The sequence below is a fragment of the Scyliorhinus torazame genome, unplaced genomic scaffold, assembly GCF_047496885.1.
Source record: "Scyliorhinus torazame isolate Kashiwa2021f unplaced genomic scaffold, sScyTor2.1 scaffold_782, whole genome shotgun sequence".
Classification (NCBI taxonomy): domain Eukaryota; kingdom Metazoa; phylum Chordata; class Chondrichthyes; order Carcharhiniformes; family Scyliorhinidae; genus Scyliorhinus; species Scyliorhinus torazame.
This window is the reverse complement of record NW_027308509.1, coordinates 31-71,318: the sequence shown is the minus strand read 5'-3', so window position 1 is coordinate 71,318 and position 71,288 is coordinate 31. Positions and strand designations below refer to the sequence as shown.

The 71,288-nt window shown below is 50.1% G+C and overlaps 1 protein-coding gene and 1 non-coding gene across 2 annotated transcripts; both read left to right on the top strand.

The window, feature by feature from the left end:
* Positions 1-31,884: 31,884 nt before the first annotated feature.
* On the top strand, positions 31,885-44,471 carry LOC140406660 (transcription factor BTF3). Its single transcript, XM_072494664.1, has 6 exons — positions 31,885-32,016; positions 33,173-33,241; positions 37,498-37,611; positions 40,298-40,499; positions 41,536-41,592; positions 42,567-44,471. Exons 2-6 carry the CDS (start codon positions 33,173-33,175, stop codon positions 42,611-42,613), a joined length of 489 nt encoding a protein of 162 aa, XP_072350765.1. The 5' UTR covers positions 31,885-32,016; the 3' UTR covers positions 42,614-44,471.
* On the top strand, positions 36,214-36,344 carry LOC140406661 (small Cajal body-specific RNA 24). The gene has a single exon (XR_011939218.1).
* Positions 44,472-71,288: the final 26,817 nt, after the last annotated feature.

Below are 71,288 nucleotides of genomic sequence, written 5' to 3'. Positions count from 1 at the left end.
TCACCCTCAATCCCCAGCCTCCGTATTTTTTGCAATAGCCTACCGTGGGGAACCTTATCAAACGCTTTGCTGAAATCCATATACACCACATCAACTGCTCTACCCTCGTCTACCTGTTCAGTCACCTTCTCAAAGAACTCAATAAGGTTTGTGAGGCATGACCTACCCTTCACAAAGCCATGCTGACTATCCCTGATCATATTATTCCTATCTAGATGATTATAAATCTTGTCCCTTATAATCCCCTCCAAGACTTTACCCACTACAGACGTGAGGCTCACCGGTCTATAGTTGCCGGGGTTGTCTCTGCTCCCCTTTTTGAACAAAGGGACCACATTTGCTGTCCTCCAGTCCTCTGGCACTATTCCTGTAGCCAATGATGACATAAAAATCAAAGCCAAAGGTCCAGCAATCTCTTCCCTGGCCTCCCATAGAATCCTAGGATAAATCCCATCAGGTCCCGGGGACTTATCTATTTTCAGCCTGTCCAGAATTGCCAACACCTCTTCCCTACGTACCTCAATGCCATCTATTCTATTAGCCTGGGGCTCAGCATTCTCCTCCACAACATTATCTTTTTCCTGAGTGAATACTGACGAAAAATATTCATTTAGTATCTCGCCTATCTCTTCAGACTCCACACACAATTTCCCATCCCTGTCCTTGACTGGTCCTACTCTTTCCCTAGTCATTCGCTTATTCCTGACATACCTATAGAAAGCTTTTGGGTTTTCCTTGATCCTTCCTGCCAAATACTTCTCATGTCCCCTCCTTGCTCGTCTTAGCTCTCTCTTTAGATCCTTCCTCGCTACCTTGTAACTATCCATCGCCCCAACCGAAACTTCACACTTCATCTTCACATAGGCCTTCTTCTTCCTCTTAACAAGAGATTCCACTTCCCTGGTAAACCACGGTTCCCTCGCTCGACGCCTTCCTCCCTGTCTGACCGGTACATACTTATCAAGAACACGCAGTAGCTGATCCTTGAACAAGCCCCACTGATCCAGTGTGCCCAACACTTGCAGCCTACTTCTCCACCTTATCCCCCCCAAGTCACGTCTAATGGCATCATAATTGCCCTTCCCCCAGCTATAACTCTTGCCCTGCGGTGTATACTTATCCCTTTCCATCATTAACGTAAACGTCACCGAATTGTGGTCACTGTCCCCAAAGTGCTCTCCTACCTCCAAATCCAACACCTGGCCTGGTTCATTACCCAAAACCAAATCCAACGTGGCCTCGCCTCTTGTTGGCCTGTCAACATATTGTTTCAGGAAACCCTCCTGCACACACTGTACAAAAAACGACCCATCTATTGTACTCGAACTATATATTTTCCAGTCAATATTTGGAAAGTTAAAGTCTCCCATAATAACTACCCTGTTACTTTCGCTCATATCCAGAATCATCTTCGCCATCCTTTCCTCTCCATCCCTAGAACTATTAGGAGGCCTATAAAAAACTCCCAACAGGGTGACCTCTCCTTTCCTGTTTCTAACTTCAGCCAATACTACCTCGGAAGAAGAGTCCCCATCTAGCATCCTCTCCGCCACCGTAATACTGCTCTTGACTAGCAGCGCCACACCTCCCCCTCTTTTGCCTCCTTCTCTGAGCTTACTAAAACACCTAAACCCCGGAACCTGCAACATCCATTCCTGTCCCTGCTCTACCCATGTCTCCGAAATGGCCACAACATCGAAGTCCCAGGTACCAACCCACGCTGCCAGTTCCCCTACCTTGTTTCGTATACTCCTGGCATTGAAGTAGACACACTTCAAACCACCTACCTGAACGCTGGCCCCCTCCTGCGACGTCAAATCTGTGCTCCTGACCTCTATACTCTCATTCTCCCTTACCCTAAAACTACAATCCAGGTTCCCATGCCCCTGCTGCATTAGTTTAAACCCTCCCGAAGAGTACTAGAAAACCTCCCTCCCAGGATATTGGTGCCCCTCTGGTTCAGATGCAACCCGTCCTGCTTGTACAGGTCCCACCTTCCCCACAATGCGCTCCAATTATCCAAATACCTGAAGCCCTCCCTCCTACACCATTCCTGCAGCCACGTGTTCAACTGCACTCTCTCCCTATTCCTAGCCTCGCTATCACGTGGCACCGGCAACAAACCAGAGATGACAACTCTGTCTGTCCTGGCTTTTAACTTCCAGCCTAACTCCCTAAACTTGTTTATTACCTCCACACCCCTTTTCCTACCTATGTCGTTGGTACCAATGTGCACCACGACTTCTGGCTGCTCACCCTCCCCCTTAAGGATCCTGAAGACACGATCCGAGACATCCCTGGCCCTGGCACCCGGGAGGCAACATACCTTCCGGGAGTCTCGCTCGCGACCACAGAATCTCCTATCTATTCCCCTAGCCATTGAATCTCCTCCAACTATTGCTTTTCTATTCTCCCCCCTTCCCTTCTGAGCCCCAGAGCCAGACTCAGTGCCAGAGACCTGGCCGCTAGGGCCTTCCCCCAGTAGGTCATCCCCCCCAACAGCATCCAAAACGGTATACTTGTTTTGAAGGGGAACGGCCACGAGGGATCCCTGCACTTTCTGCCTGTTTGTTTTTTTCCCCCTGACTGTAACCCAGCTATTCTTGTCCTGTACCTTGGGTGTGGTTACCTCCTTGTAACTCTTCTCAATCACCCCCTCTGCCTCCCGGATGATCCGAAGTTCATCCAGCTTCAGCTCCAGTTCCCTAACACGGTATTTGAGGAGCTGAAGTTGGGTGCACTTCCCGCAGGTATAGTCAGTGGGGACACCGGTGGTATCCCTCACCACCCACATCCTACAGGAGGAGCATGTAACTAGCCTAGCCTCCATCCCCTCTTACCTGACAGAATATAGCTGCCCTGTGGACTAACTAGATCTCCGCCCTCCGACCCTGCTCCCAGTCAGCTACACTTTCTGTAAACTCCTGGCTCTCTTCGCACTCTTTGCGGAAATGTCGGAAACAAAATGAAAGGAGCACCTTACTCCCTCCTCACCTAACTCCCTCGGTCACCAAACTCTCACTATCACACTCAAATGCACCAAATTCAGCACTCAGTGCAAACGAAGTCTGCACTGTAGGGGATCACTTTTATACTGTGAATCTAGCCTCTGAAAACTGGCCTAATCCAATTAACTAATTAACAAGCTCCAGCTGCAAGTGCCTACAAGTAGAAGCCTGTTTAAAGCTTATTGAAAATTCACCTTCTTCTAAACCAAACAGCAACTTTTAAGTTAATTAACTAAATAAAAGAAAGACTAAACTTTAGATAAAAATGAAGCCTTATACTCCCTCGGTCACCAAACTCTCACTATCGCACTCAAATGCACCAAATTCAGCACTCAGTGCAAACAAAGTCTGCACTGTAGGGGATCACTTTTATACTGTGAATCTAGCCTCTGAAAACTGGCCTAATCCAATTAACTAATTAACAAGCTCCAGCTGCAAGTGCCTACAAGTAGAAGCCTGTTTAAAGCTTATTGAAAATTCACCTTCTTCTAAACCAAACAGCAACTTTTAAATTAATTAACTAAATAAAAGAAAGACTAAACTTTAGATAAAAATGAAGCCTTATACTCCCTCGGTCACCAAACTCTCACTATCGCACTCAAATGCACCAAATTCAGCACTCAGTGCAAACAAAGTCTGCACTGTAGGGGATCACTTTTATACTGTGAATCTAGCCTCTGAAAACTGGCCTAATCCAATTAACTAATTAACAAGCTCCAGCTGCAAGTGCCTACAAGTAGAAGCCTGTTTAAAGCTTATTGAAAATTCACCTTCTTCTAAACCAAACAGCAACGTTTAAGTTAATTAACTAAATAAAAGAAAGACTAAACTTCAGATAAAAATGAAGCCTTATACTCCCTCGGTCACCAAACTCTCACTATCGCACTCAAATGCCCTAAATTCAGCACTCAGTGCAAACAAAGTCTGCACTGTAGGGGATCACTTTTATACTGTGAATCTAGCCTCTGAAAACTGGCCTAATCCAATTAACTAATTAACAAGCTCCAGCTGCAAGTGCCTACAAGTAGAAGCCTGTTTAAAGCTTATTGAAAATTCACCTTCTTCTAAACCAAACAGCAACTTTTAAGTTAATTAACTAAATAAAAGAAAGACTAAACTTTAGATAAAAATGAAGCCTTATACTCCCTCGGTCACCAAACTCTCACTATCGCACTCAAATGCACCAAATTCAGCACTCAGTGTGTATACCGGAGTGCGGGAGGCTTTCCTTCGCCATTTTCGAAGTCTCAGTGTCTGGATGACACTGCAGAGTATTGCTATCACTAGTAGGGCTTCCACGATGTATGAAAGGGAATATCATTTTATGAGGTTGTCGCACCAGGTTGGTGTGTCAGTGGCTGTTTCTGGGTGTGGTGTATGGCAGGGATGGGATACATTCACGGCCTGTGGGGTGGGGGTTAGGGGGGGTCGCTTCCGTGCGCAACTGTAGTGATCCCACGATGATCCAAATGTAGGTCATTATGTCCGTCTTCATTTTTCTCTTGGTCTTCCTCGGTCTTCTGGTTTTTTGGATTTCCTGTAGGCACAAGCATAATATCTGTTATTACCTTGTTTAATATCTCGTATGTCTGTCTGTCTCTCCTTTAATCATCAATTGCCCATTAGAATTGTCACCATATGTGACTCTCTCATTTTTTTTTAAACCAAATATTTTTGGGGCCAAGACATCCGAAAAAGAAAACACTGTCGCAGTGCGAGCAGTCTCGCAGCCTGTGTGGTCGATGCGCTGAGTGCGCGGACAATTTCGCCGTCCAGCAGCAAATCGTTTCACCCAAGTGTTTGAACATGTAAATAGCATGTGGGGATAGCGACTTAAGGGTCGCCGGAAAGCAAACAAAACTTGTGGCAAAGAGCATTCTTTAAACCACATCCTAAGAAACAGTAAAAGTGTTTCGAAATAAAAGCTCCGAATGGGGTGCGTATGGGCCACGGCGGGGCAAGAATGGTTGGAATCCCTGGGTAGGGCGGTGACCAGTGCCGTAGGTGCAGTACCCGAGCCTAGCTGACCAGATAGGGGTCCTCAGGCAGGGCGGGGATCAGTGCCGTTACTCCACTGCCTGGGTGACCGGACAAGAACGGAAAGAATGTGTTCATCGTGGATACACTGGTTCTTATGATTGCCGTCGAATCAGAAGAGTAGTTATGACTGTATCAACTGGTGTCTGCCGACAAACTTGTCCCTTTAACTGCCGTGTGGCATTAAAAGAGCAGTTATGACTGCATCAAGATTTGGCGTGGGGCCATGAATAAACTGTATCGTGAGTCGAACAACATACAAACATTCAATTTTTTTTTAAAAACAAGCTGAAACAAGAAAGCGGGCAGGCTCCATCGGAAAGTAGGACACCGTAAATGTCAATCGGTTGCTTTTTCTCATCATCTGGACACCTCATTGTTCAACTGTAAAAAGAGTCGCAAAGGGGCTAGCCTGGTGGGAGTCAGACTCTGAGTCATCATCTTCTCCCGGTTGCCACACTCGTGACTGGAGTAGCTGTGCCAAGGCGGCCTGGGCAGATGTGGGGTCCCTCTCATTGTTATGGATGAGTCGGTAGGAATTGTCGTGGTGCCAATGCTTAGTGTCTAGGGTGGAGGCGGTAGGTGGCAATCCATCGTCATCGGGCGGTGGGTCCGATTCAGGGGCTTTTACATAAGTGGTCTCGTAGGGGTCAAACATATCCTGTTCGGAGGCGCTGTGAGTGGGGCCTGGTGCAGAATTCAAATCGTGTGGCGGTTCCATGAGGTCTAACGTATCAGTGCTGTCGCTGTCGGTGCTGATCGAAGAAGGGAGGGGCGGAGTCATGTGTCTGGGGGTGGAGTCGAAGTGGTGTCCGTGGACGGGCTGGACTGGTTGGGGGAGGGTAGGAATAGGTCGTTCATGGGCGGGGCGTGTTTGTCTGCTGCTGCGAGTGAGATGTGGTGGGAGTGGTTGCACTGTGTGACATAAACCTTCAGCTGGTTTATGTGAAACCATCCGGACTTGCCATTATGATAAGTGATCTTATAAACGGAGGGGCTGACTTTGTCTGAAATTGAGTAGAGTCCTGCGAATTTGGGGAAAAGAAATGAACTGGGGTTGTACAGGGAGAGCAAGACTTGAAGTCCGACTGAAAATTCCGTTGGGTGTACCGTTTTACCAAAACATGCTTTACTCTGGTTTTTTTGTGTGCCAAGCCTAACAGCTGCTGGGCTGCTTTAACGTTTTCCAGGATTTGTTGTACTGCTTTCTCATGGGTGAGGGCGGTGACTGTGGGGCTGGCCAAATCAAGCCCTAATAAGTATTCTGTTCCCTTCATGGGTCGTCCGGTCATGAGGGTGTGGGGGGTGTATCCTGTTGAAGTCGATACCGTGTTCCTAATGAACATGAGTGCAAATGGGAGAACTGTGTCCCATGTCGCATTATGCTGCTGTACCATTTTCCTAAGGGTTGCTTGAGGGTTCGATTCATGCGTTCCACAATCCTACTGGATTGGGGGTGATAGGCCATATGAAATTTTTGTCGTATGCTGAAAATTGTGAGGACATTTTTCAACAAGCGTCCTGTGAAGTGTGAGCCTTGGTCTGACTCGATATTACGGGGGTGTCCCCATCTTGTGAAAATTTGCTGTGTTAGAATCTCGGCTGTCGTTTTAGCCATGTTAGTCCTGTCATAATATCCACTCATGTATATAATGAGATGCAGGCAAGCAGTGATTAACACACAGGATAACCAATGAACACACACGACACATAACAACCAATCACCAGACAGGACATCACCACTATAAAGCACACAGGACATTAAGCCTCTCTCTCTCTCTACAGGACACAGCTACTGCGAGAGTAAGAGTGCACAAGCCAGTGAGCACTATGACCATGAGGTAGAGAGTTAGTCTGGTCAAGCCAGTAGGAGGTTATCAGTTAGATTGTATCAACTCACAACAGACTATGTACAGCAATCAGGAAGTTCAATAAACAGTGTTGGACCATCTCCTGTGTCAGAAGCCTGTTTCTAGTTTCACTGCATCCAGTTGCAGTCAACGTTGAACCAACTTACCTAACTCATCATGGTACCAGAGTGCTATTAATCCTAACGAACCTACCTCGAGTGCATCTGCAACGACCAGCAAGCAGCCATCCAGTGGCATGGAAAACATCCAGCCTCCTTCGCGACTCCGGATCTCCAGCAACCTCGGCGCCAACTGGAAAGTCTTCAAACAAAAGTTCCTCCTGTACATCGAGGCCTCCGACCTCGAGGCAGCATCGGATGGCAGAAAGTTCGCTGTTCCTGTCGACTGCGGGGGATCACGCATCCACATCTATAACTCGCTTATGTTTGCCGATGGCGAAGACAAGACAAAGTTCAAGACAGTTCTGCTGAAATTCGACAGCCACTGCAACATTGAGGTGAATGAGAGCTTTGAATGGTACATCTTCCAACAGAGGCTTCAGGGTAAGGATGTGCCTTTTCAGTCCTTCTTGACCCATCTCCGCATCCTAGCGCAGTCAGGTAATTATGACTCGCCGACTGATTCCATGATCCGGGATCAGATCGTTTTCGGGGTCCAGTCCGACTGCCTGCGGGAGCAGCTCCTCAAAATCAAACAGTTGACCCTCTCCGTCGCCATCGTAACGTGCGTTGTCCATGAGCATGCCAGAAATCGCTACTCCCGCATCAGGGCGGCAGAAACTGCAAAACTGGCCTCCCATGAGGCAGAAAGGGTGCAGGCCAAAGCGAAAATTCAAGGCCTGAGCATCGAGGAGAGTGGCCGTTTTGCACGCTTTTCTCTCGGGTCCCCACGCATGCATGCCATAACCGGGTGGCCGATGAGGCCGAAGACCCTGAGGCGCATGCACAAACGTCGGCTGACCGTACTGTGCATTCGCAATGGCGCACAGAAGGTGCTGACGTCAGCGTCATGACGTGTCCGAATTGTGGCTCCGCCCATTTAAAGCGGCAATGTCCAGCCAAAGGCAGGCGATGTCTACAGTGTGGAAAACCTGGCCACTACGTGGCCTTCTGCAGGTCCGCCCCACCGGACAATAGCCAGCGATCCCACCTGCAGTGCAGACATGTCCGCTGCGTACAACAAGGCATGCAGGATTCTGATCCAGGCAGCCCAACAGATTATTCCACCAGCCTGCCAGCTCCTTGACTACAATGCCATAGCTGCCAGTGGGTCATGCCAGCTAGGTGTCTCTCACAAGACAATCAAGGCGATGTTGAGATTCAAGATCGTCCGGCCTGACAAGGCATCCCTGCTCGGTGCTCGCGCATGCAAACTAGTAAATATGGTACAGCGAGTTCATGCCACGACCTCGACACAGGCGACGGCCTCGCCCAATGCGAATCTCCAGGCTGAAATAGACGACATTCTCACACAATACCACAGTGTGTTTGATGGGATGGGCACGCTCCCCTATCGTTACAAGATATTGCTCAAGTCGAATGCCACCCCAGTCATCCATGCACCACGCCGGGTGCCGGCTCCTCTCAAGGACCGTCTGAAAACGCAGCTACGAGAGCTCCAAGACCAGGGCATCATTTCAAAGGTCACAGAACCCACAGACTGGGTCAGCTCCATGGTCTGCGTCAAGAAACCCTCTGGCGAACTCCGCATTTGCATTGATCCCAAAGATCTGAATCGCAACATCATGCGAGAGCATTACCCGATTCCGAAGCATGAAGAATTGACCTGTGAGATGGCTCACGCCAAATTCTTTACCAAGCTGTACGCCTCCCGTGGCTTCTGGCAAATTCAGCTGGATGAGTCCAGTCGGAAGCTGTGCACTTTTAACACTCCGTTCGGCAGGTACTGCTATAACCGCATGCCTTTTGGTATCATATCAGCTTCCAAAGTACTTCATCGCATAATGGAGCAAATGATGGAGGGCATCGAGAGGGTGCGAGGCTACGTGGACGACGTGATCATCTGGTCCACGACGCCCGAGGATCACATTGCTTGCCTCAAACAGGTTTTCCAGAGGATTCATGAAAATGGCCTCCAGCTCAACAGGGCCTAATGCTCGTTTGGGTGGTCCGCTATGAAGTTTTTGGGTAACCACATTTCACAGCAAGGTGTGCAACCTGACGCCGACAAGGTGCTGGCAATCAACGCCATGAAGACACCAGAGGACAAAAAGGCAGTCCTCCGCTTCCTTGGGATGGTAAATCTTCTCGGAAAATTCATTCCCAACATGGCATCCCACACCACAGCCCTCCGGCATCTCGTTAAAAAGTTGACAGCGTTCCAGTGGCTTCCCGCTCACCAAGCGAGTGGCTTGAGCTGAAGGCGAAGCTCACCACAGCCCCAGTACTGGCGTTCTTTGACCCAACCAAGGATACCAAGATATCCACAGATGCAAGCCAGGATGGCGTTGGTGCGGTGCTCCTCCAGCGAGACGATTCCTCGTCCTGGGCTCCAGTGGCATATGCCTCCAGGGCCATGACTCCGACCGAACAACGGTATGCCCAGATCGAAAAGGAGTGTCTGGGTCTCCTGACAGGAATAGTCAAGCTTCATGACTACGTATACGGTCTGCCGAAGTTCACGGTGGAAACAGACCACAGGCCTTTAGTCCACATAATCCAGAAGGATTTAAATGACATGACACCTCGGCTGCAGCGAATTCTTCTTCGTCTCCGCCGATATGACTTCGAACTCGTCTACACACCGGGCAAGGAGCTGATCGTCGCGGATGCCCTATCCCGATCCATCACCATGCCGTGTGAACCGGGTGACTTCATTTGCCACATCGAGGCACAAGTGCAGTTGTGTGCCAGCAACCTCCCAGCCACGGATGAACGAGTTGTCCAGATACGTGAAGAAACTACCAAAGATCCTCTACTGCAGCGTGTGATGCAACACCTTGCCCATGGCTGGCAAAAGGGGCAGTACCCCCAGTTCTTCAACGTTAAGGACGAGTTAACGGTTGTCGAGGGGATCTTTCTTAAATGAGATAGAATCGTCATTCCCCAAAGCAAGCAAGCCATGGTGCTCAGAAAGATCCATGAGGGTCACCTTGGGGTTGGAAAATGTCGACGCAGAGCTCGGCAGGCAGTCTACTGGCCTGGCATCAGCCAGGACATTGCCAACACGGTCCTCAACTGCACAACATGCCAGAAGTTTCAACCAGCTCAGCCCAAGGAAACACTGCAACATCACGAGATTGTGACTTCTCCGTGGTCCAAGGTGAGGATATACCTCTTTCACGCAAATGGGCATGATTGCGTGCTCTTGGTCTTCTCCAGCTACCCGGAAATGGTGAAACTGTCGGACCTCACGTCCAAGTCAGTGATTAAAGCCTGCAAAGAGACGTTTGCCAGGCACGGCATACCACTCACAGTAATGAGTGACAACAGCCCATGTTTCTACAGCCAAGAGTGGTCCGACTTTGCACGATCCTACCACTTCAGTCACATCACATCCAGTCCCCATTACCCGCAATGAAACGGAAAGGTCGGAAAAGGGGTCCATATTGTCAAGCGGTTGCTGTGCAAGGCTCCGGACTCAGCCTCGGACTTCAACCTGGCGTGGTTGGCAGACAGGGCAACCACTCTGTCGACTGGTTTGTCTCCGGCGCAGCTGCTCATGAACCGCTCATGAGGACGACTGTTCCCGCAATCCATGTTCCAGACCTTGACCGCCTCACGGTGCTGCAGAAAGTGCAGAGATCCAGGGACCAGCAGAAGATCACGTATGATGCTCATGCCGAGGATCTACCTGCGCTGGCTCCAGACGATGTTGTTCGCGTCCAGTTGCCTGAGGGAGGTTGGTCAGCCCCAGCTATTGTCATCAAGCAGGCTGCCCCCAGGTCCTTCATTGTCCAAATGGCTGATGGCTCCATGGGTAGAGGATTGGTTAACTAACAGAAAGCAGAGAGTGGGGATAAATGGGTGTTTCTCTGGTTGGCAACCTGTAACTAGTGGGGTCCCTCAAGGATCAGTGTTGGGCCCGCAGTTGTTCACAATTTACATAGACGATTTGGAGTTGGGGACCAAGTGCAATGTGTCAAAGTTTGCAGACGACACTAAGATGAACGGTAAAGCAAAAAGTGCAGAGGATACCGGAAGTCTGCAGAAGGATTTGCATAGGTTAGGTGAATGGGCTAGGGTCTGGCAGATGGAATTCAATGTTGCCAAGTGTGAGGCTATCCATTTTGGGAGGAATAACAGCAGAATGGATTATTATTTAAACGGTAAGATGTTAAAACATGCTGCTGTGCAGAGGGACCTGGGTGTGCTGGTGCACGAGTCGCAAAAAGTTGGTGTGCAGGTGCAACAGGTGATTAAGAAGGCTAATCAAGTTTTGTCTTTCATTGCTAGAGGGATGGAATTCAAGACTAGTGAGGTTATGCTGCAATTGTATAAGGTGTTGGTGAGGCCACATCTGGAGTATTGTGTTCAGTTTTGGTCTCCTTACCTGAGAAAGGACATATTGGCACTGGAGGGAGTGCAGAGGAGATTCACTAGGTTGATCCCAGAGTTGAGGGGATTAGATTATGACGAGAGGTTGAGTAGACTGGGACTGTACTCATTGGAGTTTAGAAGGATGCAGGGGGATCTTATTGAGACATATAAAATTATGAAGGGAATAGATAGGATAGATGCGGGCAGGTTGTTTCCACTGGTCGGGGAAAGCAGAACTAGGGGGCATAGCCTCAAAATAAGGAGAGGTAGATTTAGGACGGAGTGTAGGAGGAACTTCTTCACCCAAAGGGTTGTGAATCTCTGGAATTCCTTGCCCAGTGAAGCAGTTGAGGCTCCTCCTTTAAACGTTTTTAAGAAAAAGATAGATGCCTTTCTAAAGAATGAAGGGATTCGGGGATATGGTGTACGGGCTGGAGAGTGGAGCTGAGTCCACTAAGATCAGCCATGATCTCATTAAATGGCGGAGCAGGCTCGAGGGGCCAGATGGCCTACTCCTGTTCCTAATTCTTATGTTCTTATGTTCTACGGCGCAACAGGAGGATGCTACGAAAAGTTCTCTGCCCGCTGCCTGGCCGCACTTCTCCGCATGTCATCATGCCTCCTCCGGACATCTCGCACCACGAGGCCACCGATCTGGCAGCGATCCCGCCTCTCCATGAGGCCACCGACATGGCAGCAATCCCGCCTGTCCAAGTGCCGGCGTCCCCACCTCCACCTCTGAGGCGATCAACAAGAATTCGTCGCCCACCACAAAGACGGAATCTATAGACTTAAATCCTGTAAATTTTGTTCAGTTTGCTCTGTATCTGCACGATAGACACCTTCCCATGTACATATGTTCATTCACTCACCACTTGTATATAATCATGCATGTATATATATCGCCACGTTCCAAAATTTATTTCAAAAAGGGGAGATGTCATAATATCCACTCATGTATATAATGAGATGCAGACAGGCAGTGATTGACACACAGGATAACCAATGAACACACACGACACATAACAACCAATCACCAGACAGGACACCACCATTATAAAGCACACAGGACATTAAGACTCTCTCTCTCTCTCTCTATAGGACACAGCTACTGAGATAGTAAGAGTGCACAAGCCAGTGAGCACTATCACCATGAGGTAGAGAGTTAGTCTGGTCAAGCCAGTAGGAGGTTATCAGTTAGATTGATAAGAGTGTCAACTCACAGCAGACTGTGTACAGAAATCAGGAAGTTCAATAAAACAGTGTTGGACCATCTCCTGTGTCAGAAGCCTGTTTCTAGTTTCACTGCATCCAGTTGCAGTCAACATTGAACCAACTTACTTAACACATCAAGTCCTAGATGGAAAAGCTTCCACCCATTTCGTCAAGGTGTCAATCACTACCAACACATATTTAAAATCATTTTTGCAGGGGGGTAGGGGACCTATATAATCTATCTGTAGATTTGTCCAGGGGCCATTAACAGGGCGGGTGTGACTGAGTTGACCTTTCTTCGCATACCTGTCTGGATTGTTGTGGGCACAAATCAAACAATTCTCAATATAATGAGTCACATTGGATTTTAAATTGGGCCACCAGCAGAGAGGTCTGAGGTGGGCAAGGGTTGAATCTATCCCTTGGCGTCCATGGTTGTCATGGAATTGGCAGATAATCTGGTTTCTATCTTCGGTGGGGACCACATAAATACCGTCTTTTAAAATTATGCCATCGTGTGCTGTTAAAGCGTGTCTGTACTTATCATAGGGGGCTGGGAAGTTACCTTTTAAAACTTCCCTGAGCTTTTCGTCTTCCTTCTGTGCTTGGGCTAAATCTTGAATATTGTTCTGTGAGACCTGGACCGCGTGCACTGGGGCACTCCCGGGGGGATTCCAAAAGTGACCATGTCTGGAACCTGCTTTTGCTTGGGCGTCTGCCTTAACGTTACCAGGGGGGGGGAAGAACGATGGTGGCTGCGAACCTTAACAATACCGTATTTACGGCCTTTAGCTGTCTTGAGGATATGCTGGAGTAATAGGGCTGAGGGTAGGGGTTTTCCATCGGCGGAAACAAAACCTCTAGATTCCCACAGGAGTAGGAACTCAGTTAAGCTATTGCAGACATATAGGCTGTCGGAGTATATGTTGGCTGGGGTCGGGAACGAGTCGGGGTGCTGTACAATGTAGGCTACGGCTGCTAATTTGGCTGCCTGCGAACCTAGACGTCCAGGCAATTTCAGTGAGATTTCTTCTAACGCGCGTCCCTGCGCATCCTCTACATAAATACCACAACCTGTGATTCTTTTACCGTTTAAAACTGTGGAGGAGCCATCCACATAAATCCTAAGAGCTGCGATAGTGTGTGTGGGCCTCTGAGGTGTAGTACATGGTTTCGGAGGAGCTGATTTGGGGACAAAGGGTCCTGTATTGTGCTTGGTGGTAATGATGTCACACTAATGTGGGGTGCCTGCATACTGTAAATTGTCTGCTAGAAACGTGGTGTCTTAGTCCTTTTAACCGTAATGTCCCGTCCTTGTAGGAGTAGGGTCCATCGTGCTGTGCGAATTTGGCTGACTGTGCCATCCTTTAGTCTACTGTCTAGTAGAAGTTGGGTTGGGATGTGCTCTGTCAAAATGGTTACGGGGTTGAATCCTGTTATGTACGCAAAGTACTGAACAGCCCAAAAAACTGCGAGCAAGTGCCTTTCGCAGGCAGAAAATCCTTGCTCTACCGGATTGAGAACTCGTGAGGCATAGGCCAAGGGGCCTAAACGAGTGTGTCTTTCCTGAAGGAGCACGGCCGAAAGGGTTCGGTCGGTGTATACTACCGCTATTGCGTATGAGGAGAGTGCGTCTGGTACCTGTAAAGCGGGAGCTGTGCTCAGGGCAAGTTTCAATGCATCCATGGCATCCGTGTGCTGTGGAAGCCATTTGCATGGGGCTTGCTTTTTTAGGAGCTCGGAAAGAGGGGCTGCCTTTGTGGCAAACTGTCTATGTGGTTCCTGCAGGAGCCAACCAGTCCTAGAAATGACCGGAGGGCTGTAACATTATGGGGCAAGGGTAATTTAACAATGGAGTCAATGCGTTTCTCCTTGATCTCGCGTTTGCCATGGGTGATTACTGTGCCTAAATAAATGACCTTTTCCTGGAGAATCTGGGTATTTTTGGGGTTAACTTTACCTCCGATTTCGTGAAGGAGTCCTAATAATTTGGTGAGATGCGAAATGTGCTCTCCCTTAGTGTCTGTCTGTAGGAGTAAGTCGTCTACATACTGAACGAGGCATTATGGTCGGGAAAAATTAGCTAATCCATTTGCCAATTGTCTGTGGAAAATGGAAGGGGAGTTGTAGAAGCCTTGTGGTAGGCACGTCCACGTGTATTGCTGTCCCTGGAAGGTGAAAGCAAATTTGTATTGGCACGCTTTATCCAATGGAATGGACCATGGACCAAAAGCCGTTGCTGATGTCCAAAACCGTGAACAATTTCGACTTGAGTCTCTGTTTTAACATTGTCTCAGGACAATGGCCACGGTGGGGGCTGCTAATGGGGTCACTTTGTTTAGTTCCCTATAATCGATGGTCAGTCGCCTTGAGCCATCGGGTTTCCTTACGGGCCAAATTGGGGCATTGTTAATTGAGGCTACTGAACGAAGTACGCCTTGGTCAAGTAAACTTCGGATGACTTTTACAATTTCTCCCTCTGTTGGGGGAAACCGTACTGTTTCTAGGGTTTAGGATCGGGACCTGGGATGTTAACTAAACCTGCGATCTTGCCGCAGTCGTGCTTGTGCTGGGCAAAAGATGCTTTGTGTTTCTGTAAAACATCTCTAACTTCTTTGTCTTGACTAATGGTTCTTGGATCAAACCAGAAATCTCCTACTGCGCTAATCCTGTGTGCGCAGTCTCCAACTGTGAGCGTGGCGGGGGCTCGTGCTGCCTTTTGCCATTCTCCACACACATCTATTGACAGGGTCAAATGAAAGATTGTGGGGGCTCATGAAATCTATCCCCAAAATGTGTTCGGCTGTCTGGGGTATGCCTACTAGAACAACGGGGCGTTTTGTCTTAATGTTGCCTATCTGAATAGCCACAGGGCCGTAATGTGTCCCTGCTGTAAGTGTCCTGTGAAGCCGCTAAGGGTAATGGTATCTGTGGTGGGCCATGTATCCCGTTGGAACATTGTAGAGGAATTTAACGTGGCACGGGACCCTCCTGTGTCCCAGAGAAATTCTACGGGGTGTCCCCGGACTATGCCTGCTCCTACCGGTCTTCCGGACTTGTCCTGAAGGGTGTCGCAGACCCAAGTTGGGGAGTCCGAACACCGTCAATCGGTGCCGTTCATGTTTGCGTTCTCGGAACGGGCGCTAAATGGGTTTGGCTTTGTTCTTATTTGGGGCATGTGCCTGCTGGTTTTGCTGCTGTTTCTAGGGGGCATTGCATTCTCGGGTGTAATGTCCTAACTGTCCACAATTATGGCATTCTTGAGACTTAGGCTGCTGTGCGCTGTTTCTTCCCTCGTTTACCCATGCGGGGTTTTGATGTGTCCTGACTGGATGCATGTTAGCATCTGCCTGCTCTTCCCCTACTTTTCCTTGTTCTGACCTTCCCTGAAGGGACTGTTCCCAAGCTCGGGATAATCTCTTTAATACCCATTTCTCATTATGTGCGTCGTCTGAGGGGTCATAAGTGGCGCAAGCTCTCTATCCTGCTTCGGTCGCGTGGGAGACTAGGGTACAAGTCCATTTGGCCATATTTTCTGGTGTCAAATGGGCGCGGACTAACTCTCCAACTACTGCAGTAAAGTGGGTCTGAAGGCGTCCAGCAAACGCTGTTGGGTGCTCGGTCTTTTTTTGTCTGCATTTATTGAGTCCTTCTATGGGATCTCCCTTATTGTAGCCGATCGCATCTAGGATCGCTGCATGCATTTCTTGGAGGGTACCTCCTCCTACGTTTTGTGGGTCGGGAAGGGCTGCCACGACTGAAGGATCGAGGCTCAAAACTGAGCTTAACTTGCTCTTTTTTGTCCAGGCCGTACATGGTCGCCTGTGGCTTAACTCTCGCAAAATAATGGTGCGGGTCCGATGTGGGTTGGAACGGTTTGATTTTGTCACACGCGTCCCTTAATTGGGTGATGGTTAATGGGGTAGTGTACAGAAAATCGGGGTCTCCGGCTGTTGTGGCCCTGCACTGTGTTTTGACAGGGTTCATGGGATTTTGCACTACCTGTGCAGTCGGGGGTGGGGGTGCTTTCCTTTGCTGGGTTTTATCTTGAGTACATGCTCCATGCACATAGCGATGGGCAGTTTCATTTAGCTCCTGCCAATCGGGGCCATTTTCCTGATCTAGCTGGGGTCCAAATGTATCTTGGAAACCATTTTGTACTGAGAGCAGAGATTGCAGGTCTGCAATTTTCTTTCGGCATTTGGCGTGGTCCACCGAACTCTGCCTTTGTTCCATGGTGGAATTGTGGAGTGCTCGTAGGGCTGCCTTTAAATCCTTACACTGCATCTTTAATTGTTCGACTTGAAGTTCTGTCTCTTCTCTTACCAATACTGCGCGTTGCGTGTCTTGGTAGGCCTTATCGTACTGGGACTGAAAGCTGCTTAGGTGAGCGAGACAAGATTGGTGTACCCGTTTGACATCAGCCATCTCCTTGTCCTTCGCTGCTAACTGCTCTCTGAGATGCTTATTAACTTTCTCGCATTCGGTGACGTCTTCCTCACTATTCTTCTCTCTGTCTCGAATCTCTCCGCGGAGCGTCTTCACGAACTCCTCTGTGCCTCGCAATTGTGCCAAGCACGACACGATTGCGATCGGCTTACGAACATTTCCTAAACTCCTTTTATGGATCTCGGTCAGGTTATCCCACCAAGTCTGTCCTATACTTCTGGGACCTGTTTCCTCATTTGCGCAAAATTCATTCCAAAGGGGCCATCCTTTCCCTTTTAGATATTTCCTAATCTCTTCTTCCCATATGGGACACTGCTCTGCTCTATTGGTCGCTGCGACCTCAAGCTCTTGTGGATGCATAAGGCGTTCCATTGCCTTCATTGCCATCCCTACTGTAATCTCTGGGTTTCTACCGTAAATTTGGAACAGGGGGGAATAAAGTGGTGATGCAAACACGGGTACGGCTTAAGCTATTTTCCAGTCTATAAGACTCCCGACAGTTTTAAGCAACAAAATCTATCGAGGTTACCTTATGTCCCTTGTTATTACGCATGCAAATTACACACTTCCGAATCTTGGAGGTTTGATCAATACTGGTCTTACGCTTGTGGTTTTTACTTTTTCCAATTGGGTTTCTAATTCAAAGTTGGGTTCTCTCGGAGTGACAAAGTCACTTCTAGGTCGAGTCCCACCAGAGTCGCCAGTAATGTTGCTATCTTTTAGGGGCTATAAATATGGCGGTTAATAAGGTCACCTTTCTTAATCTTAATTATGAAAACGCTTTTCAGAGTCGCCAGGTATCTCTTGATACCGCCACAAGGTTCAACCGAATATCGATCAAAGAGCCAATACACCAGTTAGTTAGTTCAAAGTCAATGGTACTTTATTTACACACAGTATGGTTTACTCATGCACAATAACACTACAGGCTAAACTATGTCTATCACTAACACCTATACTTAACTTCGGGTACCTGCTTAGGTCAGAGGAACAGTGGCCGTTGTTCGGATCTGAGGCTGTTGGGTTCGAAGAGGTAGCAGGAATGTAGCTATGGTTGTCCGTCTGGTAGCGAGCGTTGAACTTGAACTTGCTTCTGGTGGTGCAGGTGGAGGGGTCTCTCCAGTTGAGAGCCGAATCCAAGAGAGCGAACACATGGCGAGGTTCCTTCGTATACTCGGGGGGTGCTTCACACGCTTTTAGGCAGGCCTTAAACTTGGGCAGCTTCTCGATCACCGCCATCGATCTGAGCCAATAAATGCCTTGATGGCTGGGCGTGTCCTAAGTGGCCGTTGGCCTTGCTTTGTTTGTATCTTCTTGCTGAATGTCTGGGACGGTATCGGCTACCTGAGCGCTAGTCTTTTGTTTATCGGAGATGGGCCATCAATGTGCAAATCGGCCAAGAGTTTTGGTTCTGTCTGCAGTCTGTCTTCTAAATACACATTCAGGCTCTGTGCCTGCTTGTTACTTTGCATTGTCCATTTTTCCCTTTATGCTCTGTGAGTGTCCATTTTATATGCTGAAAGTGGCCATCCCAGATGGCTACAGAATAAATGGATCTCTTTCTGATTGGCAGTCAGTGACTAGTGGGGTACTGCAGGAATCTGTGCTGGGACCCCAACTATTCATGTTATATATTAATAATTTGGACAAGGGAACTAAATTTATTATCTCCAGATTTGCAGATGATACAAAGTTGGATGGAAGAGTGAGCTGTGAGGAGATTGCAGAGATGCTCCAGTGGGATTTGGACAAGCTGAGGGAGTGGGCATATGAATGGCAGATGCAGTATAATGTTGATAAATGTGAGGTTATCTGTTTCGGTCACAAAAATTGGAAGGCAGCTTATTTGAATGGGTGTAAATTGAGAGAGGTGGATACTCAACGAGATCTTGTTGTCCTTGTGCATCAGTCGCTAAAAGTAAGCATGCAGGTACAGCAGGTATTAAAGAAAGAAAATGGTATGTTGGCCTTCATAGCGAGAGTATTTGAGTAGAGGAATAGGGATGTTTTACTGCAATTGTGTGGGTATTGGTGAGGCCACACCTGGAGTATTGTGTGCAGCGAAGGTTTATCAGGCTGATTCCTGGGATTGTGGGACTGTCATATGAGGACAGACTAAGTCAGTTCGAATTATATTCATTGGAGTTTAGAAGAGTGAGAGGGAATCTCATCAAAACTTATAAAATTCTACCAGGATTAGGCAGGGTAGATTCAAAAAGAATGTTCCCGATGGTGGAGGAATCCAGAATTACGGGTCATAGTTTGAAGATAAGGGGTAAACCTTTTAGGACTGAGATGAGGAAAAATTTCTTCACCCAGAGAGTGGTAAATCTGTGGAATTCACTGCCACAAAAAGTCATTGAGGCCAAAACATTGTGTAATTTCAAGGAGTTAGATATAACTCTTGGGGCTAAAGGGATAAGGTATATGAGGGGGGAAGGCTGTATCAGGATAATGAACTTGGTGATCAACCATGATCGTATTGAATGGCAGAGCAGACTCCTCCCGCTTCTATTTCTATGTATCTCTTGTTAGAATCGCAATTTAATTAGGTTTCTCTACACTTATTCTATACAAAATCATCACTTACATCATCATAGGTAAAATCTTGTAAAGACACACATTCAATTGTCAATATTTCTGAGCTTGCCAAATGTTCCTGACTTATCGTACTCCGTGAATAATTTTTAACTCTTTTCAATATAGAAAAAGAACATTCACTGGAAGCAACTATGACAGGTGTTGTTAGAAGTATTTTCAGAATAGTTTCCACCTTTACAAAGGTTGCCTATCACGTACAAGCCTGTACAAATCAGCTGGTGACCTTGAAGCACAAAGCTCCTCAGTAGCGATGAAATTAATAAAAAAATATTTGTGTCTATGTCCTCCCAGTAGAATTCACTTAATTACTTACTGTAGTGGCTTTTAGCATTTTCATCCAAACCTCTGCCAAAAAGCATGCAAATTAAATCAACAATTTTCTTCAGAGATTCACTTCTACCCTGCAATTGCACCATTATGTGTCACCATTATGATTTTCTCTTTTCCTTTTAGATTAATTCTATTGTCTCTAGTTTCAATGCTTCCTGCATCTTGTACACTTCTCATCAGATATATCAGAGGGACCTATATTTTTGTTAATGCTTTTGCCTCTGCTTCCACCAAGCTATAGTCACTTCAAACATTTGTGACAAAACTTCCAACTGAGGTTAACAATTATACAACATTCAATAAATGTGTATCAATATTTTGCAGAGATTTGCTGAAGGCATTAATTCTTTGAAGTAAACGGTTTCATAAAAGAGTAAAAACAATATTGTACTTTTCAAACTTCTCTGCTAAGGGTTTTGCTTCAGTTTTCACAGATGTTTTTTCTGAATTTGATGTGGCTATATCCAATAAAGTTTCTTTTATATCAGCAAAGTTAATTTTGAAAGCCAAAACAGCATCCACACAAGCAGGCCACCTGGTGTCACAAATTCTTCTGACTGTCAAATGTTTTTCATCTACCTGCTCCCAGTGAGATTGCAACATATTCCATCGATTCGTGGAAATTGAAAAAAGGCATACACGTTTTAAACAAAGTCAGAAAAATGTACAGTTCCTTCACAGGATTCAGCTGCAGCATTGCAGATTAAATTCAAGGAATGTATGGAACATGGGATGAATGATGCACAGGGGCTTACATTGTTCAGTCTTGCTTGTAGACCTGAGTATTTTCTTGCCACATTTGTGGCATTATCGAAACTCTGCCCGCAATAATTTCTGATGTCCGAACCTAAATTTGCAATGACTTCCAAAACAGTTGCCTTCAGACACTCAGAAGTGTGTAATGTAGCTGGACAAAACAAAGAAATTGCTTTACGACTTCACCATCCTTTGTCACATATATTAAAGTTAATGTTAATTGGTCCATGTGATTCACATCTGGTGTTGAATCAACTACTATGGAATAGTATTTGCATCTTTTACTTCATTAGGTTTCTGAGATGCTTTGCCATTATAGTGATTATAGGCGGCACGGTATTACAGTGGTTAGCACTGTTTCTTCACAGCACCAGGGTCCCAGGTTCGATTCCCGCTTGGGTCACTGTCTGTGCGGAGTCTGCACGTTCTTCCAGTGTCTGTGTGGGTTTCCTCCGGGTGCTCCAGTTTCCTGCCACAAGTCCTGACAGACGTGCTTGTTAGGTGAAGTGGACATTCTGAATTCTCCCTCAGTGTACCCAACAGGCGCCGTAGTGTGATGACGAGGGGATTTTCACAGTAACTTCATTGCAGTGTTAATGTAAGCCTACTTGTGACAATAAAAATTATTATAAAGATTATTATCATTATACACCTTTGTGATTTGGAAATATATCACTGTTCTTCCGCTGTCGCTGGGCAGAGGCAGATTTATAATTGCTGGTCTCAGGAGTCCGTGCTGCTGCCGACGAATACCTGCTTGGCTCCTCATGGCTTTTTTCAGTGCATTGTTGCGTGCCTGTTGTTGGCAAGGAGGTGGGGTACTCTCTGTTAGATTGCCAGCGCAAACCTGCTCTTGCCCTGCTTTTCCTCGTGGCTTCAGGGTGTCGCGCGCCTGTTGCTGGCCTGGGTGTGTTTCATTATAAATCTGCCTCTGCCACACTCCGGTATCTGTTCGGGTGCATAGAGAGAATTCAGAATGTCCAATTCACCTAACAGCACATCTTTTGGACTAATGGGAGGAAACCGGAGCACCCGGAGGAAACCCACGCAGACACAGGGAAAACGTGCAGACTCCACACAGATAGTGACCCAAGCCGGGAATCGAACCTGTGACCCTGGCGCTGTGAAGCAACAGAGCCAACCACTTGTGCTATAGTGCCGCCCTAATTTGGACACGATCTTCCAGGTGGCTTGGCTCCCATGCACTCACTACCCTTATTCTTTGAGGTGGTAGAGGCACGGGTAAAGTGCTGTCGGTACCTCCAACCAGGGCCCAGGCTTGTGGGGTGCTGACAGTTCCAAACACTGGGGCCGAGGGGTTAGACTGCGGCAGCTTCTAGATTTGAAATGAAAGCCTTGTCCTTACAGCAGCAAGGTCAGCCAAAGGCACAGGGAACCCTTGGGACATGATTGACCCGACCTCTTCAAAACGGCAAAAAAACATAAGTGGTGGGAAGAAACAAATACTGAAGTTCAGGTCAACCATTCACTGATTGTTTTTTAAATTGCTAACTGGATTTTCTTTCCTGGGTTGATGCCCAATGTTTATTCTAAACGGATGAATTATCTTTATTCTGTCTGTTGAGTGCATTTGATTTATTTACAAAGTGTATCTTATTTTTCTCATATGATTTAAGTTACAACGGTTCGATGCACTCTTTGTATGTAGATGTCTGTCATACTTCCCCAACATTCTTGTGCCTCAACTATGAGCTGCTGTGAATGGAGATTAGAATATAGCAATAGCTGATTTCTTCTACAAAGATTTCACACATTAGTTTGTTTATTGATCGGATTGAAAACCTTTATTATGTACATTGCTTCATTTCAGTAAAAGAAAGAACTTTTTTAATTAACTGCACTTTAAAACAATATTCTTTGACTATTTATTTTATATGATTTAACAAAAAAGTTCAGTAAAATATAATGAACAAATTCAATTTATTTGGTTCTGAATATTGGTTACCATCTTGCTATATTGCAACAAATTAACAGGTGACATCGCATTGTTGATGATTTTTAAATACTGAGTTCATGAATACATATAGAATGTGTTTTGCAATGAATAAAAGTCCCAGGATGCTATACTGCTTAATAATAAATAGTTGATGTCAGTTGGGACCAAAGTTAGGGCACTATAATTTGTTCCAGTATTTTTTGATCGTTGTCATTTCCAAATCAACAATGCCAGAACCCTGCAACTGGGTGCTAAGATCACAGATGCAGCAGCCACAGCGCTTACAATAGACCACAGTCTGTGTTTGATTCTTCACTATTATAGTCAATGAGGAGCCCCGAAAAGATAAGTCAACAGTCATTTATTTCCTACTCACAGTTAGGAAATACAACAACTAAGGAACACTCCAAGTCCCAGCCAGGACCATCCTGAGATGCCGGCTTCCTCGTGGGCTGACTTTGGGGATTAACGAGCCCCGCTGTTAAGCCTCCGCCCCTCAGCGGGGTAACTCATATTCCATGAGGCCCATGGGAAGATCGATCGGGTCATCCCAGTGGGTCTTGTGGGGGTTATAATATCACCCCTCCCCCAAAAGTCCATAAGTCCCTCTATCGTGGGGAGTGGAGGAGGCTGGGGGTGCAGCGTGTCAGGGAATGTTGTTTTCGCATTGATTGTCTGTGAGGTACTGTCAATTTCCAGCTCAGCACTTCAAAATCACTCAAGGTGGAGGAGTGTGATTGGAGTGCACTTAAATCTTTGATGTGGTTAATGTTTACAAACATTGTGGTTACAGCACTTAGAGCGAAGAATATGAGTACAGCAAGTCTCACAGCTGTTTTGTGGAAGCTGTCCATCATAGCCCACTGTCAGAAATTAATGAATGGCTTGCAGTTACTGGATCTGAGGGATTTGAACACAGGTCACAGCTGTTCTCTTTTCAGGAATGGACACAAGGTACTTCCAGGTGAGTGTTACAACCATAATTATTTCACTGCCCTTGGCTGGACTGCTCTCTGGCTTCCAGATAGGGGTGTTTTTTCTGGGGGAATTTTAGTGAAGGGGAGGGGGGACGGCCCTTTAGTTAGGGGGGTCCCTGTGGGGGTCCCTTTTGTTAAGGGGACTCTGGGGGTCTCTTCAGTTAGGAGGTCTCGGGGAGGACACCCAGCGGGAGCATAAATCAGTAGATTGGATTCTTCCGCCCGCCTGCCGCAAAATTGCCTCGGGCGAGACGCAGACAGTGGAGAGTCCACTGACTTTGGGCGGGATTCTCCGGTCTCTGGGCAGATGTGGCCAGAGAATTCCGCCCATGATCTCCCAAAAGGAGCATCCTGCCCGCTGTCTTTTCCAGGAACAGCAACAACCAGAGTCCTTGCATTAACCGTTTAATAACTCAAAGGTGTCTTTTAGAAAGCACAATCTTTTCCAGAATGTTCTTAGTCCTTGAAGACGAACCATTTTCTGTGATTAAATTGTTTATGATAGGGTGGATATAGTACCCAGTGGCATTGATTAAATTGTTTTGTTGTGTATGCAACTGAGCTTCTTGTATGTTGCATCAATCAAACAAAATCCTGCTTATTCTATCACACTCCTGACTTGAGCCCTACAGATAGTAAAAAGTGAATAAATTAATGATACTAGCTATAAAAGTGGAAACTTTAATCAAATGCAGCTTCTTTCAGGCTCATGGATTGACAGGATCCTGTGTCTGAGGGACTTGTGACTCAGGGAATTTGTCACAGAATATTCAGCCACTGTAATGCTGCTAACATTGCTATCAGGTCAGTCAAATTCAGAATCTGGTCAGTGGTGGACTGACAACATATTATTAATGGTGGGCCATCCCTTGATGATGGCTTCACCCAGATAACCGTCTTCGCATTTTTTCTTTCTGATAATCAAAATCAGTCATTCTCCATAAGACCATAAGACGCAGCAGCAGAAATAGGCCATTCGGCCCATTGAGTGCTCTGCCATTCAATGAGATCATGACTGATCTGATATGATGATCCTCAACTCCACTTTCCCACCTTATCCCCATAATCCTTGATTCCCTTACTGATTAAAAATCTGTTTATCTCAGCCTTAAACATACTTACCGAGCCTCGACAGCTCACTGTGGGAAAAAATTCCACTACCCTCTGAGAGATTCACTACCCTCATCTCTGTCATAAATGGGTGAGCACAGTAAGAAGTCTTACAACACCAGGTTGAATGGGTGACCTCTTATGCCCTCTGGTCCTCAACTCTCCCACAAGAGGAAAGAGCCTCTCAGTATCTACCCTGTCAAGTCCCCTGAGAACCTTATATGTCTCAATAAGGTTACCTCTCATTCTTCGAAACTCCAATGAGTACAGGCCCACCTACTCAACCTCTCCTCATAGGAAAATGCCTCCATACCCAGGATTAATCTAGTGAACCTTCTATGGACTGCCTCCAATGCCAGTATATTTTTCCTTATATTAGGGGACCAAAACTGTTCACAGTATTCCAAGTGCGATAAGGAGAGTCAATAAGGAGAATTGCAGGAAAAAGCATACTCTTCGGAAATCGAGCTGACACACCAACACTATCCACCATATGAACTGAAAAATTAATGATTTATAAATGGGCTGAAAATGACAATGTCATTCAGGACAGTAAATGCATAGCTAAGTAACTTGCAGTCTATGAAGAGTATCATGGTGACATAAATGTAACCACAAGGTTACAAGGTACCAGTTAATCAGTATTTTTGCATCAGATTCTTTATTTTTGGTACAGCAAAAATGATAGATAGAAAAGTAAAGTATTTTCAGGGTGCATTTCGGGCCATAATAGCTGCTGGAAGCAGTGTCTTATTCTTCTCATGCTGAATTATTTTAACTGAAGGGACTGAGGTCTGTGAGCAACCTCTGCTGGATGGGAGTGAGATTAACTTTTGGACAGATAGAGTTCCTGAAGGGAGGGAATATATATAGATGTGTTTCAAATATGAACTTCTGAGAGGGAAAAAAAAAATCCTTCACTGCAGAGAATTCCATGGTGAAAAAAGCTTTGCGTTTTTCCACTGACAACAAAATGATAGAGAAGAGTAATGCACGACTGAAAGGGGGGGGGGGGGGGGGGGAAGCAGCAGGAAAATGGTCAAATGAGGATGTAGGGAGAGGAAGGAGGCAGTGGGAGAAAGAGAGAGAGAGAATTACAGTGCAAAACTGCAAGGAAAGGGGCACAGGAATTCAGTGGTGTAAGATGAAATAGGTAGCCTGCCTCAACGACTACTGACGGGCGGCCCTGACGTCTGTTATCATGAAATGCTTCGAGCGGCTAGTCATGAGATGGATCACTGCCAGCCTCCCAGACGGTCTCGATCCATTGTAGTTTGCCTATCACTGCAACCGGTCCACAGCAGATGCTATCTCCCTGGCTCTCAATCAACACTCAAACACCTCGATAACAAGGACACCTATGTAAGACTGCTGTTCATAGACGACAGCTCCGCCTTCAACACCATTATCCCGACAAGAATCATATGCAATCTTGGACTTGACCCCTCACTGTACAGCTGGATCCTTGACTTCCTCACCAACAGACTGCAATCTGTCAGGATAGGCAACAGCACATCTTCTACAATAGACCACAACCGGGGCCCCGCAAGGATGTGTGCTCAGTCCTCTACTGTACTCTCTATACACACATAACTGTGTGGAAAGATTTAACTCCAACTCAATCTATAGGTTTGCGGATGATACGACTGTGGTGGGTCATATCTCAAACAACGACGTTTCAGACAAGGAGAAAAATCACTTGGTCGCATGGTGTACCGAAAACAACCTCTCTCTAAATGTCGGAAAGACCAAGGAACTGATTATCGACTTCAGGAAGTGCAGCACGACACACACTCCCGTCTGCATCAATGGCTCCGAAGTGGAGATGGTCGATAGCTTTAAGTTCCTGGGGGTTACCATCACCAACAGTCTGTCCTGGTCCACTCACGTTGATGCAACAGTCAAGAAACCCCAACAACGTCTCTACTTCCTATGGTAGCTAAAGAAATTTGGCATGTCTGCATCAACTCTCACAAACTTCTACAGATGTGCGATAGAGAGCATCCTATCCGGCTGCATCACAGCTTGGTATGGCAATTGCTCGGTCCAAACTTGCAACAAACTGCAGAGTGTGGTGAACTCAGTCCAGCGCATCACACAAGCTTGCCATCCCCACATTGATTCTGTATACACCTCCCGCTGCCTCAGGAAGGTAGACAGCATTATCAGAGACCCCTCCCACCCAGGCATTTCCTTCTTCCAGACCCTTCCATCAGGCAGAAGGTACAGAAGTCTGAAGACCCGCACATCCAGACATAGGAACAGCTTTTTCCCCACAGCTACAAGACTCCTCAAGGACTCCCCCTCGGACTGATCTGTTTCCTGTAAGAACACTATTCACGGCACCCTATGCTGCTTTTGTTCATGTATTTGCTTTGTTTGGCCCTTTGTTCCGCACCGTAACTAATCACTGTTTGTTGCTGTACCATTTGGTAATGTTCCCTGTTGATTATTCTTTTTGTCTACTATGTACGTACTGTGTACGTTCCCTCGGCTGCAGGAAAATACTTTTCACTGTACTTCGGGACATGCGACAATAAATCAAATCAAATCAACTTTTACAGGATGAGTAAACAAGAGGTGAATTTCCATGACAGTTTGAGAACTGGAGTTCAGTTTAAAAAACCTGGAGATAAAAAGCTAGTGCGAGTCAAAGTAACTATGAAGTTGTCAGATTAATACAAAAACCTAACAGATTCACAAATGCTGTTTAGGGAAAGAAAACTGATGGCATTACCTGGTTTGCCTAAATGTGACTCAAGACCAGAGCAATGTGGGGCCTCCTCCCGAAGTGGAATCTAACAAATTCCTACAGTGCAGGAGGCTATTTGGCCCATTGAGTCTGTGTTGACCCTCCGAAAGGGCACCCTACCTAGGCCCTATCCCCGTTACCCCACCTAACCTACACGTCTTTGGACAATAAGGGGTAATTTAGAATGGCAATCCACCTAACCTCAATGAATCATAGAATTTACAGTGCAGGAGGTCCCATCGAGTCTGCACTAGCCCTTGGAAAGAGCACCTTACCAAGCCCAGACCTCCATCCTATCCCCAAAACCCGGCAACCCCACCCCACCTTTTTGAACACCAAGGGCAATTTAGCATGGCCAATCCACCTAACCTGCACATGTTTGGACCAGGAGGAAACCCACGCAGACACGGAGAGAACATGCAGACTCCACACAGACAGTGACCCAGGCCGGGAATCGAACCTGGGGCCCTGGAGCTATGAAGCAACTGTGCTAACCACTGTGCTACCGTGCTGCCCTATATCAAAGTGGAGAATGTGGGCATCAATCCCACTACCTCTTACATGCAAAGCAAGCGCTCTACCATTTGAGCTAATTCCCCCAGTCAAGCTGCACATCTTTAGGCAGGCTTAGCATGCCTGTCAATTGATCAAACCAAAAAGTAGGCCCCATCACTACCCTCTCAGGAGAAACTTTTATACCCAGAGAGTGGGTAAAATGTAGACTTTGCTACCCCAAGGGGGAGTTGAGGTGAATATTATAGATTCTGATAGAGATGCATGGAAATAGTCGGATAAGATTTGTGTGGAGCACAAACTATGGCCTGGATCTGTTGGACTGAATGGTCTGTGCATGTGCTTTAAATTATATGTAGTCAGAGATGGGCAATAAATATGGGCTATGTCAGCAACATTCTCAAATCAGAATAAATAAAAGTGAGACAGGGAAGGAGCAAGAAAGGGATAACAAAAGTGAGCAGGGGAGAGATAGGGACAGGAAAGGAAAAGAGATGGACATAGGAAAGAAGAAGGAAGAAAGAGTGGAAGGTTATGTTGAGGTGAAATTTAAAATAAGAAAGAAGACCCATTTTGATACTCAGGGAAGCACAGTATGAGGAAACAAATTATTTTCTTTTGAGTTTGTTGTAATAATAAAGGGGAATGTGGTAGGTCCTCAATAAACTCCAATGAAATACATTTCAAGGGATAGATCCCAGAATGGAAGTTGGATAGATTCTTGGTTGTGTTTGGAATTTGGTGTGGAACATGATTCCAGAAGAACAGGAAATTTTGGTGACTGGAAATTTGGACAAGTCTTCCAGCCACTCCCTCATCAGGGAATATAAATTATTGGAGTTTTCCTGGATATGCATGGAATTTGTTACTTTGCCCTATTCGGCTCTGTGGAACTTTCACCAATTAAAATCTAACAAGAGCATTCAAAGTCGTCAGAGTGACTTCACTTGGAAATGATCCAAAAATTCCAAATTGCTCATTTAATAACATTTTAAATGTTAATCATGATTCCTCTTTAGCCTTCCCTGTCACTCGGAGTGAATACCTTTGATGCACCTTTCTAAGTGTAGGCTGTCCATTTCAGATATTTAAATGATTGTTGGCATCATATTCCAGGTAGGTTAAAACTCTGGAATCATTCAAAAGGTAGTTTAATGTCACAGAGGAGGATCATGGATTCATGAGTAAGGATGAGTTCTACATCTTCAATGGCTTACCTCATCTACACTTATCTGTCAGAGAGAAGGAGGGCACAATTATTGCATATATCTGGGCAAACTCCAATAAGTTAAACCAGAGATAGGAGAACCAGATTTTATATTTCTTAGCGATTAACTTAAAAGTGTGCAATTATGGTGCAAAAGGCCGCTACACTGGGTAAAACAGAGAGACCTTGCACTACAAACCATCACTGCCTATGGTCAAAAAAGAAAATAATAGCATCTAATTTGATGTTTCCTTCCTCTATTTGTCTGATTTGGTCGCTTATTAAAGGACCATTTCTTCGAAACTGAATAAGAACATAGAACGTACAGTGCAGAAGGAGGCCATTCAGCCCATCGAGTCTGCACCGACCCACTTAAGCCCTCACTTCCACCCTATCCCTGTAACCCAATAACCCCTCCTAACCTTTTATGGTCACTAAGGGCAATTTAACATGGCCAATCCACCTACCCTGCACGTCTTTGGACTGTGGGAGGAAACTGGAGCACCCGCAGGAAACCCACGCAGACACGGGGAGAACATGTAGACTCCGGACAGACAGTGACCCAGTGGGGAATTGAAATTGGGACCCTGGCACTGTGAAGCCACAGTGCTATCCACTTGTGCTACCGTGCTGAATCATGAGATACACAGCCTGAAACTCATCCACAGCAACAGAGACCACTAAGCTCCTGAAAGAGCCACATGGCCGGGTTCCAGCTGCCATCTGTTGCCATATTAGTAGCCCCATTACCCAAGCATTTTGACTCAGGACCATTTTCTCTTCAACTGAATTTCGCAGGAAAAGTATTATCTTGGAACTATCTCGGGATTAAATGGAAGACGTTTGACTCCTCTTCCCATTCCTCCGACTCTCCCCTAGCTCTCTTCTCCACTCACCTTACTCCTCCCTCAATCTCCCCCATTTCTCTCTCTCCTCCCAACTTTCTCTCCTACTCCTCTCCCATTCTCTTTCCCTCCCTACAAATTGATCATATTTGCTGACGATAGAAAGATGAAAGGATTTAAGATACTCAGCAAAAGAAGTGTGAGGAAAACATTTTCATGCAGCAGGTGGTCAGGATCTGGAATGCAATGCCCGAGAATGTGGTGGAGGCAGGTTCAATCGGGCAGTCAGTGAGGAATTAGACTGTTACGTGAAAAGGAAGTCTGTGCAGGGTTATGGGGAGAAGGCAGGAGAATGGCACTAATGGAATTGCTGATTCGGAAAGCTGGTGCAGGCAAGATAGGCTGAGCGGTCTCCTTCTGTGCTGAGTCAAAAAGCAGTGGAGGCTGTATCATTAAATATATTGAAGGCTGAGTTAGATAGACTTTTGATCGATAAGGGTGTTGAGGTTTACTAGGGGGCGAGGGTGGAATTGACAGAGAAAAGGAGTAAAGCCTGAATCAGATCACCCATTGTCTGAACGGCAGGTTTGCCAACTGTGATAAAATGTATTCCTGGAGGTTTCACCACATGCCTTGCCCCTGTTCCAACCATTAGACAGTCAACACACCCATCCTTTGCTTTCCTACATCAATTGGAAAGCAAAATGTTTCATGAGCCAATTGGATGATGCTTGACTGTCAGCTAAACAGACCCCCCCATTTTCAATATTTATACATCTGGTAAAAAGTGACAAAAAATAAATCAATCTTGCACTGACCCTCGAAAGATCACTCTACCTAGGCACATTCGCCCACCCTATTGCCATAACCCCATGGCCAATCCACCTAATCTGCACATCTTTGGACTGTGGAAAGAGACTTTTGGAGGAAACCTACGCAGACATGGGCGGGCACAGTCACCCAAGACCAGAATCGAACCCAGGTCCCTGGCAATGTGAGGCAGCAGTGCTTATCACTGCATCTTCTTTTGTGAAGACAGACACAAAGTAATTGTTTAGTTCCTTCACTTTTCCCTTGTTCTCCACTATAAATTCTCCAGATTTCACCTGTAATGGGCCCATATTTGCCCGAGATAATATTTTTACTTTCACATACCCAAAAAAGCTTTTACTTTCATTGCAGTGTTAATGTAAGCCTACTTGTGACACTAATACAAATTATTATTATGGCTATGATTGCACAAAGGCAATTAGCTCAAGGTTATTTAGCTCTTTCTCGTTACATAATACTAAATCTAAAATAGCCCGGTCCTTAATTGGTTCGTCAATCAATTAAGAAACTCACCTTGTACACAGGCCAGAAATTCATCCTCCACAGCATGTTGATAAGGTTCACCCAGTCTATATATAAATTGAAGTTGCCCATTATTGCTGTATTACCCACATTACATGCATCTCTAATTTCCTGATTTATACTGTGAACATCAGTTTGGTGGTCTACACACAACTTCCACCAATGTTTGCTGCCCATTGCTGTTCCTAAGCTTCATACAAACTGATTCTAAATCTCGACCCTTCGATCTAACATGTTCCCATTTGAATGGTGATTTTTGTTCGCCAGGGCTGCACTGAGTTGCGTTTTGGAGATTGATCTTCAACTCCTGGAGACTCCGGGCCAATCCAGTTGAACGGTGGAGAGACGGCTCAATGGGCCCAACGGCCTCCCCTCGCCCCGCCCCCTCGCCCCGCCCGCGGGGTGGGTTACATTCGTGTGTCGTCATATCCGTTCTCCCTCTGGCCGCCATTTTGCTGAGTGCCTCGTGTGTCTGATTCCCGCAGCTCGGTAACCGGCCAGGCAGGCAGGGCCCGGACAATCGACTCACACTCAAGGTAACGCTCGACGGGAGAGGAGGGGGACAAGCAGACAGAGAAGCGACATGAGCCTGCCGCTGTGAGTGGGCCGATGCTGCGGCCCAGGGATGGGGCAGAGCCCGCCAACCCCTTCTGAAGCCCTGGTTTCAGGCCTCAGTCGCGGTACCCTTCAGCTGGCGCAGTCCCGAGGTCCGATCACGCTCCGTTTCATGAGGCCCGGCCGCGGATCGATTCCGCATTCGTTGCCCCTCAGTGGGGAGCCGATGGGCGGTTTCGGGTAGGCCGGAGAAGAGTTTATTTTTGATGATTTTTAGTCGCTGAACAAATTTCATTGCTTTATCGATGTGAAATTAATTCTGCCCGAGTTTCTCCCTCCCTGAAAACTGCAAGTTACACTTCTGCATTTTGCGTGCTGCAATTTTAGCTGGCCCCTGTTAAATTCACCTTCCCAGCCGCTCGACAATTTTGTCAGGTGGAGTTTTGTATCTACTCATTTTTTTGATCGAATTATTGATTAAATCCTATCTGTCCTGTCAAGGGTACGGTAAATTTGCGCTAAATTTCTGTGAATTCAGTCTGCGTAAAAACTATACATTGATGAAAAAGAAAATAGGAGCAGGAAGAGGCCATTCAAGCCTGCTCCGCCATTCATTATGATCACAACTGATCATCCAACTCAATAGCCTAATCCCGGCCCCCCCCCCCCCGCCCCCCCCCCCCCCCCCCGCCCTATACCTGAAAGCTACAAAGGAAGTGCAGCGAAGCTGATTACTGGGATGGCAGGACTGTCATATATGAGGAGAGGTTAAGTCGGTTAGAATTATATTCATTGGCGTTCAGAAGAGTGCGAGGGCATCTCATTGAAATTTATGAAATTATAACCGGATTAGACCGGGTAGATTCAGAAAGAATGTTCCCGATGGTGGGGAATCCAGAACTAGGCGTCATAGTTTGAGAATAAGGGGTAAACCTACGACTGAGGTGAGGAGAAATTTCTTCACCCAGAGAGTGGTGAATCTGTGGAATTCGCTACCACAAAGTAATTGAGGTCAAAACGTTGTCTAATTTCTAGAAATAATTAGGTATAGCTCTTGGGACTCCAGGAAACATTGGGGGAACTTACAAGTGAAACTTTGTGGCACTATGAATGTTCACTATGTAACTGTCATTTCAGATGAAGGAAATAATAATGAATCAAGAAAAACTAGCCAAGCTGCAAGCCCAAGTTCGCATTGGTGGAAAGGTAAGCAATTTCCAAATATGGTTTTAATTTCAGACTAACGTGAATTATTTTTTTAATGATTTAAACAACTTGTGCAGGAATGGGGGACCTCAGCTACATGAGTAGATGGGAGAAACTGAGTTGTTTGAGAAGTTGTCAACTTGAGTGGAGATGCTCGAGACAAGATTTGCTAGAGGTATTCACAATCGTGGGGCTGGACATGGTAGATAGATGTGGAGATGCCGGCGTTGGACTGGGGTGAGCACAGTACGAAGTCTTACAACACTAGATAGAGAGAAACTGTCCTGTTGGTGGAAGTGCCGTGGACCGAAGGATGTAGATTTAGAGTAGTATTTTAGTTTAAGAATCATCGACCACATGCAGTGGGTGGTTAGAATTTGGAATTCATTGCCTGAGTGTGGTGGCGGCAAGGCCAATCGTGGCTTTGAAAAGGGAGTTGGAATTGAACCCAGAGAGGGGATTTGCAGGGCTATGGGGAAAGGGCAGTGCAGTGGGACTAGGTGAGTTGCTCTTGCATGGGTTGGCCAAACATCGGTTTTGAGAAACATGTTAAAAGAGGATAGCAAGGTTCAGGCAGGGAATCTCAGAACCTGGGACTGGGAAGTAGGGCTGCCAATGGTTGGTACAGTACGAAGCCTTACAACACCAGGTTAAAGTCCAACAGGTTTGTTTCGATGTCACTAGCTTTCGGAGCGCTGCTCCTTCCTCAGGTGAATGAAGAGGTCTGTTCCAGAAACACATATATAGACAAATTCAAAGATGCCAAACAATGCTAGGAATGCGAGCATTAGCAGGTGATTAAATCTTTACAGATCCAGAGATGTGGTAACCCCAGGTTAAAGAGGTGTGAATTGTCTCAAGCCAGGACAGTTGGTAGGATTTCGCAGGCCAGATGGTGGGGGATGAATGTAATGAGACATGAATCCCAGGTCCCGGTTGAGGCCGCACTCGTGTGTGCGGAACTTGGCTATAAGTTTCTGCTCGGCGATTCTGCGTTGTCGCGGGTCCTGAAGGCCGCCTTGAAGAACGCTTACCCAGAGATCAGAGGCTGAATGCCCTTGACTGCTGAAGTGTTCCCCGACTGGAAGGGAACATTCCTGCCTGGTGATTGTTGTGCGATGTCCGTTCATTCGTTGTCGCAGCGTCTGCATGGTCTCGCCAATGTACCACGCTTCGTGACATCTTTTCCTGCAGCGTATGAGGTAGACAACGTTGGCCGAGTCGCACGAGTATGTACCGCGTACCTGGTGGGTGGTGTTCTCACGTGTAATAGTGGTATCCATGTCGATGATCTGGCACGTCTTGCAGAGATTGCCATGACAGGGTTGTGTGGTGTCGTGGTCACTGTTCTGAAGACTGACCGCACATGAGTGCGGCCTCAACCGGGACCTGGGATTCATGTCACATTACATTCATCTCCCACCATCTGGCCTGTGAAATCCTACCAACTGTCCTGGCTTGAGACAATTCACACCTCTTTAACCTGGGGTTACCCCATCTCTGGATCTGTAAAGATTTAATCACCTGCTAATGCTCGCATTCCTAGCATTGTTTGGCATCTTTGAATTTGTCTATATATGTGTTTCTGGAACAGACCTCTTCATTCACCTGAGGAAGGAGCAGCGCTCCGAAAGCTAGTGACATCGAAACAAACCTGTTGGACTTTAACCTGGTGTTGTAAGACTTCGTACTGTGCTCACCCCAGTCCAACGCCGGCATCTCCACATAATGGTTGGTACATCATTGATGCAGGCAAGGTCAGAAATTCAGGAGCGTGGAGATCTCGGGTGGAGAAGTTATAGAAGGGTGAGATGTTCAAGGGATTTGAATGAAAACACATTTTAAAGTGGAGATATTGTTGGACTGGGAACCGATGTAAGTCAGCAATCACCTGAAAATTTAGGTGAACAGGACTTGGTGTGCGCTTAATGGAATAAAAAACTGAATATGACAGAAATATATAGTATAAAAGCAGGCTAACGTTCTGTTGTTGACCTCTAACAAAACGTTTGTTTGTAAAAGTTCCAAGAAGCTTTGTATATGACTAAGTAGCACAGTGGATCCATTTAGGCAGCTATAATTCACATCTTTTGGCATGAGATAATCTGATATGTCCTAAAATACTGCATACCTAGAGCATTTATTTGGGAGATTAGTGAGTGAGTGGTATAAGTCGGCCTGTTCTTGCAATAATTTATAGCAGTTGAAAAAAGCATTTTAATGTGCCGTCTGCAATCATATTTTATGAAATTTATATGAAATCATATTCTAATGATTGACCTAGCTAGATGAGATTGCATAATTCCACTGCTGTTTTTCTTCATTTTCTGACCTCGTAAAATTATCTTAAACAGATAGGTGAAATTTAGATTGGAAGATATATCTATGGTATTGGTATATGTACAAGAGTTAACACACTCTTCGCTGCCTTGTTATTATTTTGTTTATGGTGGTACTTTTGTCAGAATCTGAATCTTCAATGTAGTAACTTTAAAAATCATAGCATGCAACTTTGTGTTATTGTCACTGTTTTACAATGAGTCTCATTGAGACAAGTGATCTCACTTCAGTGCAACAGAAGAGATGGGGGTCCCTTTTATAGTGACACGGAGACCAAGGAAAAGGAGAGAATTTTCAACTAATTAATACTGTTGACACAATTGTTGGTTTAAAAAAATTTAGAAGAATGCTGCTGCAATCATGTGTCTTGTAACCGTATTTTTGTCAGAGGAAGAACTTGATATCCATGCATGTTTTATGTGCTCTCGTGGGAGTAGCGTAACTGCTAACGATAACTTATGTAGCTTCTGCTTAGATGTTAGTGTATGAAAGATTCTAGTTTGTCCACCTTGTTGGTGATACTAGTGATAGTACACCTTTCAAATTGAACAATCGTCAATATAGGCCTGCAGTTGCTATAACCTTTCCATAAAGATGAAGTATCTGTTGCTTAATGTTGTGAAGGACTAGTTTGGGCGCTAGTTTTTGCTCCAGTATCCTCCAGTTTTGAGATATTTGGTTACGCTGGTGCCCTAGATAAAAGAGAAGGTTTCTGTTCAGTCTTCTGAAGTTTGAGGGTTGAATCGTTCCACTTCTTACAATAATGAAATTGAGTTTTCAGGTGATCCCATGGAAATTACGCATGCAAAGAGTACGTGTAAAAGCTTCTGCAATTTTGTATACAATTGTTTAGAAATGTCTTATTGTAGTTGTCCAAAAATTGTTACCTCATAGGTGTGGCTACATCAATTAGCTGCATGCATTAGTTTGGTAGAATGCCTATCACCATACGGATAAATGTATTTCATGTGTATATACTTAATGTAATAACTACCACCATTCAGCAACTAAAGAAATAAAACTTGTCTTTACCAACGTGAACAAAAAAGCTTAAAGTGCGCAAGCATGCAATATGAGAATGCGCATTAAGTTTACATGCTTAACAGTCGTGTCTATTACTCATTCTATATTTACTAATTGGGCTACATAGATGCATCTCAATTAGTCACTACTAGCCAGTAGATCAACAGATGAACTCTGTTCTGGTGGGTCGTTTTAGACCAGATCAGGCTTGTCCAGTGTACGTTCCGAGGGCTGGATGTGGCCTGTGAAACTCCTCAAAATTCCTGGCAGCCAGCGGAGTTTCAATACAAGATTCTGCTCTGAACTGCTGCTCCAACCAGAGGCTACTGTTCTGTGTTTGCTGCTGATAGGCTGATTAGTGAGCGTATCAGCAGCAAATGAGGCAGAGAAACAGTCTCTGATTGGTGGAGCAGCAGACAATGTGCTGAGGCCTGGTATGCAAGATGAGCAACGGTATGTCTGGGCTGGGGGCCGGCCGGGGAGCCAACTAGACCATTGTAGCTCTTTTGGATGGAAGTGAGATGGTGGACTGGAAGTATATGTGGACTGAAGGCCAATACCGAATGAAGTATTCATATACACTGTGGCTGTTTTCCCATAATGTATCTTGCTCTGGGTGCATAGTAAAACTTGAGAACATGAATGGGTGCCTCCCAAATCTATTTTACCGTCAAAGTTTATTTCTGCACATGGTTGATCTGACAAATGCAGCACCTTAAATTCCATACAACCTAGATGTAAAAAATCTTTTGATGCAGTGTACATGTTTGCAATTTGAATGTTCATTTTCAGCAAATAAAAAGTGCAATATTTCAGTAACTATTGTCTGAACTAAGCAAATTTAAATGTTGAATTAAGCATCATGTAATTTTCTTTTCTGTTTTTGTACCCAGGGTACTGCCCGCCGAAAGAAGAAGGTTGTCCACAGAACAGCAACAGCAGATGACAAAAAACTCCAATTCTCTTTAAAGAAGCTTGGTGTGAATAACATTTCTGGTATTGAAGAGGTATTCACAAAAATATATTTGCACATAAATTGATTGGACCATGTGCTACATGTTGAGACTTTTGTTTTCCCTTTCAAATCAGATTATTGTATCACTGCCCCTTAAAAACTAATGGTGTGAAAATTGTGTATTCTGAAAATGAGATTGTGCCAGTTTTGTTTATAAAAATTATTTCTCGTTCCTCTTCTTTGCCACCGCCTCTTTTGGTTTGGGCAGTGTACACAGGTGATATTGTCGGGACTAGTTTGTTTTTAACGTGCACGGGGTTGTGATAATTTGGGTAGCACAGTGGTTAGAACGGTGGCTTCACAGCAGGTTCGATTCCCGGCTGGGTCACTGCGGAGTCTGCGTGTTCTCCCCGTGTCTGCGTGGGTTTCCTCCGGGTGGTCTGGTTTCCTCCCACTTGTTCCAAAAGACGTGCTGTTAGGTAATTTGGACATTCCGAATTCCCCCTCTGTACCCGAACAGGTGTCGGTATGTGGTGACTAGGGGCTTTTCACAGTAACTTCTTTGCAATGTAAGCCTACTTGTGACAATAAAAAGATTATTATTAATGCTGGCATGGTTTAGTAATTCAAGCTCCCAGTGTTAACCAGGAAATAGGCTGAGATGGTACCTAAGAGGGAGAAGAGAGTAGCAGTGTGGGTGAAGTAAGATCAAAGGAGGCGTAATACTGATATACATCCAAGGGGCAAATTTCCTCTTCAGTAAAGGATTCATAATTAATTCATTTTGAGCTAGAATCAATTGACATTTTCAACACTTAAATTTTAATAGTATTGTCTTTCTATGAGAAGGGAGCCATGTGATTTTTTTTTTTTAAGCAGTTAACTTGAAATGCTTAACTGCTGTGAAAAAGACTTGATAATGAAAGAATGGATATTAGCAATTATATCATGAAAATGGGCTCTTCGTGTTTGACCTCATTTTACTGTAATTGTTCCCACAGTAGTTATAATCTAACTAACATGATTTCTGATTTGTAAACAAGAAGAAAATAGAGGTTCCATTAGATACTGCTGGCAATTGACAATAGAGAAGAACATTTGAAATTGACTTGGAAATATATCACCATTCCTTCACTGTGGCCGGGGCAACATCCTGGAACTCCCTCCCTAACCGCACAGTGGGTATACCTACACCTCAAGGACTGCAGCGATTCAAGAAGGCAACTCACCACCACCTTCTGAATGGCAACTAGGAATGAGCAATAAATGCTGCCCAGCCAGCAACGCCCACATGCCGTAAATTAAATTTTTTTTAAAGCTGGCGAGAAATTGCCAGTCAATTTTTATTAACAGATTGGAACAGAGATGTTCCTACAGCCATCGATCAGTAGGAAATTCTTCAGCGTTTGAACAAAGGATGATGTGCTGGGCCAGATCTTGTGGTCCCATTTGTAGTAAATGCTGAGGTATTTGCTGCTACTGGGCACCAAAACAGCACCTTAAGTTCTGAGGAGCTCATATTTTTTAAATAATCTTTGTCACAAGTAAGCTTACATTAACATTGCAATGAAGTTCAATTATCATAGAATTTACATTGCAGAAGGAGGCCATTCGGCCCATCGAGTCTGCACCGGCTCTTGGAAAGAGCACCCTACCCAAGGTCAACGCCTCCACCTTATCCCCATAACCCAGTAACCCCACCCAACACTAAGGGCAATTGATCATGGCCAATCCACCTAACCTGCACATCTTTGGACTGTGGGAGGAAACCGGAGCACCCGGAGGAAACCCACACACACACTGGGAGGATGTGCAGACTCCACACAGACAGTGACCCAAGCCGGAATCGAACCTGGGACCCTGGAGATGTGAAGCGATTGTGCTGTCCACAACGCTACCGTGCTGCCCCTTTGTTACTTTGAAAAGACCCTAGTCGCCACATTCTGGCGCCTGTTCGGGTATACTGAGGGAGAATTCAGAATGCCCTATTCGCCTTACAGCACGTCTTTTGAGACTTGTGGGAGGAAACTAGAGCATCCGGAGGAAACCCATGCAGACACACTGAGAACGTGCAAACTCCACACAAACAGTGATCCAAGCCAGGAATAGACCCTGGTGCTGTGAAGCCACAGTGCTAATCACTGTGCTACCGTGCCGTGGTGGTGCACCTAAACTCACGCTGGGACTGTTGGTGTGAAAATTTCGGCTATTTGTACCATACTACCCCTAGTTTTTACTCTGACTTATCCAGGACTGCTCCTAGCAGGTGCAAAATGTGCTTTGCATCGTGCTATGAATCAGTAGGAGTGTCAAAGAACTGGCTCTGTGCACGCATGCACTTCCTCACTATGCTCACTCCCTCCCCACATCCATGGTTCCTTATGTCAGAGCAGGTGGGGGAGGGGGGAGAGAGAGAGAGAGGTGTGTGCAAACCAGGGTGGGGTTTCTAAAATTGAAAATTATTAAAAACAAAATTGAACACCGCAGACTGCATCTTCAGCTCATGGTGTCAAGGGGGTGTGGGGAGGGTCATTGCTCTCGGCTTCCCTATTTATATTGCTGTTGGATCCACACTGCAGCCAGAAGAGAAGCTTCCTTCTGCACCGACAAGAATGTATTAAATGCAATCAGCAAAGTAAATCACAGCTTCATGGCCATTGTTGCATTGCACAGCTGTAACATTTACTTTTTCAGTGCAACATTCTTTAAATTAAGTATATGTTTTAAATCTCTTGCAGGTGAACATGTTCACAAACCAGGGAACAGTTATTCACTTCAATAATCCTAAAGTTCAAGCTTCACTTGCTGCAAATACATTTACGATCACAGGGCATGCAGAGACTAAGCAGCTGACCGAGATGTTACCCAGTATCCTGAATCAACTTGGAGCCGATAGTCTGACCAGTTTGAGGCGGCTCGCAGAGTCACTGCCTAAACAACGTTAGTATACTGATCTCTTTGTGTTCATAACTTGTGACGGTTTTTAGTGTGATACGGTTTTGTTAAAATTTGATGTTTACGTGCATACTTTTTATTCATTTTACTATTACCAGGCCAGTCACCCTGAAATCTCTCAATTATGAAATGTACTATTGTTACTATTGCCAATTTAGTCACGATGAACTTGGGACCATAACTAATCTGAATCTTCTGTGGATTACTAAAGGAATGTTGCATTGTTGGAGTTGGACTGTTTTGTTAGATTTGCTATACTGGAGTCTACCTGCTGCCAGTTAAACAGAAAAATTTATTAGGACTCTTCAATGAAGAGAAGGAACCTCATCCTACATACAGATCATCTAAGCAATGAAGAGAAGGAACCTCATCCTACATACAGATCATCTAAGCATTCATTTATTTCTTTTTGTTGAACTTTGCCAAATGCTTGCTGCATTTGCCTAACCTGCTTTCTGCAGTTTTGAAGTTTTAAACCCAGGGCTTCCCACGTATGTGGGGAGAGTACAGATGCTGAGATGGTTCTCCTTTAGAGCAAATAAAGCCCGGAAGAGATTTTGTAAGGTTTCAAAATTCTAAAGAGTTTTGGTAGAATAAATTGGGGGAAACTTTCCACTGGCAGGAAGCTCAGTAAGTAATCAGAGGACACCAATTTAAGATAATTGGCAAAAGAACCAGAGGAGAGAAGAGAATTTGTTTAAAGCAGAAATGTGCAGTCTGGATAGCACTGTCTTAAAGGGCTGGAAAAGCAGATTCAGTAGCACCTTTCATAAAGTTGAATATATACTTAAAATGGGAAAGTTGCAGGGTGAAGGGGAAAGAGCAGGGGAGTGAGGTTGATTAGTGGCAGCACAGGCAGGACCTGGTGCCCTCTCTTTGTATAATTCTGGGTATATCCACATTAGTATCTAGCAAATCTAGGCCGCACATTTTAGTTACCTATCTGGTAAGTGAGAGTTTACTTGAAAAACTGAATTGTGATTGACTCAGTTTTTCACTAAATGAATTATTTTGCTTGCAGCTGTGGATAGCAAAGCACCACTCGCTTCTGGTGAAGAGGATGATGATGAAGTTCCAGGTAATTTAAAATTGAGATTTCAAATTGGTGCCATTGAAGCAAAGCCACAGAGCCATAACACAAGGTTATCTCAAATATATTCTTCATTGTTGGAAAAGCAGAAGGATCTTTGCCTGCTGAAGTGTAATACATATGCTGTCCAAATGCATTTGGGTTCTACCACTGTCTGCATATTATCCTACATAATAGAATTAAAATATTTTCAAAATTGAAGAAGTGCTAAAAAATTAGATAAGAACATGTTACTTATGCATGGTATGTAGGTCAGTGTTTCAGTAGTGTTCATACTTAAAGGTGACAGAGGGAGAAGAGTCCATTTGGCTGATACAGTTTGGAACAGTGCTGGCAGCCTGGGGCCCATCTGGATTCTAAGTGCAGCCCGTGAGACATTTTGTTGCCCGTTACCCACGTAGAGTTGCCACACGGGCTGGTTTAGCACAGTGGGCTAAACAGCTGGCTTGTAATGCAGAACAAGGCAGCAGTGTGGGTTCAATTCCCGTACCGGCCTCCCCGAACAGGCACTCGAATGTGGCGACTAGGGCTTTTCACAGTAACTTCACTGAAGCCTACTTGTGACAATAAGTGATTATTACTATTATTCTGCTTATTTCCGTCTATTTATTTGTCCGACTGGTATGACTGAAGTGATATGCAACTAAGGCAAGAGCAAGTAGAGTGATGTGCATGCTGATTGCACACAATATTGACTTGAGAGCCATGTGCTTTCTCTGCTTCCAATGTGTAAATATTTCTTCTGTTTTTACCACCTGAAGTTGACAGTTTAATTTATATGAATGATTTTCTATAGCTCATTATGAAATATTAGGTTCATGGTTAGTCAACTTGCTTGATTTCAATTTTATGGCCAACTCATGCGCCCCATTCACTCACTAGCCTAGGCTGCCTGTCAGTGGTATAGAAGTTCTGTAGACCATGCTCTGTTTCTATACTAACTTTATTCTTATTTCTTATAGATCTCGTTGAAAATTTTGATGAGGCTTCAAAGAATGAAGCAAGTTGAACGGGAGTTGACACCTGAAGATGATGCAAACTTGAAATGGCTTTGGGGAGCTGCCCTTTGTATTAGTTATTTTTCTTTTGTAATCTTGCATTTTTGTACTGTTATGGTATTTCATGGTTTTGCAATAATATGGTGGCAGAATGATCCTTTGTTTTCTTTTACCATGGCAGCTCGTCTATTGCTGAGTCGTGCAAATGGAATGTTTACTAACCAGCCTGGTTAAAATTAAACGTGTCTGAACTGAATCTAGCACTGGATTGGAAATAAAAGACAACTGTCTATTTTGGTCTATTTAATTACAGAATGTAGAACCAACAACTAGTAAAATTACATTTTCCACTTGGGAATACTTAAATGTTTAATCTTTGATTTACATTTCTGAGATGTCTACAGAAATGACCAGTCACCTGTTTGAAATGTTGCCAGATATCCAGATTTGGGTAGCTGATTGACTATACTGGCATTCCTGTTCACAAAATCCAAAGTGGATCAAGTATTAAAAAATCACTAGAGCATGAACTATTCATGGCCCAAACCTACCAGGACTTAACAAATTGAATAGAAATATAATGATTGATTTTTATTTATAATCTGTTTTGAAAATCACAGATCAGTATAATTCAAGAATGTTTAAAATTTACGCTATTTTCATGTTTTAAATATAGCTCAGCTATAACCTGATACAGAGACAATATTTCTGTGTGCCAGTTAAAATGCTGCCAGAAGCCAGAGGAGGTTCAGATAGTGTAATTACAGTACAAGAGCAGCTGAAGGAATATGGAACAGACACATTGTAAAATTCAGTGTTCTCTTTTTCCTCAGCCTTGCATGAATTATAATGCAGATTAAGCTTATGAATCTTGTGGTTCTCTTTTATTTGCTCTCCTACTTAAAACCTGATTCACTTTACTGAGTGATGAATGTCAATCAACAAGGGGTGGAACTTTAATGAAAGATCTTCAAGGAAAGACTGAAATAGGGCACACCAGCCTTTTGCTTTTTTCCCCAATCTTTTTGGGAAGGTAATTGCAAACCAGATGTGAGGCACTTTGGCCATGTTCAAATGGTTAAAAGTGAGTGAATTTCGCTCAAGTTGTGATAACCTTATCAATCAGCCTACATTACATGTTTTGTGCACCAACTGCAAGCAATCTCTTGGCAACCATATTGTGCATACGTCCTTTTATAATGTGTCGTGAAATAGTGTCCCAGTGACCAAAAAGAATGGTTAACTGTAGATTACTTTATGGGCTGTAGTAAGCATAATGATGTGAAACTTGGGTGAAATATCCTGAAATAAAATAATGTCCACTTGTGGCATTAAAGGGAGTTCTTCACAAATGATCTGTTTTGAAGATTCCTATAGCTATTACTTTGTTCGTGTTTACAACTTGGTAATAAAGGCTGAGTGCGAGCTGCCAACTTTTATATATAATTATTGCCCTTGAATGTTTTAGAATATCTGACTTAGCGGCTGCTTTCTGTGTATATAATGTTAATGTTTTTTCCCAAAGCACATGAGAATCTAGTGTTTACTTGGTACATACCACCTAAAGGAGTTCTTTGGGGTAACTTGGCATTCAGTTCAATGTAAACTTAATATTTACTATTCTCTGACTACAGCTATTTCTCTACACAGTAAATATGTCAAGTTCACCAATAAAAACATATTGGACATCTGTTGGCAACCTACAAAATGTAATCATTTAACAGATGAATGAGAAATATGCATGTGACAGTTTTTATAGTGGAGCTATAAAAATAATCTATATCCTAAGCATTTACTCACCTTTTTTAACACAAAGTTTGAGTTAATATGGTGCTTGAAAGTATTAAATTGTACAAAATGGGAACACAACATTTTGTCTGGGTTTTTTTACGGCTTGTATAATGTCATTTCCAGAATTATGTTCCTGTGTTCCAATAGCCTATGCATGTGTAGTGCCTTACATACTGAGTAAAGAATATATGTAAATAATTGTCATTCTCAGGCTGAAATTCGGAATAAGATTCAAATTATGGACATTTTACACACCCTTGTCTTCAGTGAGGTTATCTGATCCAAGGCAGATTTCAACAAATCTGTAGTTGTGGTTTTCTGAACACCTGTGGCTGGCCGGTTAAGTCATCACAGGCTTGAATAATCACTTGTACACTTGATGGTCTGGCCGCAAAACTGTGGTAAAGATTTCATCTAATGGGCAAAGAATACAGGCCCCTGCAGCTTAAAAACTTCCTATGGAAGGCAACAAGGACGTGCCCGCGACAGTTATTACCAGAACATCTGTGGTGCAGAAATTTTAGGTAGAGGGGACTGTACGGCATGTACGACGACTGATGGAAAGGGCTGACGCCAAACAATTACAAGTAGGAGGAAGAGGACTTGGGGTTCAAAATAGGGTGGGGATTCTGGAGCGAAGCACTGCACATGGTGAACTCCGCATGTGCAAGACTAATGCAACTAAATGCGTAGAGCCCACTTGACCAGAACTCAAATAAGCAGGTTCTTCATGGATGCGGAGGATAGATATGAATGGTGCCAAGGAGGCCAAGCCAACCGCGCCTGTGTTCTGGTCTTGTCCCAGACTGGACAGCTTTTTTCGAGGCAATGTCCAAAGTGGCGGTCTTTGGGGTATCAGATCTTCCTGGGGAGGAGGGCCGGTGCCCTTGATCGCCCGCTGTAGAATCCTGCTTGGCTAGTGGTCAGCAGCACCACCTAAAGCTGCAGACTGGCTGTCTCACCAATCGGAATTTCTCCAAATTGAGAAAATCAAATTCGCCATCCGTGGATTGGAAGATGGCTTCCACAGAACATGGGAACCATTCACTCGGCTGTTCCAGTACCTGTTTGTGCAGTCATGAAGTAGCCAGGAATAAAGAGAAAGTAGCCAAGACACATAGGGAGGGCCTGGGGAAACAGGAAAGCCAAACCAAATCCAGTTGGGGGGAACAAGGAGGGGGAAAGGGGGAACACAATGGCCAACTCAAATGAAATCCGACCGGAATGTAAACAGGGGCACTGCCCAGGTAACCCTCTGCCTTGCAAACATCTAATTTTTTGGGTGTATTTATATTGTGCTATGTGTAACAAAAAACATTTTTTTTAAAAAGTACTTTAGTGAGAACAGGAGTATTATGAAAGTAAGTCCCTGTCAAAAAGGGTTTTAGTTTTCAATAGTAGATGAGCTACGGTAGGGTGGGAAAGCTTGGTATTAAATAGGTGGGCTTGCTGATGTAGTTGGAAGGTCCATTTGGCATTAAATGAGGCAAGATTGGCAAGTGAATTGAACATTATGGTTACCAGAGAGTGATTGAGTCTGTGGGTAGTGAATGAAAATTGTGGTGGGAGCTGATGACAAAGGCTTTGGTCCAGTACAGGTTGGGCAAGCAATCTGAATTTAGAAAATTGTGGGGTTGAGGTAAGTGGTGGTGAGGTAGAGCTGGGTGTGGGGTTGAGATTGGCGGAGAGGTTGAGGTATAGCTGGGTGTGGGGTTGAGGTAAGCGGTGCTGAGGTAGAGCTGGGTGTGGGGTTGACATTGGCGGTGGTGAGGAAGAGCTGAGTGTGGAGATGAAGTAAGTGGTGGTGAGTTAGAGCTGGGTGTGGGGTTGAGGTAAGCGTTGGTGAGGTAGAGCTGGGTGTGGGGTTGAGGTAAGCGTTGGTGAGGTAGAGCTGGGTGTGGGCTTGAGGTAAGTGGTGAGGTAGAGCTGGATGTGGGGTTGAGATTGGCAGTGGTGAGGTAGAGCTGGGTGTGGGATTGAGGTAAGTGGTGGTGAGGTAGAGGTGGGTGTGGGGTTGAGATTGGCGGTGGTGAGATAGAGCTGTGTGTGGGGTTGACATTGGCGGTGGTAAGAAAGCTGTGTGTGGGGATGAGGTAAGTGATGGTGAGGCAGAGCTGGGTGTGGGGTTAAGGTAAGCAGTGGTAAGGGAGAGCTGGATGTGGGGTTGAGGTAATGGTGAGGTGGAGCTGGGTATAGAGTTGAAGTAGTGGTGAGGTAGAGCTGGGTGTGCGGTTGAGGTAAATGGGGGTGAGGTAGAGCTCAGTCTGGTTGAGATTGGCGGTGGTGAGGTAGAGCTGAGTGTGGGGATGAAGTAAGTGGTGGTGAGGTAGCGGTAGAGGGAGGGCGGCCGGCACGAGGGGAGGGGGGAGGGGAGGGCGGCACGAGGGGGAGAAGGGGAGGGCGGCACGAGGTGTGAGGGGAGGGGGCAGCAGGCACGAGGGGGGTAGGGGAGGGTGGCACGGGAAGGCGAGGGCGGCACGAGGGGGGAGGGGAGGGCGGCACGAGGTGGGGAGGGGAGGGGGAGGGGAGAGCGGCACGAGGGGGGGAGGGGAGGGCGGCACGTAGGGGAGGGCGGCACGAGGGGGGGAGGGGAGGGCGGCACGATGGGGGGAAGGGGAGGGCGGCACGAGGGGGAAGAGGACGGCACGAGGGGGGGAGGGGGGCACGAAGGGGCGAAGGGGGAGAGCGGCACGAGGGTGGAAGGGGAGGGCGGCACGAGGGGGAGGGGAGGGCAGCACGAGTGGGGGAGGGGAGGGCGGCATGAGGGGGGAGGTGAGGGGAGGGCAGCACGAGGAGGGGAGGGGAGGGGGGGAAAAAAATGAAGGAAAAAAAAGAGATTGGCGGTGGTGAGGTTGAGTTATAGCTGGGTGTGGGGTTGAGATTGATGGTGGTGAGGTTGAGGTAGAGCTGGTTGTGGTGTTGAGATAAGTGATTGTGAGGTAGAACTAGGTGTGGTGTTGAGGTAAGCGGTGGTGAGGTAGAGCTGTGTGTGGGGTTGAAGTAAGTGGTGGTGAGGTAGAGCTGGATGTGGGGTTGACGTAAGTGTTGGTGAGGTAGAACTGGATGTAACGTTGAGGTAAGTGATTGTGAGGTAGAGCTGGGTGTGGGGTTGAGATTGGCGGTGCTGAAGTAGAGCTGGGTGTGGGGTTGAGTTTGGCGGTGGTGAGGTTGAGGTATAGCTGGTTGTGGGATTGAGATTGGCGGTGGTGAGGTAGAGCTGGGTGTGGGGTTGAGGTAAGTGGTGGTGAGGTAGAGCTGGGTGTGGGGTTGAAGTAAGTTGTGGTGAGGTAGAGCTGGGTGTGGGGTTGAGGTAAGTGGGGGTGAGGTATAGCTCGGTGTGGGGTTGATATTGGTGGAGGTGAGGTTGAGGTAGAGCTGGGTGTGGGGTTGAACTTGGCGGTGGTGAGGAAGAGCTGGATGTGGGTTTGAGGTAATTGGTGATGTGGTAGAACTGGATGTGGGGTTGAGGTAAGTGGTGGTGAGGTAGAGATGGGTGTGGGGTTGTGATTGGCGGTGGTGATGTAGAGCTGGGTGTGGGGTTGTCCCCCTCGTGCCAGGTGTTAGATGTTTCAGTAGGGGAGCATTTCGGTAACAGTGACCACAATTCAGTAAGTTTTAAAGTACTGGTGGACAAGGATAAGAGTGGTCCGAGGATGAATGTGCTAAATTGGGGGAAGGCTAATTATGACAATATTAGGCGGGAACTGAAGAACATAGATTGGGTGCGGATGTTTGAGGGCAAATCAACATCTGACATGTGGGAGGCTTTCAAGTGTCAGTTGAAAGGAATACAGGACCGGCATGTTCTTCCATGAGGAAGAAAGATAAATACGGCAATTTTCGGGAACCTTGGATGACGAGTGATATTGTAGGCCTCGTCAAAAAGAAAAAGGAGGCATTTGTCAGGGCTAAAAGGCTGGGAACAGACGAAGCCTGTGTGGCATATAAGGAAAGTAGGAAGGAACTTAAGCAAGGAGTCAGGAGGGCTAGAAGGGGTCACGAAAAGTCATTAGCAAATAGGGTTAAGGAAAATCCCAAGGCTTTTTACACGTACATAAAAAGCAAGAGGGTAGCCAGGGAAAGGGTTGGCCCACTGAAGGATAGGCAAGGGAATCTATGTATGGAGCCAGCGGAAATGGGCGAGGTTCTAAATGAATACTTTGCATCAGTATTCACCAAAGAGAAGGAATTGGTAGATGTTGAGTCTGGAGAAGGGGGTGTAGATAGCCTGGGTCACATTGTGATCCAAAAAGACGAGGTGTTGGGTGTCTTAAAAAATATTAAGGTAGATAAGTCCCCAGGGTCTGATGGGATCTACCCCAGAATACTGAAGGAGGCTGGAGAGGAAATTGCTGAGGCCTTGACAGAAATCTTTGGATCCTCGCTGTCTTCAGGGGGTGTCCCGGAGGACTGGAGAATAGCCAATGTTGTTCCTCTGTTTAAGAAGGGTAGCAAGGATAATCCCGGGAACTACAGGCCGGTGAGCCTTACGTCAGTGGTAGGGAAATTACTGGAGAGAATTCTTAGAGACAGGATCTACTCCCATTTGGAAGCAAATGGACGTATTAGTGAGAGGCAGCACGGTTTTGTGAAGGGGAGGTCGTGTCTCACTAACTTGATAGAGTTTTTTGAGGAGGTCACTAAGATGATTGATGCAGGTAGGGCAGTAGATGTTGTCTATATGGACTTCAGTAAGGCCTTTGACAAGGTCCCTCATGGTAGACTAGTACAAAAGGTGAAGTCACACGGGATCAGGGGTGAACTGGCAAGGTGGATACAGAACTGGCTAGGCCATAGAAGGCAGAGGGTAGCAATGGAGGGATGCTTTTCTAATTGGAGGGCTGTGACCAGTGGTGTTCCACAGGGATCAGTGCTGGGACCTTTGCTCTTTGTAGTATATATAAATGATTTGGAGGAAAATGTAACTGGTCTGATTAGTAAGTTTGCAGACGACACAAAGGTTGGTGGAATTGCGGATAGCGATGAGGACTGTCTGAGGATACAGCAGGATTTAGATTGTCTGGAGACTTGGGCGGAGAGATGACAGATGGAGTTTAATCCGGACAAATGTGAGGTAATGCATTTTGGAAGGTCTAATGCAGGTAGGGAATATACAGTGAATGGTAGAACCCTCAAGAGTATTGAAAGTCAAAGAGATCTAGGAGTACAGGTCCACAGGTCATTGAAAGGGCCAACACAGGTGGAGAAGGTAGTCAAGAAGGCATACGGCATGCTTGCCTTCATTGGCCGGGGCATTGAGTATAAGAATTGGCAAGTCATTTTGCAGCTGTATAGAACCTTAGTTAGGCCACACTTGGAGTATAGTGTTCAATTCTGGTTGCCACACTAGCAGAAGGATGTGGAGGCTTTAGAGAGGGTGCAGAAGAGATTTACCAGAATGTTGCCTGGTATGGAGGGCATAAGCTATGAGGAGCGATTGAATAAACTCGGTTTGTTCTCACTGGAACGAAGGAGGTTGAGGGGCGACCTGATAGAGGTATACAAAATTATGAGGGGCATAGACAGAGTGGATAGTCAGAGGCTTTTCCCCAGGGTAGAGGGGTCAATTACTAGGGGCATAGGTTTAAGGTGAGAGGGGCAAGGTTTAGAGTAGATGTACGAGGCAAGTTTTTTACGCAGAGGGTAGTGGGTACCTGGAACTCGCTACCGGAGGAGGTAGTGGAAGCAGGGACGATAGGGACATTTAAGGGGCATCTTGACAAATATATGAATAGGATGGGAATAGAAGGATACGGACCCAGGAAGTGTAGAAGATTGTAGTTTAGTCGGGCAGTATGGTCGGCACGGGCTTGGAGGGCCGAAGGGCCTGTTCCTGTGCTGTACATTTCTTTGTTCTTTGTTTTGTTCTTTGTTGACATTGGCGGTGGTGAGGAAGAGCTGGGTGTGGGGTTGAAGTAAGTTGTGGTGAGGTAGAGCTGGGTGTGGGGTTGAGGTAAGTGGGGGGGAGATATAGCTCGGTGTGGGGTTGATATTGGTGGAGGTGAGGTTGAGGTAGAGCTGGGTGTGGGGTTGAGATTGGCGATGGTGAGGTAGAGCTGGGTGTGGGGTTGACCTTGGCGGTGGTGAGGAAGAGCTGGATGTGGGTTTGAGGTAATTGGTGATGCGGTAGAACTGGATGTGGGGTTGAGGTAAGTGGTGGTGAGGTAGAGATGGGTGTGGGGTTGTGATTGGCGGTGGTGATGTAGAGCTGGGTGTGGGGTTGACATTGGCGGTGGTGAGGAAGAGCTGGGTGTGGGAATGAGGAAAGTGCTGGCGAGGTAGAGCTGGGTGTGGGGTGAAGGTAAGTGTTGGTGAGGTAGAGCTGGGTGTGGAGTTGAGGTAAGTGGGGTGAGGTAGAGCTTGGTGTGGGGTTGACGTAAGTGGTGGTGAGGTATAGCTGGGTGTGATGTTGAGATTGGCGGTGGTGAGGTAGAGCTGGGTGTGGGGTTGACATTGGCGGTGGTGAGGTAGAGCTGTGTGTGGGGTTGTGGTAAGTGGTGGTGAGGTAGAGCTGGGTGTGGGGTTGTGGTAAGTGGTGGTGAGGTAGAGCTGGGTGTGGGGTTAATGTAAGTGGTGGTAAGGTCGTGCTGGGTGTGGTGTTGAAGTAAGTCGTGGTGAAGTAAAGCTGGGTGTGGGGTTGTGGTAAGTGGGGGTGAAGTAGAGCTGGGTGTGGGGTTAAGGTAAGTGGTGGTGAGGTAGAGCTGGGTGTGGGGTTGAGGAAAGTGTTGGTGAGGTAGAACTGGATGTAGCGTTGAGGTAAGTGGTTGTGAGGTAGAGCTGGGTGTGGGGTTGAGATTGGCGGTGCTGAAGTAGAGCTGGGTGTGGGGTTGAGATTGACGGTGGTGAGGTTGAGGTATAGCTGGTTGTGGGATTGAGATTGGCGGTGGTGAGGTAGAGCTGGGTGTACGGTTGAGGTAAGTGGTGGTGAGGTAGAACTGGATGTGGGGTTGAGATTGGCGGTGCTGAAGTAGAGCTGGGTGTGGGGTTGAGTTTGGCGGTGGTGAGGTTGAGGTATAGCTGGGTGTGGGGTTGAGATTGACGGTGGTGAGGTTGAGGTATAGCTGGTTGTGGGATTGAGATTGGCGGTGGTGAGGTAGAGCTGGGTGTGGGGTTGAGGTAAGTGGTGGTGAGGTAGAGCTGGGTGTGAGGTTGAAGTAAGTTGTGGTGAGGTATAGCTCGGTGTGGGGTTGATATTGGTGGAGGTGAGGTTGAGGTATAGCTGGGTGTGGGGTTGAGATTGGCGGTGGTGAGGTAGAGCTGGGTGTGGGGTTGACTTTGGCGGTGGTGAGGAAGAGCTGGATGTGGGTTTGAGGTAATTGGTGATGCGGTAGAACTGGGTGTGGGGTTGAGGTAAGTGGTGGTGAGGTAGAGATGGGTGTGGGGTTGTGATTGGCGGTGGTGATGTAGAGCTGGGTGTGGGGTTGACATTGGCGGTGGTGAGGAAGAGCTGGGTGTGGGAATGAGGTAAGTGATGGGGAGGTAGAGCATAGTGTGGGGTTGAGGTAAGCGGTGGTGAGGTAGAGCTGGGTTTGGGGTTGAGGTAAGTGCTGGCGAGGTAGGCCTGGGTGTGGGGTGAAGGTAAGTGTTGGTGAGGTAGAGCTGGGTGTGAGGTTGAGGTAAGTGGTGGTGAGGTAGAGCTTGGTATGGAGTTGAGGTAAGTGGTGGTGAAGTAGAGATGGGTGTGGGGTTGTGATTGTCGGTGGTGATGTAGAGCTGGGTGTGGGGTTGACATTGGCGGTGGTGAGGATGAGCTGGGTGTGGGAATGAGGTAAGTGATTGTGACGTAGAGCATGGTGTGGGGTTGAGGGAAGCGGTGGTGAGGTAGAGCTGGGTGTGGGTTTGAGGTAAGTGTTGGTGAGGTAGAGCTGGGTGTGAGGTTGAGGTAAGTGGTGGTGAAGTAGAGATGGGTGTGGGGTTGTGATTGTCGGTGGTGATGTAGAGCTGGGTGTGGGGTTGACATTGGCGGTGGTGAGGATGAGCTGGGTGTGGGAATGAGGTAAGTGATTGTGACGTAGAGCATGGTGTGGGGTTGAGGGAAGCGGTGGTGAGGTAGAGCTGGGTGTGGGTTTGAGGTAAGTGTTGGTGAGGTAGAGCTGGGTGTGAGGTTGAGGTAAGTGGTGGTGAGGTAGAGCTGGGTATGGAGTTGAGGTAAGTGGGGGTGAGGTAGAGCTTGGTGTGCGGTTGAGATTGGCGGTGGTGAAGTTGAGGTATATCTGGGTGTGGGGTTGACATTGGCGGTGGTGAGGTAGAGCTGGATGTGGGGTTGAGATTGGCGGTGGTGAGGAAGAGCTGTGTGTGGGGATGAGGTGAGTGATGGTGAGTTAGAGCTGGCTGTGGGGTTGAGGTATGCGGTGGTGAGGTAGAGCTGGGTGTGGGTTTGAGGTAAGTGGTGGTGAGGTAGAGCTGGGTGTGGGGTTGAGATTGGCGGTGGTGAGGTAGAACTGGGTGTGGGGTTGAGGAAAGTGTTGGTGAGGTAGAGCTGGGTGTGAGGTTGAGGTACGTGGTTGTGAGGTAGAGCTGGGTGTGGGGTTGAGATTGGCGGTGCTGAAGTAGAGCTGGGTGTGGGGTTAAGATTGGCGGTGGTGAGGTTGAGGTATAGCTGGGTGTGGGGTTGAGATTCCTGGTGGTGAGGTTGAGGTATAGCTGGGTGTGGGGTTGAGGTAGGTGGTGGTGAGGTAGAGCTGGGTGTGGGGTTGAGGTAAGTGGGTGTGAGGTATAGCTCGGTGTGGGGTTGATATTGGTGGTGGTGAGGTTGAGGTATAGCTGGGTATGGTGTTGAGATTGGCGGTGGTGAGGTAGTGCTGGGTGTGGGGTTGAGGTAAGTGGTGATGCGGTAGAGCTGGGTGTGGGGTTGAGATTGGTGGTAGTGAGGAAGAGCTGGGCGTGGGGATGAGGTAAGTGATAGTGAGGTAGAGCTGGGTGTGGGTTTGAGGTAGTGGTGGTGAGGTAGTGCTGGGTGTGGGAATGAGGTAAGTGATGGTGTGGGAGAGCTGGATGTGAGGTTGAGGTAAGCGATGGTGAGGTAGTGCTGGGCGTGGGGTTGAGGTAAGTGGTGGTGAGGTAGAGCTGTGTGTGGGGTTGAGATTGGCGGTGGTGAGGTAGAGCTGGGTGTGGGGTTGAGGTAAGTGGTGGTGAGGTAGAGCTGGGTGTGTGGTTGAGGTTGGTGGTGGTGAGGTATAGCTGGGTGTGGGGTTGAGATTGGCGGTGGTGAGGTTGAGGTAGAGCTGGGTGTGGGGTGTGGTGTTGAGGTAAGTGGTGGTGAGGTATAGCTGGGTGTGGGGTTGAAATTGGTGTGGTGAGGTCGAGCTGGGTGTGGGGTTGACATTGGTGGTGGTGAGGTAGAACTAGGTGTGGTGTTGAGATAAGCGGTGATGAGGTAGAGCTGGGTGTGGGGTTGAGGTTAGCGGTGGTGAAGTAGAGCTGTGTGTGGGGTTGAAGTAAGTGGTGGTGAGGTAGAGCTGGGTGTGGGGTTGTGGTAAGTGGTGGTGAGGGAGAGCTGGGTGTGGGGTTGTGGTAAGTGGTGGTGAGGTAGAGCTGGGTGTGAGGTTAATGTAAGTGGTGGTGAGGTAGTGCTGGGTGTGGGGTTGAAGTAAGTGGTGGTGAGGTAAAGCTGGGTGTGGGGTTGTGGTAAGTGGTGGTGAGGTAGAGCTGGGTGTGGGGTTAAGGTAAGTGGTGGTGAGGTAGAGCTGGGTGTGGGGTTGAGATTGGTGGTGGTGAGGTTGAGGTAGAGCTGGCTGTGGGGTTGTGATAAGTGGTGGTGAGGTAGAGCTGGGTGTGGAGTTGAACTAAGTGGTGGTGAGGTAGAGCTTGGTGTGGGGTAGACGTCAGTGGTGGTGAGGTATAGCTGGGTGTGGGGTTGAGATTGGCGGTGGTGAGGTAGAGCTGGGTGTGGGGTTGACATTGGCGGTGGTGAGGTAGAGCTGGGTGTGGGGTTGAGGTTAGCGGTGGTGAGGTATCGCTGGGTGTGGGGTTGAGGTGGTAGTGGTGGTTAGGTAGAGCTGGGTGTTGGTTTGCGGTAAGTGGTGGTGAGGTAGAGCTGGATGTAAGGTTAATGTAAGTGGTGGTGAGGTAGTCCTGGGTGTGGGGTTGTGGTAAGTGGTGGTGAGGTAGAGCTGGGTGTGGTGTTAAGATAAGTGGTTGTGAGGTCGAGCTGGGTGTGGGGTTGAGATTGGCGGTGGTGAGGTAGAGCTGGGTGTGGGGTTGAGATTGGTGGTGGTGAGGTAGAGCTGGGTATGGGGTTGTGGTAAGTGGTGCTGAGGTAGAGCTGGGTGTGGGGTTGAGGTGGTAGTGGTGGTTAGGTAGAGCTGACCACCGTGAGGTATAGCTCACCACCGTGAGGTATAGCTGGGAGTGGGGTTGAGGTGGTAGTGGTGGTGAGGTAGAGCTGGGTGTGGGGTTGAGATTGGTGGTGCTGAGGTAGAGCTGGGTGTGGGGTTGAGGTGGTAGTGGTGGTTAGGTAGAGCTGGGTGTGGGGTTGAGATTGGTGGTGCTGAGGTAGAGCTGGATGTGGGGTTGAGGTGGTAGTGGTGGTTAGGTAGAGCTGGGTGTGGGGTTGAGATTGGTGGTGCTGAGGTAGAGCTGGGTGTGGGGTTGAGGTGGTAGTGGTGGTTAGGTAGAGCTGGGTGTGGGGTTGAAGTAAGTGGTGGTGAGGTAGAGCTGGGAGTGGGGTTGTGGTAAGTGGTGGTGAGGTAGAGCTGGGTGTGGTGTTAAGATAAGTGGTGGTGAGGTACAGCTGGGTGTGGGGTTGAGATTGGTGGTGCTGAGGTAGAGCTGGGTGTGGGGTTGACATTGGCAGTGGTGAGGTTGAGGTCTAGCTGGGTGTATCAGCTTTTTACACAATCTGATGATTTTTGGGTTGCCAATGGACATGGTAGGGGGGAGGAGCAGTGCTGTTGGACAGGATGGATCCTTGGGGACCCAAGCATTAATAGCATGGGGGAGGAAAGAGAAGCCATTGAAGCTGATGAAGGTTACAACTCCATAGAGGAAAATTAAACCACATTAGAATCATAGAATCCCCACAGTGCAGAATGAGGTCATTCTGCCCGTCGAGTCCTCACCGAGCCTCCGAAAGAGCACCTTAATCTCGGCCCAATCTCCCACCCTATCGCTTTTCTTCCTGTGAGGAACAGTTTAGCATATCTAATCCGCCTAACATGCACATCTTTGGACTGTGGGAGGAAGCCAGAACACCCAGAGGAAACCCACGCAGACACTGGAAGAATGTGCAAACTCCACACAGTTGCCCGGGGTCAGAATGGGTCCCTGGCGCTGTGAGGCTGCAGTGCTAAACACCGTGCCACCCCATTAGTGCTGTCCAACCCTCCTGTGCGGCAGAGGGGAGGTAGTGCTGCAGGATGATGTAGTAAATAGTTCAAAGGCTGCAGGTGAGTCAAGAAAGAGTTTACCACAAATAGGGTGACATTGGTGACTTTCGATCATAGCTGTTGCATTACTATCCTGGCATGATTTATACACGGGCCTGAATATTTTGGAAGGCAGGGGTTCCCTTCCCGCCAACTGCAGAGTCGTTGGAGAAAATGTCCTCATCGACTCGAACTGCCCAGCAACCGTTTCACGCTCATTGAACATTACGTTTCTGCAGGTGGGATTTCTGCCCCTCAGGAGGAGGTAATGATAACACATCCTCAGGTTTGTACTCTGTTTCTGTTGAGTAACTTGCAATGATTTTACCTAGGTTTGGTTTTTATGAAAAAGAGCTGATATAGTTTTATATTGGCACCAATATGGAACAGTGACGCTTCCTTGTTTAATAGTTTGTGTGATATGTGGAATGTTACATACTTCATTTTCAAATATTTGTTACTGCTGACCGTTCAATAAACAAAATGGGCAGGATTCTCCGACACCCCGCCGGGTCGGAGAATCGCTGTGGGGGGGCATAAATCCCGCCCCCGCCGCCCGCCGAATTCTCCGAAGGGTGAAAAGTCAGCGCCGCCTCGGCGAATGGCAGGGGCGGGCGGGAGACAATGCACTCCGGGGCTGACCATATTCCAGCGTGGAGGTAGGTCACGGCCTGGGGGGTGGCCGCAGGAGAGGTGATGGCGTGGCCGCAGTCTGTGTGTGTGGGGGAGAGGTGTGTGGGTGTGTGTGCAGCAGGGGGGGTGGGCTTCGGGAGAGTGCCGGGGAAGGGGGGGGATGAGTGCCGGGGACGGGGGGGTGAGTGCCGGGGACGGGGGGGGGGGGGGGGTGAGTGCCGGGGACGAGGGGATGAGTGCGGAGTACGGGGGGATGAGTGCCGGGTACGGGGAATGAGTGCCGGGTAAGGGGGATGAGTGCCGAGTACGGGGGAATGAGTGCCGAGTACGGGGGAATGAGTGCCGGGTACAGGGGATGAGTGCCGTGTACAGGGGGGGGTTGCCGGGTATGGGGGGATGAGTGCCAGGTACCGAGGGAGTGAGTGCGGGGTACGGGGGGGTGAGTGCCAGGTAGGGGGGATGAGTGGCGGGTACGGGGGGGTGAGTGCCGGGTATGGGGGGGGTGAGTGCCGGGTACGGGGGGATGAGTGCCGGGTACGGGGGGATGAGTGCCGGGTATGGGGGGGGTGAGTGCCGGGTACGGGGGGATGAGTGCCGGGTACGGGGGGGTGAGTGCTGGTGAGGGGGGATGAGTGCCGGGTACGGGGGGATGAGTGCCGGGTACAGGGGGGTGAGTGCTGGGTACGGGGGGATGCGTGCCGGGTACGGGGGGATGAGTGCCGGGTACGGGGGGATGAGTGCCGGGTACCGGGGATGAGTGCCGGGGACGCGGCGATGAGTGCCTGGTACCGGGGATGAGTGCCGGGTACGGAGGGGATGAGTGCCGGGTACGGGGGGATGAGTGCCGGGTACGGGGGGATGAGTGCCGGGTACGGGGGGATGAGTGCAGGGTACGGGGGGATGAGTGCCGGGTACGGGGGGATGAGTGCCTGGTACCGGGGATGAGTGCCGGGTACGGAGGGGGTGAGTGCCGGGTACGGGGGGATGAGTGCCGGGTACGGGGGGATGAGTGCCGGGTACGGGGGGATGAGTGCGGGGTACGGGGGGATGAGTGCCGAGTTGGGGGGGTGAATGCCGGGTATGCGGGGGTGAGTGCCGGGTGTGGGGGGAGCGAGTGCCGGGTTTGGGGGCTGAGTGCCGGGGATGGGGTGATGAGTGCCGAGTACGGGGGATGAGTGCCGAGTACGGGGGGATGAGTGCCGGGTACGGGGAATGAGTGCCGGGTACGGGGGGTGAGTGCCGGGTACGGGGGGGTGAGTGCCGGGTACGGGGGGATGAGTGCCGGGTACGGGGGATGAGTGCCGGGTATGGGGGGGGGGGTGGTTGCCGGGTATGGGGGGATGAGTGCCAGGTACCGAGGGGGTGAGTGCGGGATAAAGGGGGGGGGGTGCCGGGGACGGGGGGATGAGTGGCGGGTACGGGGGGGGTGAGTGCCGGGAACGGGGGGATGAGTGCCGGGTACGGGGGGATGAGTGCCGGGTACGGGGGATGAGTGCCGGGTACGGGGGGGGTGAGTGTCGGGTACGGGGGGAAGAGTGCCCTGTACGGGGGGGTGAGTGCTGGGGAGGGGGGGATGAGTGCCGGGTACCGGGGATGAGTGCCGGGTACCGGGGATGAGTGCCGGGTACAGGGGGATGAGTGCCGGGTACCGGGGATGAGTGCCGGATACGGGGGGATGTGTGCCGGGTACAGGGGGGATGAGTGCCGGGTACGGGGGGATGAGTGCCGGGTACGGGGGGGGGGTGAGTGCAAGGTACGCGGGGATAGTGCCGGATACGGGGGGATGTGTGCCGGGTACGGGGGGATGAGTGCCGGGTACCGGGGATGAGTGCCGGGTACAGGGGGATGAGTGCCGGGTACCGGGGATGAGTGCCGGGTTCGGGGGGTGAGTGCCGCGTACGGGGGGATGAGTGCCGCGTACGGGGGGATGAGTGCTGGGTACGGGGGGGATGAGTGCCGGGTACAGGGTGATGAGTGCCGGGTACGGGGGGATGAGTGCCGGGTACCGGGGAAGAGTGCCGGGTACGGGGCGATGAGTGCCGGGTACGTGGGGAAGAGTGCAGTGTACGGGGGCATGAGTGCCGGGTTGGGGGGGGGGTGAGTGCCGGGGACGTGGGGATGAGTGCGGAGTACGGGGGGATGAGTGCCGGGTACGGGGAATGAGTGCCGGGTAAGGGTGATGAGTGCCGGGTACGGGGAATGAGTGCCGGGTACGGGGAATGAGTGCCGGGTCTGGGGGATGAGTGCAGGGTACGGGGGGATGAGTGCCGAGTACGGGGGTGGGGTTGCCGGGTATGGGGGGATGAGTGCCAGGTACCGAGGGAGTGAGTGCGGGGTACGGGGGGGGGGGCCGGGGGGGGGGGATGAGTGGCGGGTACGGGGGGGTGAGTGCCGGGTATGGGGGGGGTGAGTGCCGGGTACGGGGGGATGAGTGCTGGGTACGGGGGGATGAGTGCCGGGTACGGGGGGGGGGTGAGTGCCGGGTACGGGGGGATGAGTGCCGGGTACAGGGGGGTGAGTGCTGGGTACGGGGGGATGCGTGCTGGGTACGGCGGGATGAGTGCCGGGTACGGGGGATGAGGGCCGGGTACAGGGGGGTGAGTGCCGGGTACAGGGGGATGAGTGCCGGTACCAGGGATGAGTGCCGGGTACAGGGGGGTGAGTGCCGGGTCTGGGGGATGAGTGCAGGGTACGGGGGGATGAGTGCCGAGTACGGGGGTGGGGTTGCCGGGTATGGGGGGATGAGTGCCAGGTACCGAGGGAGTGAGTGCGGGGTACGGGGGGGGGGCCGGGGGGGGGGGATGAGTGGCGGGTACGGGGGGGGTGAGTGCCGGGTATGGGGGGGGTGAGTGCCGGGTACGGGGGGATGAGTGCTGGGTACGGGGGGATGAGTGCCGGGTACGGGGGGGGGGGTGAGTGCCGGGTACGGGGGGATGAGTGCCGGGTACAGGGGGGTGAGTGCTGGGTACGGGGGGATGCGTGCTGGGTACGGCGGGATGAGTGCCGGGTACGGGGGATGAGGGCCGGGTACAGGGGGGTGAGTGCCGGGTACAGGGGGATGAGTGCCGGTACCAGGGATGAGTGCCGGGTACAGGGGGGTGAGTGCCGGGTACAGGGGTTGAGTGCCGGGTACGGGGGGATGAGTGCCGGGTACGGGGGGGATGAGTGCCGGGTACCGGGGATGAGTGCCGGGTACAGGGGGGTGAGTGCCAGGTACGGGGGGCTGAGTGCCGGGTACGGGGGGATGAGTGCCGGGTACCGGGGATGAGTGCCGGGTACAGGGGGTGAGTGCCGGGTACGGGGTGATGAGTGCCGGGTACGGGGGGATAAGTGCCGGGTAACGGGGAAGAGTGCCGGGTACGGGGCGATGAGTGCCGGGTACGGGGCGATGAGTGCCGGGTACGTGGGGAAGAGTGCCGGGTACGGGGGCATGAGTGCCGGGTGTGGGGGGGGGAGTGCCGGGTTTGTGGGATGAGTGCCGAGTACGGGGGATGAGTGCCGGGTACGGGGAATGAGTGCCGGGTATGGGGGGATGAGTGCCGGGTACGGGGGGGTGAGTGCCGGGTACGGGGAATGAGTCCCGGGTACGGGAGGTGAGTTTCGGGTACGGGGGAGTGAGTGCCGGGTACGGGGGGGATGAGTGCCGGGTACGGGGGATGAGTGCCGGGTATGGGGGGAGGGTGGTTGCCGGGTATGGGGGGATGAGTGCCAGCTACCGAGGGGGTGAGTGCGGGATAAAGGGGTGGGGTGCCGGGGACGGGGGGATGAGTGGCGGGTACGGGGGGGTGAGTGCCGGGTAGGGGGGGTGAGTGCTGGGTACGGGGGGTTGCGTGCCGGGAACGGGGGGGTGAGTGCCGGGAACGGGGGGATGAGTGCCGGGTACGGAGGGATGAGTGCCGGGTACGGGGTGGGTGAGTGCTGGGGAGGGGGGGATGAGTGCCGGGTACAGGGGGGGGGGTGAGTGTCGGGTACGGGGGGAAGAGTGCCCTGTACGGGGGGATGAGTGCCGGGTACCGGGGATGAGTGCCGGATACGGGGGGGTGAGTGCCGGGTTCGGGGGGTGAGTGCCGCGTACGGGGGGATCAGTGCCGCGTACGGGGGGATGAGTGCTGGGTACGGGGGGGATGAGTGCCGGGTACGGGGTGATGAGTGCCGGGTACGGGGCGATGAGTGCCGGGTACGTGGGGAAGAGTGCAGTGTACGGGGGCATGAGTGCCGGGTTGGGGGGGGTGAGTGCCGGGTACGCGGGGGTGAGTGCCGGGTACGGGGGGGTGAGTGCCGGGTACGGGGTGATGAGTGCCGGGTACGGGGCGATGAGTGCCGGGTACGTGGGGAAGAGTGCAGTGTACGGGGGCATGAGTGCCGGGTTGGGGGGGTGAGTGCCGGGTACGCGGGGGTGAGTGCCGGGTACGGGGGGGTGAGTGCCGGGAACGTGGGTCTGAGTGCTGGGGAGGGGGGATGAGTGCCGGGTACGGGGGGGTGAGTGCCGGGTACGGGGGGGTGAGTGCCGGGTACGGGGGGAAGAGTGTCATGTACGGGGGGGGTAAGCGTCAGGGAAGTGGGGGGTGAGTGCCGTCGAGGGGGGTGGGGGGATGAGTGCCGGGGACGGGGGGGGTGAGTGCCGGGGACGGGGGGGTGAGTGCCGGGTACGGGGGGGTAAGTGCCGGGTATGGGGGGATGACTGCCGGGTACGGGCGGATGACTGCCGGTACGGGGGGATGAGTGCCGGGTATGGGGGGTGAGTGCCGGGTACGGGGGGGGGTGAGTGCCGGGTATGGGGGGTGAGTGCCGGGGACGGGGGGGTGAGTGCCGGGTATGGGGGGGTGAGTGCCGGGTACGGGGGGGTGAGTGCCGGGTACGGGGGGGTGAGTGCCGGGGACGGGGGGGTGAGTGCCGGGTACGGGGGGGTGAGTGCCGGGTATGGGGGGTGAGTGCCGGGTATGGGGGGGTGAGTGCCGGGTACGGGGGGGGTGAGTGCCGGGTACGGGGGTGTGAGTGCCGGGGACGGGGGGGTGAGTGCCGGGTACGGGGGGGTGAGTGCCGGGTATGGGGGGTGAGTGCCGGGTACGTGGGTCTGAGTGCTGGGGAGGGGGAGGGGGAATGAGTGCCGGGTACGGGGGGCAGGTGAGTGCCGGGTACGGGGGGGTGAGTGCCGGGTACGGGGGTGTGAGTGCCGGGTACGGGGGGGTGCAAGGGCAAGGGAGTTTGTCCGCCTGGCCAGCTGCCATCCTCCAACAGTCGCGACAATGCAGCCCATGCCACCTGGCTGGGGGGAGGAGGGGTATGGGCAATGATGACATGTCGTCATTTCCCCCCTCCCCGCAGGCCGTCATGTTTTCTGATCAACCAGTGATGTTGGCTGCCGTGGCGGCAGCCGCTATTCTCCATGTTGCCCTGGAGGAGGAGGAGGAGCATGCCAGAGAGGCGGCGCAGGCTGCTGCCGAGGAGCATGCCGCAGAGGGGCAGGCGGCAGCCGCCCAGGCTGGAGGGACACCCGCCCGACAGGATGAGGAGGAGGAGGAACAGGGGGAGCACGTAGTGGAGGAGGAACACGAGGAGGGGAGGAGGACAACGCGGTGCCACGGCAACGGAGGCACCCGAGGAGGCCTCGTGTGTACCGGCCCCGGCTGTCGTACCATGACCTCACGGACCGGGAATGCAGGAGGAGACTCCGGATGAGCCGGGAAACTGTGGCACACATCTGCCACCTGCTGGCACACCTGGCACCGCGTGGCACTGGGGGGGGTACACCCTCTCCCCGTGTCCGTCAAGGTTACGGTGGCCCTGAACTTTTATGCCATGGGGTCATTCCAGGCGCCAGGTGGGGACCTGTCTGGCACCTCGCAAACATCGATGCACCGATGCAGCCGGGCAGTGACAGACGCCTTATATGCCATTGCGGACCGCGACATCCGCTTCCCTGTGGGCCGGGCCAGCCAGGGTGCCCGGGCCGTGGGCTTCTCTGCCGTGGCCGGGTTTCCCATGGTCCAGGGCGCGATTGATGGGATGCACGTCGCCGTGCGGCCACCTGCAGATAACAGGGCCGTGTTCACCAATAGGAAGGGGACCTATTCCATGAACATCCAGGTGGTCTGCGATCACCGCATGATTATGCTGCACGTCTGCGCCCGTACCCGGGAAGTGTACATGACTCATACGTGTTGTCGTGGTCTTCCATCCCCGGCATGTACGAGGGACGCCACCCCCGGCTGAGGGGCTGGTTGCTGAGTGACAGGGATTACCCGTTGCAGTCGTGGCTGTTGATGCCAATACGGAGGCCACAGAATGAGGCGGAGAACAGCTACAATGATGCCCATGTAGCGACAAGGGGTGTGATAGAGAGGTGCTTTGGCATGCTCAAACTGCATTTCAGGTGCCTGGACCTCTCAGGGGGCGCCCTCCAGTATCCATCAGATAGGGTCGGCCGCATCATTGTGGTGTGCTGCGTCCTGCACAACATAGCCCAGCAGAGGGGCGATGTGCCGCAGGCAGAGGAGGGGGGAGTGGAGGAGCAGCAGGAAGAGGCGCAGTCCTCCCGGATGAGGGGGATGGGGGCAATGGTCAGGGCAGATGGGGTAGACACAGGCGGGTGGCTGTTCACCGTTACCGGCTGGGCCAGCGGGCACGGGACAGGCTGATAGCCGCCTGCCTCACTGACTAGGGGGCGTGGGAATCGCCGAGTATGGCCACATACCGCACACAATGGCAACAGCCGAACATCCTCATCCCCCATCCATCCACCCACCCAGCACCCTCACCCCGCCCCAACCACACCCACCCCACCCGCATGCACACCATCCGTCCATTGCAGATCCACCTGCGGCACGGCGGCCGGGCTCTCACGGGCGCCGGTGGAAGCGTGTCTATTGCGGGCCATGGAGAATGATGACAACCCGCTCTGCAATGAGCTCCTGGCGCCACATTGTTGGACGATGTCTGACCCATGGCCACAATACCACCATCCACCCGGACCATCCCTGCATGCGGCTGTGACACTGCGGCGCATGGTCCCGACCTCTGCCCGGGGGGGATGGTGAGGGCGACCCAGGGGGAAGGGGGCAGACTCACCTGCGATTCCTGCCCTCTGACTTGGGATCCCTTTGGCGGCCGTTTCCTGGGGCGTCCTGGCCTAGATGGGCCAGGCTGCGGCCCAGGCGACTGAGATGGCGAGCTGCCAGCCTGTCCTGCCCGTTGCCCACCCGATGCACCTGGGACGGAAGGGGGGGGAGTCCGAGGTGCTGCAGTGTTCCTGGTCCTCCCCTACAGGGGGACCAGGGACGGGCGGCAGCAACTCCTCCTCCCTCGGGGTGCCCAATGGCCCCCAGGCCTCTACATGGGTCGGGGGTGCGAAGGGACCGGCCATCCGACGCCCCTCCGACACCTGGCGCTGCCAGTCCTGGAGGCCCGTGCTGGTATCGACAGGGGTCTGCAGGTTTGCAGCCATGGAGCTCAGGGAGTTGGCCATCCCTGTCTGTGACTGTGCGACGTCGGCTAGCACATGGGCAATGGCGCCGATGCCCTCAGCAATGGCTTGCTGAGACTGGGCCATGGCCTGCAGGGATTGGGCCATTGCCTGCTGAAACTGGGCCATGGCCTGCAGAGACTGGGCCATGGACTGCAGGGACTGGGCCATTGCCTGCTGAAACTGGGCCATGGCCTGCAGAGACTGGGCTACGGCCTGCAGAGACTGGGCCATTGCCTGCTGAAACTGGGCCATGGCCTGCAGAGACTGGGCTATGGACTGCTGAGACTGGGCCATGGCCTGCTGAAACTGGGCCATGGACTGCTGAGACTGGGCCATGGACTGCTGAGACTGGGCCATGGCCTGCTGAGACTGGGCTATGGCCTGCAGAGACTGGGCTATGGACTGCTGGGACTGGGCTATGGCCTGCAGAGACTGGGCTATGGCCTGCAGAGACTGGGCCATTGCCTGCAGAGACTGGGCCATTGCCTGCTGAAACCGTCACCCCCTTCGCTCATCCCAGGTTTGGTGGCTGCATCGGGGCTATGTGTGGGTGTGGTAACTCCAGGAACCCGGGATCCATCTGGGCGGCAGATGTTCGCTTGCGCCAGGATGCCCTCCGACCTCCCGGCCCCTCTGCTGCTCCTACCTCCACCTGCTGTGCCGGGACGGCTGTGTTGTGCGCACCAGTGAGTGTACCAGACGCCTCATCACTAAAATGCCCAACCGAGGTGAGTGTCTCTGCGATGGTGGAGGGTGTTGGAGACAGCAGTGGCGTTGTGTCGTGTGCATCGTCCGACTCTGAGTCCATGGTACTTTGGGGTGGCGGTTCGTCTCCGCCCATCCACTCTGTGTCACTGTCCTGTATTTCGGTTTCCTGGGTAGGGGTCTTCTGGGTAGGGGTGTCCTGGGTAGAGGTCTCCTGGCTAGGGGTGTCCTGGGTAGGGATCTCCGGGGTAGGGGTGTCCTGGGTAGGGGTCTCCAGGGTAGGGGTGTCCTGGGTAGGGGTCTCCAGGGTAGGGGTGTCCGGGGTAGGGGTGTCCTGGGTAGTGGTGTTGTGGGTAGGGCTGTCCTGGGTAGGGGTGTCCTGGGTAGGGGTCTCCAGGGTAGGGGTGTCCTGGGTAGTGGTGTCGTGGGTAGGGCTGTCCTGGGTAGGGGTGTCCTGGGTAGGGGTCTCCAGGGTAGGGGTGTCCTGGGTAGGGGTGTCCTGGGTAGGGGTGTCCTGGGTAGTGGTGTCCTGGGTAGGGCTGTGCTGGGTAGGGGTGTCCTGGGTAGGGGTCTCCAGGGTAGGGGTGTCCTGGGTAGGGGTGTCCTGGGTAGTGGTGTCGTGGGTAGGGCTGTCCTGGGTAGGGGTGTCCTGGGTAGGGGTCTCCAGGGTAGGGGTGTCCTGGGTAGGGGTGTCCTGGGTAGTGGTGTCCTGGGTAGGGATGTCCTGGGTAGGGGTGTCCTGGGTAGTGGTGTCCTGGGTAGGGCTGTCCTGGGTAGTGGTTTCATGGCTCGGCTGCGACGGGGGCATGTGGCTGCCCCCCTCGTCGCTGGGTGGCACACGCCTGCGTCGTCGCACCCGCACGTGACGGGGGCATCGTCTCCCTGTTGCTCCAGGTCTCTCCGTCTCCTGTGGTCGCCCTGGGGCATCCTGCGGGCGTCGCGTGCCAGAGGGTCCGGGTCTCTCTGTATCCCATGGAAACCCTGGGCATCCTGCGGGCGTCGCGTGCCAGAGGGTCCGGGTCTCTCCATCTCCCGTGGTCGCCCTGGGGCATCCTGCGGGCGTCGAGCACCAGAGGGTCCGGGTCTCTCTGTATCCCATGGAAACCCTGGGGCATCCTGCGGGCGTCGCGTGCCAGAGGGTCCGGGTCTCTCCGTATCCCGTGGTCGCCCTGGGGCATCCTGCGGGTGGTCGGCATCTGCGGGGATGGATGCCTCGACGTTTGCTCCTGCGATACACATTGAAGCATGCATGGTTAGACGCGCAGGCGGTGATCAGGTGATATGGGGGAGAGGGGATATGGGGGATATGGGGGAGGAGGGATATGGGGGATATGGGGAGGGGGAATATGGGGGAGGGGGGATATGGGGGATATGGGGAGGGGGGCTATGGGGAGGGGGGATATGGGGGAGGGGGGATATGGGGGATATGGGGAGGGGGGATATGGGGGAGGGGGGATATGGGGGATACGGGGGAGGGGGGATATGGGGGATTTGGGGGAGGGGGATATGGGGGATATGGGGGACGGGGATATGGGGAGGGGGGATATGGGGAGGGGGGTATGGGGGATATGGGGAGGGGGATATAGGGGAGGGGGATAGGAGGGATGAGGGGGGAAATGGGGGATATGGGGTGGGGGGATATGGGGGAGGGGGGATATGGGGTGGGGGGATATAGGGAGGGGGATACGGGGAGGGGGATATGGTGATACGGGGAGAGGGGAAATGGGGGAGGGGGGATATGGGGAGGAGGATATGGGGGAGGGGGGATATGGGGGATATGGGTGAGGGGGGATATGGGGGAGAGGGAATATGGGGACAGGCTGTCGGTGGCTCACTTGCTGGTGGGCCCCCGACCTCTGCATCAGCAACCTCCCGGTCCTCAGGTCTGCCAGCCAGTTCCAGGGCCCTTTCCTCATGTACAGTGAGTCCTCTCATCAGCAGGGCCCCCTCCAGTCCTCTCATGCTTCCTATTGTTGTGTGCGCGCTTCTCCTGTGGGGGGGGCGGGTGGGTGGCAGGGGTAAAAGGCAACTGTGTTGGACAGGTATATGAATGCACGCCATCGGTTGCGCGTATAGTGCAGCGGTGAGGGTTGGTTTCACCTGGGGCGGTGCCGCACATCAGCAGGGAGGTGGGGGCGGGGGAACTCACCCTGGCTGCCCTGACGAGGTTGTTCACTGTAGCCACCTGAGCTGGCCACTTCACGACTTAAAATGGAGAACTAAAGGCTGAAGGGAAATTCAGCCAACACAGGGAAAAACTAGCAGGTGCAAGTTTACTGTGTATTAGACTCTGCAAAAGCCCAGACAGCATCGACACAAGCAGCCATCTGCATAGTAACGTAGCAGCCATCTACATACTAATGAGCGATCCCCGGGAACAATCGAAACATTTGAGGTAAACAAGGCCAAGCCAGACTCCTCGGCGCCAGCAGGAGCCAACACAAAAGAGGTTAACGGACACTTAAAGACCGCCCAACCATCAGGGAACAGCTCCAGTATTGGAGAAATCGAACCAAGCGATTGGAACAAAGTCCAATCACTTGAAACCAGGTACGGGGTCCGCCTCGAAAGGTGGGAAGCCCCTGGGGACTATAAAGTAAAGCCCCCAAGTTCAAATCGTCCTTCTTGACAGGGTCACTCAGCAACGCGAACCAACCCTTGACAGTGACCTGTCCAGCTGCCTCCAAAGAACGTAAGTCTCAAGTCAACGCTCGCTACGAGATAGGCGCTCCTAGCTACCAGTCCATACCAGCTTTTGAATCCCGCAGACTCAGAACCCGAACGAAAGGCCATTTGTTCGTCTGACCTAGTGGGCCAGTCCGAAGCTAAGTATAGGCCTGTTAGTTGTAGAAATAGCTTAGAAAGTAGAGTTTATGCATGAGTAGTGATTTACTGTGTATAATAAATGTGCTTTGATTTGAATCTTACTTATTGGTGTATTGAGTTATTGATCATTACTTGAACTTGAACCTCGTGGCGGTATCATAAAGATACCTGGTGACTCTAGAGCAAAGGTTATAACACAGAGCCAATTGAACCAATCAAAAGTTAGCAACATCACCTTCTTGTGGCACTGGGTGCCTGTCCGTGGTGTCAGAGCCACAGCGCTGACGGCCTCTGCCACCTCCCTCCACAGACGCCGGCTGAGGCTTGGGGCGACGCTGCGGCCATGTCCGGGGTACAGAGACTCCCTCTTCTCCTCCACTGCGTCCAGGAGCGCCTCGATGTCGCGGTCCTGGAACCTCGGGGCTGCATGGCGGGCGGCCATCTTGTCAGGTCTTTCGGGTTGGGGGGGCGCGTCTTTTGAGCCGTCACGCATGTGGCGTCAATGACGCCGCACGGCGTCACCGTCCACGTCGGGGGACGCCATCGTGAATGGCGTCACGCCGCTGCTAGCCCATTCGGGGCCCGAGAATTTGCGTTGTTTGGCGGGGGGGGCCCCGACGCCGGAGTGATCCGCGCCGTTTTTGGCGCCGGGTCCCGGACATCGTGCCAGTTTTCGGAGAATCCCGCCCAATATTCTTTAGTCCCTGCAGCGACATGTGCTGCAGTGGACAGAAGAGGAAGTGCTTCAACATGCTTGCGATGGACTGCAAGGTAGGTTTTAGGGGCCCCAGGGCATGCGATGAAAGCATGTTTAAGAATTTAGGAATGGGAAGTTGATAAGAGGTAGTTTGCTTGGCTGAGAGGGTCAATGTTTTTTGAGAAGAGGGTGATGACAGGAGACTTGAAGGGGACAGTGCCCGAGAGGGCGGGCTGTTTTAATCATCTAATGTGGGACTGGATACGGAGATCAGGCCATCAGCAGTTTCTGGGAATAGTAGGAAGGAACACTGGTGCCAGAATTCTCCAGCCGTTGGGATTCTTTATTCCTGCTGGCAGTGCACCCCCACCCACAGGTTTCCCGATGATGTGGGTTGACTTCAATGGAAAATCTCATTGACAAGCTGCGGGAGTAGAAAATCCTACTGCCAGCGAAAAGCGCACCTCCAAGAAACATGCTGCTGGGGAAACAGGAGAATCCCGATAGTGCAAAATGAGGCCATTCAGCCCATCGGGTCTGCACCGACCCCCCTGAAGGAACACCCTAACTAGTTCCACTCCCCCACCCAATCTCCATAACCCCACCTAACCTGCACATCCCTGGACGTAAGGGGCAATTTTATCATGGCCAATCCACCTAACCTGCACATCAATGGACACGCAGACACTGGGAGAAAGTGCAAACTCCAAACAATTGCCCAAAGCCGGAATTGAACAAGGGTCCCTGTCATTAATGCTCAGTCCAAGTAAGTATGAGTTAGGTACTTCTCGCTTCACAGCTTATAGGTAGACTTGGCAAAGTCAACATTTATTTCCAATCCCTGATGAGAGTGAGGCTTTCTTCTTGATCCGCTGCAGCTGATGTGGTGAAGATAGTCCCATAATGCTGTTAGGTAGGGGGTTCGCAATTTTGACCAAATGATGAAGGAATGGTCACATGGCTAAGTTAGACCAGTGAGTGATTGGTGACGAATATGGATTTGATTCTGTACTCATTCTCCTGTTGCTCTTATCCTGGATGCTGTTGGTCATGAGTGTGGGAGGTGTTGCAAAAAGGTGTGGCTTTTTGCTGGGGAACTGCTGATGGAGCAGCTATCTAATATCACAAGCCTTTGGATTAGCTGACATAGTTGTGGTGTATCAGGGGAGTGGGTGGGTGTGGCACAACCTGGGGTCAGACCGCTAAGGCTGCCATCAGATGCATAAACCGCAAAATGGCATCTGGATCAACCGCTGAGTCAGACCTCAGGATTGAACATAAAGCTGCAAATTGAAAGTCACAAACGGGATGACATTTTTAAGCTTTTATTTAGATGTGAGGGGCTGAAAGTAAGTGCAGGATTCTGTTTGCATTAATTTCGGAGGCTCTGAAAATTTTGAGATGATGTTCATTGACTAGTTACAAAGTCACCAAACAGCCAGATTTTGTCATAACAAACAGACAAGTCCACATAGACAAAACTCATTAATTATGGACACACAAAAGTATAATGGAAGAATGTTAACACAAAGTGTGGCTAAAATGTGATGACAAAGTCAATAATGGCATTAATATAACGGTATCCATGCAGTTACACAGGGGTGTCTTCAGTGAATGAAGATTAGAGCCTGCGGGGCAATTGGACCAGGACTTTCGGATGCAATTTTAAAATAAGATATTGTCATTATTGTTATGATACTTTGAGAAACCTGCAGTAACTTGTCAGGCAGAGATAGGTTAGGTCGCATCATAGGAGTCGGTCTTCAGTCCAAGCGGAGGAGCTGGGAGATCATAACTGAAGTACAACCGTACTGCCACCAGGAAAAGTAATGGGCGGGATTCTCCCATGCCGCGCCATTTGGGAGAATCGGCGTTCCCGCCGGATTTTCGCACGTTGCTGGTCCGACGCCGTTCCGCCATTCTCCCAACCTGCGAGAACAGCGTCATCGAGGTCGGCGCCGCGCCGCCCGGAGAATCGCCCGAGGGGCTAAGTTTGGCGATTCTCCGGGCCCCTCGCTATTCAGCAGCCCGGATGGGCCGAAGTCCCGACGGCGTGAACCCCAGGTCACGCCGTCGCAGTTCACACATGCAAAATAATTTTGGCAGCCAGCGGGGTGAGGAGGGGAGCGGCCGGTGTTTTCAGAGGCAGCATGTTGTGGCGTCCACAGCCGGTGCTGGTGAGGGGGGGGGGGTTGGGGAAGGGTGCCACCATGTTCGGGGGGGGGGGGGAAGGAGGGGGGGGAAAGGGTGCAGACATGTTCGGGAGGGGGGGAACGGTGCAGCCATGTTCGGGGGGGGGAGGGGGAAGGGTGCCGCCATGCTCGGGGGGAGGGGGTGGGAGAGTTTTCCGTGGGAGCGACATGCCAGCCGGCCTGCCATGGCTGGACGGTGGCAAAGCCACGCCTGCAAGTTGAGGTCATGCTGATGGGCAAAGGCCACTGGCGCCGCCATCCCGCTCGGCCACACGCCTTGACCTTGGGTGCGTCCAGCCCCCTCCCCCACAGATGCCACAACACCCAGCTGACGGAGACCATCTCTGGGAAGGGTCAAGGCCCCCGTGAGGGCATGGCCAGCCCGCAGTGGCACAATGAGGAGGGACGGGCAAAACTGGGCGGGGGACGGACACTGTGGGCAGGGATCAGGGTGCCAGCGTGTCTGTAGCGACGCCAGCCCACCGGGGCACACATGAATCCCATGGCACCTGGCTGTCGAGGTGTCAATGCGCCATCATTAAACATGTTGTATCCACCCCCCCTCCCCGTCCTGCAGATCGTAATGTTTGAGCACCAGCCAGCGATGTTTGCCGCCATGTCGGGAGCTGCTGCCCTGCAGTGGCCCTTTGGCAGCGTCGACGCAGAGCATCGGCTCAGAGCATCTGCGGCAGCGGCGGCTGCAGCAGAGGGACTGGCTGCAGAGGGCCCCATGCCACCCGCTCAGGCTGCAGGTCCGCCCGCCCAACAGGTGCAGGAGGAGGCGGAGGCCGACGACGACCACAACAATGGGGGGATGCGCAGAACGAGGATACAGATCTTGAAGGGGCGCAGGGGGACGAGGAGGAGCAGGTGATAGTGCCAAGGCGCTGTAGGCGCCCCATGAGGCCTTGGGTGTACCGTCACCGCATGTCCTTCGAGGACCTGCCAGACAAGGCATGCAGGAGGAGACTCCGAATGAGTAGGGAGACCGTTGCTCATATATGCCACCTC

Excerpts from the sequence above, each read along its gene's own strand:
- LOC140406660 (XM_072494664.1), top strand. The coding sequence starts at position 33,173 with ATGAAGGAAATAATAATGAATCAAGAAAAACTAGCCAAGCTGCAAGCC. Across the intron at positions 37,612-40,297 it reads ACATTTCTGGTATTGAAGAG|GTGAACATGTTCACAAACCA; the intron begins GTATTCACAAAA and ends AATCTCTTGCAG. Across the intron at positions 41,593-42,566 it reads GGATGATGATGAAGTTCCAG|ATCTCGTTGAAAATTTTGAT; the intron begins GTAATTTAAAAT and ends TATTTCTTATAG.